The 72,089-nt window shown below is 37.4% G+C and overlaps 1 protein-coding gene across 1 annotated transcript; it reads right to left on the bottom strand.

The window, feature by feature from the left end:
* Positions 1-14,903: 14,903 nt before the first annotated feature.
* Positions 14,904-69,529, bottom strand: LOC149823462 (uncharacterized). The gene is made up of 3 exons (XM_090018850.1): positions 69,106-69,529; positions 64,363-68,913; positions 14,904-15,369 (listed from the first exon to the last, which is right to left on the bottom strand). The coding sequence occupies exon 2, from the start codon at positions 68,862-68,864 to the stop codon at positions 64,524-64,526; it is 4,341 nt and encodes a 1,446-aa protein (XP_089874976.1). The 5' UTR covers positions 68,865-68,913; positions 69,106-69,529; the 3' UTR covers positions 14,904-15,369; positions 64,363-64,523.
* Between the last annotated feature and the right edge of the window lie 2,560 nt (positions 69,530-72,089).

Genomic DNA, 72,089 nt, shown 5'->3' with positions numbered 1-72,089 from the left:
TTTTTTATGAATCTTAGTGTGACTTATTTAGTTATATTTGATGATTCAAATCATTAAAATTGAAGATGACTAGCCAAACAAATGGAGATCCGTCGAACGAGTGGGTAGACCAGTGAGGATTAATCATAGAAGCCCTTAACAACTTGGTTGAAGCCATGCAGAACCAAATGCAAAACCAGAGGGTGCCTGGTGCACCCATTGAATGCGTTGGCTGCCCTACTAGAAGACATGATTGTGATAGCATAGATGTTTCTTTAAAGGTGTTAGTGCAGGAGACGTCTGGGAGCGATGTGCATATTGTGTCATCCAGGGTATCACCCCTAGTGCTACAACAAATTGACTTATTTGTTGTTCTGCACTATGGATGCACATCATCCTCACCTTTGCCTTATATGGGTGTTTTGTCGGCAAAGATAGTGAACAACGAAGAGTTTGCTTTGCTGAGGATGGGATGATCCATGTTATGGAGATATTGAAGATCGATGATCATGGTGTGAGTTATGATATGTTGTAGGCTGGTGAAGTGTCTGCGATTGTAGCCATCTGCCCATGTTTGTTTTATGCTGGAGACAGTGACCAGGCAGTTCTATAAAGCCCAACCCTAATATGCCTCCACCGTTAGAGGAGTACGATAAAAAATCTATTCACATCCCCTAGTCCTTCTATGATGAGAAACGAAAGCAATTTTTGTATTTACTAGTGTGTAAGTGGGACTCTCGTTCGACGAAACGTGGCTTCTACGTCTCTAAGCTGAGCAAACGTTGGAAGCTAAAAATGAAGTTGACCTTTTTATTGTTGTCGAAGAGTGAATTCTTGGTCCGCTTTGATTTAGAGGTGGATCTTTTGTCACTGTTGTGTAGAGGACTCAACTGATGAAAATGTGGGACAGTTCTTGTATCTCAATGTTTCATGAACTTCGGTCTCTTCCCCTTTCGTTTACGGTGTTTGAGCTGCCATTTATTGTTTAGTGCAACGATATGTTCTTTTTTATCATGAAAGCATTATAGGGTAAATTTATTGCTGTAGATAAGAGGACGAACTCCAAAGCTCTCTATCACTTAGTTTGCATGCTTATAGAAGTTTAAGTAAATTTTGATCTTTCGAAGTTGGTGCTGATTACCGTGGGTGATTTCTTTAGTGAAGATTTAGGCTTTGAGTATGAGGCACTATAAAAATCAAGAATTTTCTAGGAATTTTTCATAATTAGTAAAAATAAAAGTGAAGTTCTGCCCAAATATGGTGTGTAATTTTAATTGATATTTATATTGCATTTAAATTTTTATTTGACATTTATTTATTGATTTTAAATTAAATTGGTATTTATTTAATAATTTTAGTTAAATTAATATTTAGTTAGAATTATATTTAAATTAGCAATTAATTTAAAATTTAGAAGGCATTTAAATAATAATTTATATTTAAATTATATTTCTTAATTTAATTAAGGTTTTTAAGAAAACCATTAAAAATTAAATTAGGTCTAAATAATGAACTTGGACCTTGATGGTGACCCAAGTGTGGGTCGACCCACGTGAGAATTGATTTGAATCCAAGTGGACAACTAAGTGGGAGCAAGTGGAGCTAGTAGTAAGGGTATCCCATATGGAAAGGAGGGAGAATCTTAGAAAAACTTATTCTCCTCTCCTTTCCTTCTAGTTAACCTTCCTAATGGGATAATGGGGGTGGGGACCACCAAATTAGGGGCAACCCATGTTGAAAGTGTGGAGAAGCTTGTGGAAGCTTCTCCCACTCTCCTCTCTCCCTAAGTTAGTACTCCTATTCTCCCTAACCTCCTCTCTCCCTCTCTTGCCCACACCACAAACCCTAACCCTAAGTTCTCACTATTTGTAACCCATTATCTCACTTTCCAATTCCACTCATCTCTCAACCTCATCATCTCAAGGCAACCCTCTATTCACAATTTTTGAGCTCTCATTGCTTCCTCACTCTCCCTATCCCAATTCACGATTTTGGAATGAGGCACTCTTCATCTCTCTCATTCAAGTTGGAGGAAGCATACTTCACCTCTCTCAATTAGCGTTTTGAAAAAAAAGGAGGCCCTCACTCTCATTTTGATTTTGAGAAAGCACTCTCTCCCCCCATTCTCTTTTTTTATTTGGAGCAAGAACTCTCCCTCTCAATTAACGATGTGTAGTTCATACTTTCACCCACAATTTTGGGAATTCTTTCTTGGTCTTTTTGAGAATTCAATTTCTATATAAAAAGTAGGGAATACTCTAACTTTGTATAGTTATAGGAATCTCAAGCATACTAAATCTGAATTTTGAATGCATATCAAAATTAGGTTTTTATGTAGATCTAAGTTTTAAATGCATGTTTGAATCATATGCCATGAAAATTAAAAGTGATGCTTGTATTAAAATTTGGGGATTTACCCAAATCTGGTCTATATGCATGTTAGAATTATGGATTATGTTAATCATAATATTTAATGCGTATTAGAATGATGTATCATAAGAATTAAGATTGATTCATATATTAAAATTATGGATTTTTCCAAATTCGAACTTTATATGCATGTTAGAATTAGAGATTTTGCTAATCCACATATTAGAATATTATTTTGTAAAAAGTAGAATTAATTCACTTATTAAAATAAAGGATTTTTTTTAATTCAATTTTTATATGTATGCTAGAATTGAGGATTTCTCCAAATTTGAATTTTATATGCATGTTAGAATTAAGGATTTTGCTAATCCAGATTTTAAATGCATATTAGAATATTGTTTTATAAAAAATAGAATTTATTCATGTATTAGAATTGGAAATTTTCTCTAATTTGATTTTTATATGCATGTTAAAATTGAGGATTATGTTAATCCAAATTTTTAATGCATATTGAAATGATGTTTCATGAAAATTAAAATTAATTCATGTATTAGAATTGGGGGTTTTCCCAAATATGAATTATATATACATATTAAGGTCATGTTCTATGCAAATTTGAATTTATTCATATGTGAAAAACATGTTTTTATGTAAATATGAATTTAGTCATATGTTAGAATCATGATTATATACAAATATGAATTTATACATGCATTAAAAATATAGTTCTCTCATAACTGCATTTATACATGGGTTAAAACCATGTCATGCAAATTTAAAATTGTTTGAGCATTGGGAGCTTGTTCAATGCAAATCTAAAATTAACTATGTATTTGAATTTTTAAATCATGCAAATTTAAAATTAACATGGTATTTAATTTTAGATTAGATGATGTGCAAATGTGCACATAAATTTCATATTTAAGAGTGGTCATATGCACAAAAATTTCAGATTTAATAAAATGCATATAAACAATTAAAATTCAGTTTAGATAAAATGTTCATATGCACCAAAATTTCATACTTGATAAGATGCATGTGCATTACTAAAATTTGGTTTTGAGTTGGTGCTCATGTGTACATAAATTTCAGTTTAAATATGTGCTCACATGCATAAAATTTTCATATTTGATAGAGTTCATGTGTGATTAAATTCCAAATTTAAGTATGTGCTCACATTCACAAAAATTTCATGTTTGATAGAGTGCATGTGTGATTAAATTTCAGATTAAATATAATGCATATAAACAATTAAAATTTAGTTTTAAATTATGTGCTTATATGCATCAAAATTTCATACTTGATAAGATGCATGTGCATGATTGAAATTCGGTTTTGAATTGGTGCTCATGTGCACACAAACTTCATATTTTAGTCAGTACTTCTATGCATAAAATTTTTCAGATTTGAATTGGTACTCATGTGCACACAAATGTCTGATTTGAGTTGGTGCTTCTATGTACAAAATTTTCAAACTAAATTGGTGCTTATATGCACCCAAATTTCAAATTTGAGTTGGTGCTCTTATGCATAAAATTTTTATATTTGAAAATGTGCTTATATGCACATAAATTTTAGACTTGAATTGGTGTTTGTATGCATCAAATTTTTTTTTATATAGTGCTAATGTGCACATAAATTTTCAGATTTGTTCTAGTATTTATATACATAGAAATTTCAGATTTGATGAGTATGTTGGTTCAATGTTTATATGCATAGAAAATCAGATTTTATATGTGAAAATTATTCCATGTCTATGCGCATCAAAAATCAAATCTTTATGTATGTTGTTATGTAATGCTTATGTGCACAAAAAATATGATTTGTGGGGTGTGCTTATGCAACGAGTATACGTACAATAAATCTGAATTGATGTTTGTGAATTATGGCATGATTATATGCACAAAAAATCAGATTTGAGGTATGTGTGTTGTGTTATGACTATGTGTACAAAAAATCTGATTTGATGTATGTGAATCATGCCATATGTGCACTAAAAATCAGATTTAATGTCATGTGATTTATGTCATGTTAAAAGCATAAGAAAATAGATTTATATGCTTATGTTGATGTTATGTACATGATGAATGTATTTAAATATCATGTTTATAACAAATACATGTGAAGCATGTTGTTATAGGTTGTCATGATATTAGAATAATTTATGATGTTAAGCATGATGTTTATATGTTATATTATATGTTGAGATGCAACATGATGTTATGTAATTGCTATAAGGCATGAAATGCATGCATGCACTTGTTATGCTCATGAATGAGCTTAGGTTTAAAAGAACCAATGTGGTGCAGTTTTGCACATATGCATATGTAGTATATAATTATATTGTACTATAAGACATAAAAAGACATGCATGTACAATGCTCTTAAATGAGCTTGGGTTCAACGGAACTAATGTGGTGTAGTTTTGCACATATGTATATGACATATAATTATTGTACTGTAAGCTATGAAAAAACATGCATGTATAATGCTCGTGAATGAGCTTTAGTACAAAGAAACTAATGTGATATATATATATATATATATATATATATATATATATATATATATATATATATATATATATATATATATATATATATATGTGTGTGTGTGTGTGTGTGTGTGTGTGTGTGTGTGTCATTTTATCATACTATAAAGTATGAGAAAGTATGCATATACGTTGTTTCACTCTAGAACGAGCAAGAGATTGATAAGAACTTATGGGGTGTGATAAATACACTAAGTATGAAAAAAAATACATGCACACATAATTTGTTGATTGCCCTCATGCGATATTCTTATATGGATTGAAGGCGTTAGAGCATGCTTGAATGGGTTATGGTCAAGTCAAACCTAAGAACCTAAATAAGAAGTTATCCTGAAAGAGTACCTGGGCTATTTTAGCCTTGAACTGCCCAAAGAGATAAGACATGTATAATGTAAATTGAATCATAATAATGAACAAAACCATTCATTTCAAGGCTTACTTTAGAGAGGGTAGGTGGTGCAACCTCTTGTGTGACCTCTTTTTGATATTTTTTTAGAGTGAGGCGTCTTACCTAGTCTTCAGTGCTTGGGGGTATAGGAGACCAAACTACCAATATGACCTAAGTGATAGATATATACCTTATGCAGAAGTTTAGGGTGTATCCTAATTGTTGCACGTCTTGCAGGGTTTCTTCTAGTCACTGACTGCCCACTTGACTCACCAAGCAGTTAGATAAACGAAAAATTAAATAACATGGCATAATAAATACCCATTGTGGTTTATTTTGTCTCGAGGTGTCCCATGAGTACCCAATGAGAGTGTTAAGCAAGAGAAACAAAGACCTTGTAATCATAATTACCTTGTATTGAAAGCATGCCCTAATTGTGTAATACATAATTATGAATATTGGTATGATGCTTCATGATATAGTATGACAAGGTAAGATAGCCATTGGTGAGATTATGGAATAGTTTTGGTGAAAACTATTGTATTATGCTTACGTTGATTTTGGATATTAAAAGTGTACAATTGATATTCATATATCATGATTATGCTATTGATTTATTATATTGACTTGTATCCTGAATGAATGAGAGTTATGTATGCTTAAGTTTTGTACAACTTGCATTATTATTATACCTACCAAACTTGATGAGTCAAACCTTATATAAATTATTCAAGTGATGAGTAGTGGCTTTATAAGCGATGGCGAGATGAGATGCGAGGAGGAACCAAGAACCACACTTTTTTTAGATTTTTTTTTTGGAAAAAATCTAAGTAAACACTTGACTTAGATTTTTTCAGTCATAAACAATTTATTTTTAGTTGATGTATTAAGACTATTATATTTTCAATCTGAATTAGATAGTTTGTTTACTTATATGATGGTTTGGAATTCCAATTATGGATCATATGTTATGTTTCAAATTCTTTTTAGTAGAACTGAATTACGAAAGTGGACATGGACTCAAGTCCAAGATATTAGGATCTTGGTTCCACAAGGTTAAAAATAACTGTGAATTTGATGTTTTGTCATTGGGCAGTCTCCTTCCAGAGATGGATTTTATGGAGCTATTAAATGTTAGCTCTTGCACACAAACAGACTCCCTAGAACTTAGTTTTATATACCAATACCTTATGAATTTGTTTTTCATCATCTTTTTTCGAACGTATTTTAAGGGGCTATTAAACGCTAGCGCTTATGCACAAGTTGACCTCTTAAAGCTTAATTCAGTTAAGATAATATCGTAGACGAGACCTTGCATTAAATTATGCTTAAAAAAAACCCAAAAATTTAGGTTAAAATTTTGAGACATTATAGGCACTCACTAAGGTTTGTCGTGTTTGTCAGTCTTGTACCTAAACCATAGACAACTGTCCTCGTAATAAGCTAAAAGAAAATCAAGTTCTCAAATCAAGTGGCTAAAACAATTGGCAGAAAGCAAAACCAAAAAAAGCTCTAAGGTGTGGGTTTTAGAAGTTGGGAACAGACTTGGATGAGGTAGTAGAGGTAGACGACAGTGTTTGTACATCGTTGGTTCAACCATTGAGTGATACAAATGGCCCAGAGTGTACATGTGATCATGAGGTTTGTGGTACCAACTTTGTCATGGAGGATAAGGTTATTGTTGTTACGATTCCTTCAGCACATGATCCCTGGGAAGAAGAGCATCTGGTGGAAGGTGAGGATGCGTGTGATGTATCCTTGCCCACGCAACACCGGTAGGTTGAGACCCTCATGGTGATACTTCAGCTATTTCATTATCAAAACCTCAAGACATTTTGGTTTGTCCAAAATCAAACCAAACAAAAAACACTTGACCGTGCTTTTCCACAAAACAAACACATATGGAGAAAAACTTTAATTGGAAAAGAAGAAAAAAGTGTTACAGTTGTTCATTTTATTGGGAAATCTTACACCTGAAATGTTAAATAAAACTAAGTTTTGCATGGGAACAGTGTGTGCAAACATAGAGAATTTTAGTGCCAAAATCTTGGCGGATAAGGTTTAATGGAAATTCAGAAATCATCCTCAACATCTTGAAATCATTATGTGGCCTGAAATCTATTATTGGAAAAACAATCATTTGGATATGTCATCTTGCTCTTTGCTCCCCAATCTGGCTCTTTCTATTTAAGAATGATACATAAGAAGACATTACATAAGCTTAAAATGCAGTAACCACAAGGGTGAATGGCGTAGTGGGATGGGGCCTAGGCTGGCAGATGCACAGTGGAGGTTCGATTCCTGCAAGTGTCACACCCTTGTGTAAGCTGATATTCAGCATAGGCCCTGGGGGTGGGGGTCCTAGCCTCAGAGTTTTACGCCTTTGAGTTGATGACAGTAGGTATGGCAGGCTGAGCCAGCACAACCCAGATCTTCGAGCCTAGATGCAGTAAAAAAAACTTAAAATGCAGTAACCCCACCCCCAGAATTAGAAACTGAGTCGGAAAAAAAATCAGACACGTGTCGAGCACGTGTTGAGGGTGCTCCCTTAAGTCAGACCTAGATCGGATCTGAGCCAGACTCGGACTCGAGCCCGACCCAGGCTCTCGATCATTCGAGAGTCTGCGTCTTTAAAAGATGCATGCTGAAATGGGCGAGGGGTAAAACCCTCACCACTTTCCCTCTCTCCTCTGCTCCGCCCCTCCATTCCCCATCTATCACCAGCGACCACATTTGTCGTCGCTCCTCCCTCGTGCTCTGCAGCCACTAGCGACTGCACCACCGGCCTCCCTTCAGTGAACCCGTTGTGCCCCCTTTCGAGCTTCTCCCTCTCTGCTGCAAGCTCCTGCGATGCGAGACACTGATGTCAGACCTTCTCCTCCTTCGTCATCTTCCTTTCGCCGACGACCATCGTCAGCCACCGACCGTCGCAGGTAACCTTCCCACCCTTTCTCTCTTGCTTTTCTAGTCGATCGGCAGGGACTAAAGCCCCTACCTGTCGCTCCATTTTCCGACGGAGCGCAGCCTGCCAGCGAGTGTGGTCGGCAAGGGCTTTGGGGGCCCTTGCCTCTTGATGTTGTTCGGTAGGGGGCTTCGCTCCCCCTGCCTTGTGTTGTTTCCCGACAGGGGGCTCCACCCCCTGTCTGCTTGTTTCTCGACGGGGGGCGAGGACCCCCCTTCCCTCTTATGTTTTCTAGCAGGGGGCTCTACCCCTTGCCTCCTTAATGTTTTTCCAGCAGGGGAGCAAAGGCTCCCCTGCCCTCTTCCTAGTTTCCGGCAGGGGGTGACCCCCTCTGCCTCTGCTGGTGTTTCCGGCAGGGGGCTTCACCCCCCTTGCCTCTGTGAGCCCTTCCCAACAGGGGGCTTTGCCCCCCTGTCCCTCAATTGTCGACAGGGGGCTCTGCTTACTCTGCCTCCTCTGATTGACGGCAGGGGGCTTCGCCCCCCTGCCTTGTTCTTGTTGAGAGCAGGGGTGGAACCCCTACCTTTCCCCTTTTCAACAGAGGGGCTGCGCCCCCCTATTCTGTTGTGGCAGGCTCGGCACAGAGTCCCTTCTCCCTCCTCTTCCTTCCTTGTCCTAGCAAGCAGGGAGCTTGCTCCCTGCCTCTGCTGCTCTTTGTCCGGCAAGGGTGAGGCCCCTGCCACCCCTGCAGGCAGAGGGCAGTGTCTTTGCCCCTACCTCTGCAGCTTGCAGGCAGGGAGCCTTTGCTGCCTGCAAGCGGGAAATCGAGCCCCTTCCTATGATCATACGATGATGGGTTAAGGCTCGGCTTATGCTTGTGCATTTATTCTTTTAGCGACATATTACTAACGTTTTAAGCATAGCGGCATATTACTAGCCTCATAGAATATTATTATTTTTATTTTGCTCTATCCCTTTTTTCAATGAGATTTGGCTAATAGAACATTGTCTATTTTTTTTTCATTGCATAGGAATGAATAAGTTTATAATGAAAAGGTCAATCTTTGATAAATCTTCTGTAACTCGATAAGGAGAACCAAGTCAGAAAATAAGCAAAACAGAAATTGATGAATCAAAGTTACCTGCAGACCATACACTTCATCCTTTTATTTTTAGTTATCATCCTAATATCCAAGATAATGTTCATAGAGCATATATGATCTGAGGTCCTTGTCAACCTCAAGATTGTATGTTTCAACTAAACCACAAAAAATGAAGGTTCATTCCTGTAAAACCCGTGAAATTTAAGGAATTTTAAATAAATAAAAGTGAAGCATTTATGTAAAATAATAGGATTTTGTACTATGTAATACAATTTTGATGACTTGAAGGTTACTAGAACGAACCCAGTAACAAACGCTAGTAAGGGGTATTTGGATCTGGACCTTAGCGAGATTGGATGATCTGACCCGGTTCATGGGGCCAAATGGGAAAATCCAATGGTTTCGGGATGATAGCGTGAGATCCGAAGCACATTTAAGGTGAGAGAGTGCAAGGTTAGAACCAATGGGAGAAAATCCATGTAGAAACGGGCGAGATCCACCAACGGGGGAAAACGCCTTAATAAGACATAAAGAGAATTTCTTTGCAAAAGTAAATAACAAGCAAAGGTGTGGTGTAGTGGTAGGACACACGGTTGTGTGGAGCCATAACCTAAGTTCAAAACCCATGGTGCTTTTCGCGTGGAAAGGTAAAATGTTGTCTTTTTGCATAAAACCCGAAACTAAACAAAAGTGGTTAAATACAGTTTTATTCACATACTTTGCAATGAAATGAGTGATAGCATAAGTTGTGGGGTTTGTTGCCCCTTTGATGGAAGACCCCGGTTCAAAACCCCCTGTGCATGGATTTTTTCTTTTTGCACAGAAAAGTGACAATTTTTACTCTAGTGGAAAAAAGGGTAAAATCCTGGGCTAGTTAAACCCTTATCTCTTAAACCATCTCCCACAATAAACGTGTAGGAGTTGGCCTGTTAGTTTCTCCTTTTTCAAAGAACATGGGGAATCCCACCAAATGGATGAGGGGTACCCATAAAGCAACTTGTTGGGGGAGGTTTGAGAAATCCTAGTCATGAGAGGAGGACCATTTTGAAAAATCAATGCACCCACCAAAAACATGGGATGGGGGTGGAGATTTGAAGTTGTGAAATTTAATAACTCCCCTAATTAAGAAGAGTTAAATAAGGGGCAAGAGAAAGCTTGCAGCCACTCTATATGCCATATACTCTCTCTCTCTCTCTCTCTCTCTCTCTCTCTCTCTCTCTCTCTCTCTTGTGCACAACTACCATTGTTGGATGGTGAAGGTTTTCTTCTTCGTGACCAAGTGTGCTGCAACGTGAGAAGAAGAAACACAAGAGACACCATTAACACCGGTAAAAGCTTCAAAAAAAGGTAAGGAGCATTTTTATTTTTATGTACGTGTTAGATGCTCTATGGTACCAATCTGATGTAGTGTCGTCGTTTGAATTTGGACGGCACCGTTGACACGGGGAGTGGTCGGCGTCATGTGGCATGATGGGCATGGGTTGTCCGATTCCATTAGAGAGGGACACCATCAATCACCACGTCGGTGTGGTTCCAATATTTGTAACTTCATATACAAGCTGGAAAGAAGATGAACTTTTTTTTTATTGTTGTTTAATGCAGAAGTGTCAAGGTGTGCATCCTAATTGTTGTTCTAGCCTCTGAGGAGTTCTCTCTCGGTCACAGACTGTCCCCTTTGGATATCTGTATGGCTAGTCATACAGGTTACTAAATAATAGACCCCCATATGGTCTCAGTCCACTACGAGGTCTATATCTGTGCGTACCCACAGGGTAAGAGTAAGATAAACATCAAAATAATTAAATTGGTTGAAAACTTATTCCTGAGGTGTTGAGAAATTAATGATATAAAATTTGTAGTACTTGTAGAACTAAAAATCATACTAATATGAACAGATTCACCTATAGTCCAGTTACCTCTATATTGTGTCATGAAGTAGAAAGCATGTTCAGTTTTCTTAGAATAGTGCAAATTACATGCTAGTTATAACATTAAAATATTGCACATATTGGTACACAGGACACCGAGCACAACATATAAATATAATGCTTCTTACGCAGACCGGGGAGTTTGACCCTTCTGCTTTAAATATTTTATAGGTAACGAGTAAATTAGAGCATCAGAGCGTCATTCTGGAATGGGTCAAGAGATCTCCTTTATTCAGTGTTTTGGTTATGTTAGACTCTGATCAGTGTAGTTACTGTTATTTTGATGTAATGGATATTTTAAATGGATGAATGGATTTAATTTAGCATTTCTCTATGTCTTATCTGTAATGCACCCAACTCTTTGTCTTTCTCATTTTCGTTGTTTAAAAAAAAATCCAAAATTTTTACCATAAGAAAGTTGGGGCGTTATAATTCCAGCTTGGTATGATGAGTATAAGGATTAGTTGGAGTATAGTACAAGTAAGCATAAAGCATATTGTTTGCAGTGTTATCTTTTCAGGCCAAAAATCACAAAGAAGATTAGTGCAGAGGCATTCATATATGAAAGATTTGATAACTATAAAGGCAAGAAGAGGTTTGATAAACATGTTGGAAGCTCTAGGAGTTTTCACAATTCAGCACGAATGAGGTGTCAAAATTTAATGCAATAAAAACAACATATTGATGCTATACTTTATAAATAAAGTGTTTGACAAAAAGATGAATATAGACTTCGCCTTTGGGCAACTGTTAATGTAATCAGATACTTATTAAGTCAATGATTGACATTTCGAGGGCATGATGAAGCTGAAGAATCTCTTAATAGAGGAAATTTTATTGAGTTGTTGAAGATATTTGTAAAGATCAATGATGACATAAATAAAGTTGTATTGAAAAGTGCTCCAGAAAATAACAAATTAATATCTCCTGATATACAAAAGGATATTGTCAATGTTGCTGCTATACAAACCACAAATTCTATTATCATAGAACTTGGAGATACTTTTTTTTCTATTTTACTTGATGATTCTCGTGATGTATAAACTAAAGAACAAATGACTATTGTTTTACGGTTTGTTAATGAAAAAGGTCGAGTGGTTGAGTGATTTCTTACTCTTGTGCATGTTCTTAAAACAAGTTCTATGTCACTCAAACAAGCAGTTAAAGAAGAATTTTGTAAGAATAAATTAAGCATATCAAGTTTGCGTGGACAGGGTTATGATGGAGCAAGTAATATGAGGGGAGTTTAATGGATTGAAAAATCTTATATTATATGAAAATGCATTTGCATATTATATTCATTGTTTTGCATATCAACTTTAATTGGCATTAGTTGGTATTGCTAAAAAATAATCATTGCTTGATGTGTTTTTCAATATATTAGGTAGGTTGTCAACTTTTTTCTCCACTTCATGCAAGAGATCGAAGTTTATTTGAGAAGCAGAATTTATGCGAATTGCTGAAGCACTTGCATCAGGTGAACTTGAAACATGATGAGGATTAAATCAAGAAATAAGTTTCAAACAACCTAGTGATACTCGATGGGGTTCTCATTACGATGCTTTAGTTAATTTACTCTGTATTCTTTTGTTATTCAAGTGTTAGATTTCATTGCAAAAGATACATATTCAGGAAAAGGTTCAGATGCAATTATTTTATATCAGTTGCAAGATTTTGAATTTGTTTTTTGCTTACATTTGAAATGTAAAGTTTTAAAAATAACTGATGACCTTTCACAAGCACTTCAGTGAAAAGATCAAGACATTGTGAATGCTATGAGTTTAGTCACTACATCAAAATAGTGCCTTCAAGGTCTGAGAGACAATGGATGGGACTCTCTCATAAACAAAGTATCCATATTTTGTAAGAGATTTGATATTCTGATTCCTGATCTAGGGGACTCATATAAACCTCAAGGACGACCAAGGCGTAAGGTTGAAAAGATCACCACATTGCATCATTATCGTATTGATGTGTTTTATGCTATTATTGATTTGCAACTTCCAGAGTTGAATGATCGTTTCACTGAAGCTCCTCCTTTCAATGGCATGCTTGAGTCCAAAGAATTTTTTTTCTGCTTTTGATAAAAATAAGTTGATTCGTCTTGCTAATCTTTACCCTAAGGACTTTTTTAGAGTAAACATAATTATACTTGAAAATCAATTGGATATATATATTGCAAAAATGCGAAACAATGATCAGTTTTAAAGTTTAAAAACTTTAGCAGAGCTAGCAGAGATGATGGTAGCAACTCAAAAGCACATTGTATTTTCTCATGTGTATCTATTGATTAAGTTGACATTAACTTTGCCAGTTGCAACAAGTGTTGAAAGAACATTTTCAGCTATGAACAATATCAAAAGTCCACGTAATAAAATAGGAGATGAATGGATCAATGATGCTTTAGTTAATTACATAGAGAAGGAAACATTTGATAGCATCAATGATGATGCAATTATGAATTGTTTTTAAAATATGAAAAAATAGAAGATGTCAATTGTAAAATTTTCATAAATTTAATTGTTTGTATTTCTTAAGTGAACAATTTTTATTTTAGTTTAAAAGTGCAATTTAAAGTTTTATCGTATTATGTTCATCAATTTAGTTGTTTGTGTTTGTAACAATTGTTATTTTAATTCAAAGGCTTATTTAAGTTTTATCTCTCCACGAACGATTGTTCCTCCAACGATTTTTTTTTTGGCTCCGCCACTGGTCCAAATAAATGGATCGTCCTTCAAGACCATAGCATTGTCCCCAAGACCAGAAGTCTGCCCACCCAACAAAAAACTTCTGGCTCCACCACTGTTTAAGCACTTTCTTTTTGTTGGAAATAATTTCATTTGTCACGAAGTTTTATTCTTATGGCAAGAAAAGAGGCAACAACCGCAGGTTGACTTGACTTACTCTTTAACTGGGTCGTTATACACAATTCATGTTCCTTGAAAGAGACGGTTATAGCAGTTAATAACCACAACGAATCATACCATACCACAAGGGCTTCGTTCAAATGGTAGGGGCAATTAGTTGAACAGATGCCACAAATTTAAAATTCCACAGGCAGCATTCCTTGCTGCAAGGTCAGAGTTTGGGATGTATACAGTTCCTTTTAGGATGTGGACAACATCATATTTGGCTAATCAGATGCTGGCTAAAGGGGTTTCAAATTCGGATTTGGAATCAGATGGTGAAAAGCTCATACCGGATTCAGTTTTTCACATGTGAACAGATTTGGATATCCACTAAATTCAAATATTTGTCAGACTCAGTAAAAAAAGATCAAAACATGTATGTATCCAATGATAGTCAGAGATGGTTTTGGCTGAGCCAATGCAACTAAACATAATCAAATTCAGTCGGATATCAAATAAAATCTGATTCATTAATATTCCTAGGAGTGCACTGGGAAAAAGGAACCGCAAGTGTTTTACCCACTGGAAACCTGTCAACGTGTGCTCCATGACTCGAGAGGTCTTTCCCTTGGCCTAGCCCCCCCCCCCCCCCCAAAAAAAAAAAAACAAGAATAATAAAAGGAAAGGTGTCTAACAAGATAGTTGCCCCGGTCACGAGTTCACAATCTTAAACCAGGGAAATCAGACTAGGGAGCATCACCCAGCTTGACTAGAAAACAGAAAAGGAATAATTCATGTAGGCCTGAAACCATCAGCCATGGCCCATATGGTGCATATAAACTAGGTTTATATTATTATTCACAAGCCTAAAAAGGGACCGTTAAATTCTCGATTATGACAAGAAACACTCGTAGAATCATGAAGCAAAACATCCAACGAGATACACAAGGACCACAACCAACGAGGTATGCCATGCGGGCCAAATTTCCAACCTGGGAAACGAATTTCCAAACTTCACAGGATACATCCTCTCCTAGCAAAAATTGAGAGAGAGACTTCTTTTTTTCTTTAGGATAATCTTCCTCTTCACAAATTTCGTGCCCATTTCCTCTTCCATCATCCATTGATCGTTAGAATCTCGAATGCAAAGTAGAGAGATAAAAGATGGCCTCTACAAGTGCCCACTTGCTATTTTACAATTTCTCTGTAAAAGAATATATAAATAAAATGACACTTGACTTTGATATACATATCACGCTTCAACGTGAACCATATCGTTTTGAGGTAAACTCAGACTCCCTGCAGTAAAGTACAACATTATAAACGGTTAGTAAATACAAGACATCTTGATGCTCAGCCTCAGAGTTGAACCCAACGTTGAATGACGTATCAAGAGGAGTAAATCATCCCTCATCCCATTTTTTACAAACACATATAACTAATATATTGAAAACATCATTCTGGTAAAGATTAATCATTCAACATAGATGGAAGAATAGCAAAGCAGAGCAATAATAGTGAACAGATATGGCCAACAGCCAGACTAAGATACAGATGGGCACCAATTCTCAAGTTAGCTGAACGGCTCAATTTCAACCAATGTTGTGAAAAGCGTTGACGTGTAGCTTAGTGCTCCACCAAAGACTGAAGCGAGGCGTAAAGAGTCAGCCTCAAATTAAAAAAAAAAAACTTTAAAAAATCCTTCAAAAATATGTAAAAATATAAATAAAATTAATAAATAAGAGAAATGCAACATACCAACATTTCACAATTGAAAAAATCATGTTTTTACATCATTACAGCTTGATTCAAATTGTGATTTCCTAAAAATACCATGTTGAACACATCTATGGGGTCAAATTGATCAGATAAAACTCACAGGGTGAGAGAGAGAGAGAGAGAGGGAGACAGCAAGAGGGGGAGACGGAGAGAGAGGGAGAGCGAGAAAGGGTGAGACAAAGAGAGAAAGGGAGACCGATAGAGAGGGAGATAGCGAGAGAGAGAGAGAGAGAGAGGGAGACAATGTGGGAGGGAGACGAGAGAGGGAGATACAAAGAGAGAGGGAGACAACGAGAGAGAGAGAGAGAGAGAGAGAGAGAGAGAGAGAGGGAGAGCGAGAGGGAGGGAAGGAGAAAGACAGAGAGAGTGAAGGAGAAACATAGAGAGGGAGAGAGAGACTTACCGAGAGAGGGAGGGTGATGCCACCTTTTCGGCAGAGAGAGAGAGAGAGAGAGAGAGACTTACCGAGAGAGGGTGATGCCACCTTTTCGGCAGAGAGAGAGAGAGAGAGAGAGAGAGAGAGAGAGAGAGAGAGAGAGAGAGATGAGAGTGAAAGACAAGAGGAGGAGGCCCTAATCAATCGGTGCCTTCCCCTTTTTTGTCAAATGGCGATTTTGACCCTTATTTGACTTGTAAAAAATGAGCCACATGCCTCAGGTTGAGGCGCACCTCGCCACGCCTCAACCTAAGGCGTGCACCTCACTAACTTTACACTTTATATGTGCGTAAAGTTAGTGAGGTGGACACCGGTGCCACTCATAGTTTTATTAAAGAAGAGGTGGCTATTCAATCCGGATGTAAAATCAAGGAGCATCCGGTATTAAGTTATCATTGGGGATCGAGAGTGTTTGCAATGCCTCCAAGTATGCCAAGATGCACCATTAGTACTCAAACAAGCCAATTTCATAGATGATCTATATCTTCTTCCAATTAAGAGAGTACATGTAGTACTCGAAATGAGTTGGTTAAAAAGACTTAGAAAAATGTCATGAGATTTTGACACTATAGAGATGGCCTTTAAGGAAGGGGACGCATGGGTCACCTTAAAGGCATACAACTCCAAATAAGTGGACGACAAAGAAGCGCTCAAGCTTTTCACGACCACTCAATGTGAAGCCTTATGTTTGGTTCAAAAGATAGATAACTTAAAAGAAAAAATCCAAGAAGAACTTCTACATCCGAAAATGGCTATGGTGTTAGAAGAATTCCAAGAGGTTTTCCAAGAGCCTAAAGAATTGCCCCCCAAAAGATCTCAAGATTATCACATAGTTCTAACAAACAATGTCAAACCCATACGTGTGAGACCATATCGGCATGCCATATCCCAAAAAGAAGCCATAGAAGACATGGTCAAGGAAATCCTAGAAAGTTCTAATCATTTTTCTTCATCGGTTTTATTGGTTAAAAAGAAAGACAACTCTTGAAGATTTTGTATGGACTATAGAGCTCTAAATACAATAACGGTAAAGGACAAACATCCCTATACCATTTATTGAAGAATTATTAGATGAGCTAGATGGAGAAAAATACTTCACTAAGTTGGACTTGAGTGTGGGCTATCATCACATTCGTATGGCTGATGAGGATGTGTTCAAAACAGTTTTTCGAACTCATGATGGGCAATATGAGTTATTCGTCATAACCTTTGGTCTTACAAATGCGTCGGCAACTTTTCAAAGAACAACGAATGATATTTTCCGGCCATTATTGAGAAAGCATGTCTTAGTCTTCTTTGATGATATTCTTGTATATAGTAAAAATTGGGCAAGTCATCTCAAACATGTGAGAGGTATTAAACATTCTAAGAGAAAATACACTATATACCAAAAGGTCTAAGTGTGATTTTGGGCTCCAACAAGTTATGTACTTAAAACATATAGTGTCTCACAAGGGGGTAATGTCGGATTCAGATAAGATAGAAAACATGAAGGAATGGCCCACGCCTAAAACACCTAAAATGTTAAGAGGGTTCCTTGGGCTAACAGGCTACTATCGACACTTTATTCGCAGCTATGGCACTATTGCAACTCCTCACACTTCTTTATTAAGGAAGAATGCCTTCATATGGTTTACTAAGGCTCAAGATGCTTTTGAAGCACTCAAGAAAGCAATGACAAGCACTCCCCTGTTGGCCATACTGAACTTTGCCAAATTATTTGTCATGAAGACCGACGCGAGTGACTATGGGGTGGGAGTGGTCCTCCTACAAGAACATCTGATAGCTTTTATGAGTAAGGCAATTCCAAAAAAAGTGCACACGATGAGTACCTATGATAGGGAAATGCTGGCCATTGTTCTAGCAATCGAAAAATGGAAGCGATATATCTTAGGAAGAAGATTTGTGGTAAGAATAGATCACAAGAGTTTGAGGTTTCTTCTTAAGCAAAGGGTCACACCAACAAGTTAACAACGATGGATTGTGAAGCTTCAAAGTTACAATTTTGACTTAGAATACAAAAAGGGAACCAACAACCACGTCGCAGATGTCTTATCACGAATGAAAGAGGAAGAGAAATATGATGAAAAATAGACATTACCTTGAGGACAAAGAGTAAGGAAAGCAGTGGTGGGCTGATGTGAACCTAAGTGGAGCACGGCAATAAGGGGTGCAGCAACCGACAGGGCGCTGTCACAACGAGTTAAGCCACAGGGCAGCTGACATGGTGCACACGGGCAGAACTGTTAAGTAACAAGCCACCTCAGCAAAACTTACTCTAAGGAAAGCAGTTAGCATGGCGCACATGGGGAGGCCACTTCAGCACGTCAACATCAGGCTGGTAGGGACAATTGGGGAAACCGGGCTGGTTTGTGAACTAACTTGGATGGAAACTAGTTTGGCGGTTTTTGTGTTCTTGCAACCTATATATACTAAAGGCTTTGATTTGTATTCATCTTTTTGGAATAATAAATTGTTGAGTTTCTCTGCCAATTGCCATTTCTTCTCATTGTGAGAATTTGGAGTGTTTGGTAAACCAAATCTCTTGGATCAAGGAGACCAACCATGTGTTGGCCAACTTGGAAAAGGATGGCGGCTAGGCAGCGTCCTCAGCCAACCCATCGCATAACCGGCGAACGTAGGAGAAACGTGGACGAGCACAATTGTGAGGAAGAGTCTCTTGAAGTGTGTCTTCCATTGCGGTTCTACCATCATCTCCATAGCTGCAAAAGAGTGTCAAGAGCATAGTGCTCATCCGACGACCCGGTGAGTGCTTGACCTCTTTTACCGTTCATCCATTGCACTAGATTACAATTCGCTCACGCATGTGTCTTCATCTTCTTGGTGTGTTGGGATAATCAACTCGTGGTGAGAGGATTGGTGCATGCATTGAAACCACAATAGTCGGCGTGCGACTGCGGGGTCTCCCTGTGCTTGCCAACTTTGAAGGGAGGTTTTTGTCTCACGAATGTGCAAGGCGCATTGACGCTGCAGACAGTGCTACAACCATTTCAAGATTTACCACAGGACCAAGATCGAGTTCTTGCTATAACAACTGAAGAAGCCTCTCTTAGCAGGGATTGTGACAAACTGAATCGGTGTGTTAGGCATTCATCTGCATTGGACTTAATTGCGCGTGCACGGCTTCTTGTAGTGCGCCTGACAAGTGTGCCAACCAGCGCCTGCCACGTGTGTGGCTTCTTGTAGTGCGTCTGACAAGTGCGCCAACCCGCGCAGGCCACACACTGCCGCACGATTGTGTACGCAACCACGTTGCGTTTGACGTGCAACGCTCAACTAGCGCCTATGTGCCTGCTGCGGCTACAACCGAGTAGACTCACTGTGCAGCAACAATGCTCAAAATTGAGGCCTAACCAAAGCTTGTACTACGAGTTTGCAAACTCGTGAAGATACTTGTACTCCTAGCTTAAGGCTAGACGAAACCCCCCAACAGACTTGTATTTTTTATTTTTTTCAGCTTAGGCCTGGTTTGCACACTATCGCACATAAGTGGCACCCCTTACCCACTCTAGGGCGCAAGAGGAGCTTAGATGCTTGGGGTTTATTTTTTATCATTCATACGCGTGTCAAGAGGTTGAGGATCTTTCTAAAGATCCTAAGCCTTCAAAAATGAATCCTAAAATTATGGTTTCACCAAGTGGTATCAAAGCCGATGAAGGCGTAAGAGTCAATAAAGGGTCTACTTCTCACCAAGGGAGTGAGCGAATCTCACACACCTTTTTTATGGAGTCACATGCGGAGGTTATGAGAAAGATGTCTCAAAATGAATATGAGACCAACACATGCATGGATAGGCTGAAAACGTTGACGATGCAACTCACACAAAACGTCAACAATTTTGTGGGGCAAGCACATGAGTGGAGTATGCCAAGAAGACCCCAAGAGACCATAATGGGGCAAATCAAAAGTGAAGATGTATGGAGTCAAGATGTTTCTACTTGGATGACCAATAAGAATCATGTGCAAAGAATGCACAAGGTAAAACATTCATCCTTCAAAGGAAAAAGCCCAAGGGAGTGGCTATTCAAGGCACTCCATTATTTCACATGCCATCAAACTCCTTGTGAGCTAAAAGTAAATGATGCAATAGCTTGTTTAGAAGGGAGTGCATTGAGGTGGTATCATTGGTATGAAATGATGCATGGAAAGCCCAATTGGGAGATTTTTCAAAATGCTCTACTTGAGAGGTTTGGGCTAACCATGTTGGTCAATCACAATGTGGCTCTAAAACAATTGAAACAAAAAAAAATTCTTAGCTGAATATCAAACCGACTTTGAGGAGGTTTGCTCTATGCTACCACATGTGGACCAAAGCACTTTGTTTAGCTCTTATGTTGGAGGTTTAAAAGACGACTTGAGAATTGAAATCTTAGCTTCCAATCTACAAACCACAAGTGAAGCCTACAAGGTTGCTAAACTTTTTGAAGAAAAGCAAAATCTTAGATGGGCATTTTAAAAGGCTAAACCAAAAGAGGTGTTCAAGTTCACTAAGTTGGTTTTTAAGGATGACAAGATGGTGGGTTTTCAAAAAACCAAGATTGACTATGTCTCCCAAACATAACTTTAAGAAAAGAGAAAGAAAGGAGAGTGCTTTCGGTGTAGAAAAACATGACATCCGAGTCATAAGTGTCAAAGCCTCAAAATCCTTTAAATCGTTGATGATGAGGAGGATAATGAGGAACAAGCCAAAGAAGAGTCATTAGAGAGTGACAATAAAGCATGTATTGAATACCATGCTCTTTCAAGGATAATCGGTCCTCACTCCATGAAGCTTGAAGGCAAGCTCAATGATCATAAAATCCAAGTGCTCATTGACACCGGGGCCACTCATAGTTTTATTCAAGAAGATATGTGGTTATTCAATCCAGATGTAAAAACAAGGAGCATTCGGTATTTCAAGTCATCATTGGAGATGGAGGATGTTTTCAATACATCCAAGTATGCCAAGATGCACCATTAGTACTCAAACAACCTAATTTCATAGTTGATCTATATCTTCTTCCAATCAAGGAAGTAGACGTACCGCTCGAAATGAATTGGTTAAAGGGATTTGGAAAAATGTTATGGATTTTGACACTATGGAGATGGCCTTCAAGGAAGGGGACACATGGGTCACCTTAAGGGCACACAACTCCAAAGAAGTGGACGACAAAAAAGCTCTCAAGCTTTTCAAGACCACTCAATGTGCAACTCTATGTTTGGTTCGAAAGGTAGATAAAATAGAAGAAAAAATTCAAGAAAAACTTCTACATCCGAAAATGACAGTGTTAGAAGAATTCCAAGAGTTTTTTCAAGAGCCTAAGAAATTGCCTCCAAAAAGATCTCAAGATCATCACATAGTTCTAACAAACAATGTCAAACTCATAAGTGTGAGACCTTATCGACATGCCATATTCCAAAAAGAAGCCATAGAAGGCATGGTCAAGGAAATGCTTGAAAGCAGAATCATAAGGCCAAGTTTTAGTCCTTTTTCCTCACTGGTTTTATTGGTTAAAAAAAAAGACAACTCTTGGAGATTTTGTATTGACTATAGAGATCTAAATACAATAACGGTAAATGACAAACATCCTATACCAGTTATTGAAGAATTATTAGATGAGCTAGATGGAGAAAAATACTTCACTAAGTTGGACTTGAGGGTGGGCTATCATCAAATTCGTGTGGCTGATGAGGATGTGTTCAAAACAGCTTTTCAAACTCATGATGGGCAATATGAGTTATTCGTCATAACCTTTGGTCTTACAAATGCGTCGGCAACTTTTCAAAGAACAACGAATGATATTTTCCGGCCATTATTGAGAAAGCATGTCTTAATCTTGTTTGATGACATTCTTGTATATAGCAAGAATTGGGAGAGTCATCTCAAACATGTGAAAGAGGTATTAAACATTCTAAGAGAAAATACACTATATGCCAAAAGGTCTAAGTGTGATTTTGAGCTCCAACAAGTCATGTACTTAGGACATATAGAGTCTCAGAAGGGGGTAATGTCGGATCCAAACAAGATAGAAAACATGAAGGAATGGCCCACACCTAAAACACCTAAAATGTTGAGAGGGTTCCTTGGGCTAACATGCTACTATCGGCGCTTTATTTGCAGCTATGGCACTATTGCAGCTCCTCTCACTTCTTTATTAAGGAAGAATGCATTCATATGGTCTACTAAGACTCAAGATGCTTTTGAAGCACTCAAGAAAGCAATGACAAGCGCTCCCGTGTTGGCCATACCGAACTTCACCAAATTATTTGTCATGGAGACCGACGCGAGTGACTATGGGGTGGGAGCAGTCCTCTTAGAAGAAGAACATCCGATAGCTTTTATGAGTAAGATAATTTCAAAAAGAGTGCATACTATGAGTGCCTATGATAGGGAAATGATGGTCATTATTCTAGCAATCGAAAAATTGAGGATATATATCTTAGGAAGAAGATTTGTGGTAAGAACGGATCACAAGAGTTTGAGGTTTCTTCTTAAGCAAAGGGTCACTACAACAAGTCAACAACGATGGATTGTTAAGATTCAAAGTTACGATTTTGACTTAAGAGTACAAAAAGGGAACCAACAACCAAGTGGCAGATGTCTTATCACGAATGGGAGAGAAAGAGAAATATGATGAAAATAGACATTCCTTTGAGGACAAAGGGCAAGGAAAGCAATGGTGGGCCTTTAGTATATATAGGTTGCAAGAACACAAAACCCACCAAACCAGTTTCCACTTAAGTTAGTTCACAAACCAGCCCGGTTTCCCCAACTGTCCCTACTAGCCTGATGTTGACGTGCCGAAGTAGCCTCTCCCATGTGCGCCATGCTGACTGCTTCCCTTAGAGTCAGTTTTGTTGAGGTAGCTTGTTGCCTAACGGTGTTGCCCATGGGCGCCATGTGAGCTGCCTGGTGGCTTAACTTGTTGTGGCAAAGCCCTGTCGTGCTCCACTTAAGTTCGCATCAAACACTCTAAATTCTCACAATGAGAGGAAATGCGAATTGGCAGAGAAGGACAACAATTTATTATTCCAAAAAGATGATTACAAATCAAAGTCTTGAGTATATATAGGCTGCAAGAACACAAAACCCGCTAAACCAGTTTCCACCCAAGTTAGTTCACAAACCAGCCCGGTATCCCCAACTGTCCCTACTAGCCTGATGTTGACGTGCTGAAGTGGCCTCCCCCATGTGTGCCATGTTGACTGCTTCCCTTAGAGTCGGTTTTGCTAAGTGGAGCACCGCACTAAGAGGCGTAGCAAACGATAAGGTGCTGCCGCAACGAGTTAAGCCACTGAGCAATAACTGGTATAGGATGTTTGTTCTTCACCGTTGTTGTATTTACAGCTTTATAGTCAATACAAAATCTCCAAGAGTTGTCTTTCTTTTTAACCAATAAAACCGGTGAGGAAAAAACACTAGAACTTGGCCTTATGATTTCGCTTTCAAGCATTTCCTTGATCATGCCCTCTATGGCTTCTTTTTGGAATATGTCATGCCGATAAGGTCTCACACGTATGAGTTTGACATTGTTTGTTATAACTATATGATGATCTTAAGATCTTTTTTGAGGCAATTTCTTAGGCTCTTGAAAAAACACTTGGAATTCTTCTAACACTATAGTCATTTTCGGATGTAGAAGTTTTTCTTGGATTTTTTCTTCTATTTTATCTACCTTTCGAACCAAACATAGAGTTGCACATTGAGTGGTCAAAAGCTAGAGCTTTTTTGTCATCCACTTCTATAGAGTTATGTGCCCTTAAGGTGACCCATGTGTCCCCTTCCTTGAAGGCCATCTCCATAGTGTCAAAATCCATAACATTTTTCCAAATCCCTTTAACCAATTCATTCCGAGCAGTACGTCTACTTCCATGATTGGAAGAAGATATAGATCAACTATGAAATTTGGTTGTTTGAGTACTAATGGTGCATCTTGGCATACTTGGAGGTATTGAAAACATCCTCCATCTCCAATGATGACTTGAAATACCGAATGCTCCTTGATTTTACATCTGGATTGAATAACCACATATCTTCTTGAATAAAACTATGAGTGGCCCCGATGTCAATGAGCACTTGGATTTTATAATCATTGAGCTTAACTTTAGGCTTCATGGAGTGAGGACCGATTATCCCCGAAAGAGCATGGTAATCAATACATGCTTCATTGTCACTCTCTAATGACTCTTCTTTGGCTTGTTCCTCATTATCCTCCTCATCATCAACGATTTAAAGGATTTTGAGGCTTTGACACTTGTGACTCGGATGCCATGTTTTCCCACACTAAAAATGAGTGTAGCTGAGATGCGGATGCTTAGATGGATGTGTGGAAATACAATAAAAGATAAGATTCGGAACGAGGAGATACGTAAGAAGGTAGGTGTTGCACCCATTGAAAATAAGATGCGAGAGAATCGTTTACGGTGGTTTGGACATATTCGGCGAAGGCCTAATGATGCTCCAGTTAGAAGGTTGGAGAAATGAGAAAATATATTAGTTAAAAGAGGTCGGGGTAGGCCTAGGAAGACTTGGATGGAGATGATAGGAAAGGATATGAATGCTTTGAACCTCACCGAGGACATGGCATTGGATAGAAATGATTGGAGGAAAAGGATTCATGTGGAAGACCCAAAATGAATTTCTTTTTTTGGTTCATATCGCTGACCCCAATTGTTTTGGGATAAAGGCGTAGTTGTTGTTGTTGTTGTTGTTTGACACTTGTGACTCGGATGCCATATTTTCCCACACTGAAAGCACTCTTATTTCTTTCTCTTTTCTTCAAGTTATGTTTGGGAGAATCAATCTTGGTTTTTCGAAGACCCACCCTCTTGTCATCCTTAGAAACCAACCAAGTGAACTTGGACACCTTTTTTTGTTTAGCCTTTTAAAATGCCTACCTAAGCTTTTGCTTTTTTTTTAAAGTTTAGCAACCTTGTAGGCTTCACTTGTAGTTTATACATTGGAAGCTAAAATTTCAATTCTCAAGCCATCTTTTAAACCTCCAACATAAGAGCTAAACAAAGTGCTTTAGTCCACATGTGGTAGCATAGAGCAAACCTCCTCAAACTCGATTTGATATTCATCTAAGGACCCTTTTTGTTTCAATTGTTTTAGAGCCACATTGTGATTGACCAACATGGTTGGCCCAAACCTCTCAAGTAGGGCATCTTGTAAAGTCTCCCAATTGGGCTTTCCATGCATCACTTTATACCAATGATACCACCTCAATGCACTCCCTTCTAAACGCGTTATTGCATCATTCACTTTTAGCTCACAAAGAGTTTGATGGCATGTGAAATAATGGAGTGCTTTGAATAGCCACTCCCTTGGGCTTTCTCCTTTGAAGGATAGAAGTTCAATCTTTACCTTGTGCCTTGTTTGCACATGATTCTTATTGGTCATCCAAATAGGAACATCTTGACTCCATACATCTTCACTTTCCATTTGCCCCATCAAGGTCTCTTGGGGTCTTCTTGGCGTACTCCACTCATATAATTGCCCCACAAAATTGTTGACGTTTTGTGTGAGTTTCATCGTCAACATTTCCAGCCTATCCATGCATGTGTTGGTCTCATATTCATTTTGAGACATCTTTCTCGTAACCTCCGCATGTAACTAAATAAAAAAAAAAGCGTGAGATGCCCTCACTCCCATGATGAGAAGTAGACCCTTTATTGAGTCTTACACCTTCATTGGCTTAGATACCGCTTGGTGGGATCATATTTTTAGGATCTATTTTTGAAGGCTTAGGATCTTTAGGAAGATCCTCAACCTCTTGACGCACAAACTGATGATAAAAAATAAACCCCAAGCGCCTAAGCTCCTCTTGCGCCCTAAAGCGAATGAGGGGTGTCACTTGTGTGTAATAGTGTGCAAACCAGCCCTAAGCTAGAAAGAATAAAAAATACAAGGTTGTTGGTGGGTTTCCTCTAGCCTTAAGCTAGGAGTACAATTATCTTCACAAGTTTGCAAACCCATAGTACAAGACTTAGTTAGGCATCAATTCTGAGCATTGTTGTTGCACAGTGAGTCTACTCGAATGTAGTCGCAGCAGGCGCACGGGCGCTAGCTGAGTGTTGTGCGTCAAACGCACCGCGGTTGTGCACACGATCGTGTGGCGATGTGTGGTCTGCTCGGGTTGGCACACTTGTCAAACGCACTACAAGAAGCCGCGCACGTGGCGGTGCGTGACCTGCGTTGGTTGGTGCACTTGTCAGGCGCACTACAAGAAGTCGTGCACACGCAATTAAGTCTGGTGCAAATGAATATCTGACGCACCGACTCGGTTTGTCACAAACCCTGCTAAGAGAGGTTTCTTGAGTTGTGATAGCAAGAACTCGATCTTGGTCCTGTGGTAAATCTTGAAATGGTTACAGCATTGTCCGCAGGATCAATGTGCCTTGCACGTTCGTGAGACGAAAACCTCCATTCAAAGTTGGCAAGCACAGGGAGACCCCGCAGTCGCACGCCGACTGTTGTGGTTTTGATGCATTCACCAATCCTCTCACCACGAGTTGAATATCCCAGCACACCAAGAAGATGAAGACACGAGCATGAGCGAATTGTAGTCTAGTGCAATGGATGAATGGCAAAAGAGGTCAAGCACTCACCGGGTCATCAAATGAGCACTATGCTCTTGACACTCTTTTGAAGCTATGGAGATGATGGTAGAACCGCAATGAAAGGCACACTTCAAGAGACTCTTCCTCACGGTTGAGCTCGTCCACGTTGCTCCCACGTTCGTCGATTATGCAATGGGTTGGTTGAAGACGCTGCCTAACCGTCATCCTTTTCTAAGTTGGCCAACACACGGATGGTCTCCTTGGCCCAAGAGGTTTTGTTTACCAAACACTCTGAATTCTCACAATGAGAAGAAATGTCAATTGACTGAGAAGCTCAACAGTTTATTATTCTAAAAAGATGATTACAAATCAAAGCCTTTAGTATATATAGGCTGCAAGAACACAAAACCCACCTAACCAGTTTCCACCCAAGAGAGTTAACAAACTAGCCCAGTTTCCCCAACTGTCCCTACCAGCCTAATGTTGATGTGCTGAAGTGGCCTCCCCCATGTGTGCCATGTTGGATGCTTCCCTTAGAGTCGGTTTTGCTGAGGTGACTTGTTGCCTAACAGTTCTGCCCATGTGCGCCATGTCAGCTTCCTGGTGGCTTAACTCGTTGTGGCAGCGCCCTGTCGGCTGCTGCGCCCCTTAGTGTCGTGCTCCACTTTATGCTTTTTAACAACACTTATCTCAACAGATTGAAGTAGGAACTACAACGTATATTCTCAATACCACAGAAATTTAGTAAAAATCAACTTCCATGTCTCAATCGGGCATTTGAATGGCTAAGTTGGCTCCGGCCATCTTCTAGATCAAGTTCTAGAATAATAATGAACTCATTGAAATCATTGACAAGTTCCAAATTAAAACCTCCCCAAAAAAAGCAGATGATGGGAATACATTTTCCTCCACCATTATTACTCAAAGAAGATAAAGCAATCATGATGGGTGTGTCGGTATAAATGTTTGTAGCAGCAATCACAATTACTGAAAGTTAGACTGCTACGATGACAACTGAAACAACCTTGATTTTGGGTTTTGCTTTTCTTTTCTTTTTTAAATTTTTACTGCCAGCTGAACTAAGTAAATTGAGCCTTCACATCTAAAAATGTCTCTTTATTCCTTAATCAAGAGAAGGCCTTTCAATGTCAAGACACTTCGGACTTCTGAGCGTGTGATGAAATCCAGTGGTCATATATTATTCTGGCATATCATGGTCAGACTCAATGAATACAACATAATGTCTGTGGTGCTCAGCCAAACATCTCTCCATGTGATTGCAAATTTTAATATCTACATGATCCATTTCTTTTTGAATGAATCTATATGATCGACTTCAGTTGTTTGTGCAAATATCCCACAGTACATAGATGAGACTACTAGCTATAATCGATGTAGTCAAAGGCGCTAAGCAATGTCTAGTCAGTAGACCCCTAAAAAGACTAGTGGAGAACTAACTAGGCGGTACCTCAATTAAAAAATAAAAAAAGTACACAAAACATACATAATAAACAAGTTTAATTCTTTTTGCAATAAGATATTTTCATCTCACAAGTACAAAATTGCACATGCTTTAACAAAATATACATAACCAGAATATACATATACCTAACTGTACACATACACAAAATATATTTGTTCTGTAGCTTGGGTGATAAAAGTTTTCCCACAAGTCTATCCTCAAATACAAAGTACCTGATCATTAGCAAATTTGAGACTTTAGTTGCATATTTTATTTCCAAATAAGAAAGCATGAAGTGTTCATCACAAACAATAATTTTACAACATTCCAAGCAGCAAGGAGTCAAGGAAAAGAAGGTTTCCACGTAGTTGTCAAAATAATTACCGTGATACTAGTCAATGTATTCTTCAGACTCCATATGTGTAGACTTTCAATGTTGGTAATGCTGGATACGGAAGTGACATGTTTCGTAACCTACTAAATAAAAACTATGGACATATACCATGCCAACTGTAATGAAATGGTGATCTTCTACAAACACACAAAAGCTCATAATGGGTGTCTATTGGAGACACTACAAGCACAACCCACAAAAGGGTATAAATGGAAGAACACAATCAAAATAATAAACTTTTATTTCTCATGAGAAATGCTTAAGAAGCATTGAGTTACAATGGAGGGGATCACCCCTATTTATACAAGAAAAGGAAGAAGGAAGAAGAGCTCTTCTTTAGAGTTGTTGATCCAACGACTATATATCTAGTCAAGTCCAAATGGGATCTTGACTAGATTCCTATTTCTAGTTCGAAATGAACTAGATAAAAATAAAGATAAAAAAGAAATAAAAAATATTATATTATTATTATATATATTACATTTTACATTTTTACACTTCTCCTCAAACTTACGGTACAATGAGCGAAAGTTTGTTTAAGAGGAAGTGAAATCTAGGAGCAGCGAGAGGTTTGGTGAATAAGTTCGTTAATTGATATTCTGATGTAACATATGGCAGATCAATGGTGTCATGTAGATATTCCTCTTTGACATAATGACAGTCCATCTCAATATGTTTGGTGTGTTCATGAAATGTTTTGTTACTGACAATATAAATCGCACTCTTGTTGTCACGGCACATTCATGAAGCTTATGTTGCTTCAACTCCCATGTTAGCTAGCAGACGTATGAGCCAAACTACTTCCATTGTCATGGTCGCCATGGCTCGGTATTCAGCTTCAGTGGACAAGAGAGAGACCTTCTGCTGCTTTTTGTACCGCCACGAAATTAAGGATTCACCTAAGAAAACACAAAAACCAGTGGTTGAGTGTCTATTATTGGGATCACTTCTCCAGTCAGCATCAGTATAGGCAATTAAATTTAATGAGAATGAAGTAGACAAGAAGAAGCCTCATGAAATAAAGGACTTTATGTATCTAATAATACGCAAAACTGCTCCTATGTGAACAAAAGTGGGAGCATGCTTGTAAACACCCCAAATTTTCCAAAAAATCCAAAATTTTCCCTTTTCGCACCTGGCTCCATCTTCTGAATAACTGGGTCAATTTCTAATCAAAATTTTCATTCATTTCTCGGATTCGCTGGAATCTAGACTCAATTTTCATTTCTAACCCAATTTCTGATCCAAATCGGATATATGGATCCAATTATGATCCTGAATATCTTATTTCTCAAAAAATAAAAAAAAAATCAAATTCTCCATATTTTCTCAGAGGTTTTTCTCACTTCAGGGTCCGATCTCAATTTGAGATCCGAATTCTAATGTTTTATCAAAATTCTCGGACCCACATCCACTTCTGAAACTCGATTCCCAATTTAACCCAATATTTTCCAAAAAAACCTCATTTTAGAAAAATCTTGAAGTCTTAAAACAAAAATTTTGTAAAAATGTTTCAAAAACCTCAATTGGGTCCCGCTTGTTAAAATCCTCACATTTTCCTTACATTTTTGGATTTTTCTTTCAAAAACTCGAGAAAAATTAGCTTTTAAGATCCCTTTTAACCAAAAAACTTTTTCTTTTCGAAAACGCCCTTTTTGCTAAAGACCTCTTTTTCTTTTGAGAAAACTTTTAAGAGCCTTTTATTGAAAATTTTGAAAAACTTAGAGGTTTTCTTTTGAAAAATCCCAACGGACTTACGTTGCGAGAGAAGCCGCAGAGGCTTCCCTCTCTCTGCTTCATCTCTCACGATCGTCCATCAACAATCGGTCGATCCTCGATCATCCTCTCCCGCTCATCTCCAACAGCTTTGATCCCTTCCCGAACCTTCTTCCCTCTCTTTAAAAGAGGCACGAAAGGAAAACCTCATCATCCGTTTTTCACCCCAGCATAGCGCTTCCTTCTCTTTACACAATCGCTTTCCACCCCTCCATGTTCACGATCACTTTCTTCTTTCCTTCTTACTTTTTCAATATCCCCTCTTCTTCTTCTTCTTCTTCTTCAATAGTAAGGGATTTCCACGATAGAAAAAGAAGGAAATCCCTCCTTCAGAATCCTTGTAAACCCCGATGGCTCTGTAAAACCAGCTTCGTCTAAGGTCGAACACACCTTTGATGGAAGGTTGAAGGCGTCTACAACTGCAAGTAAATAACAATCTTCCTCTCCTTTCTGGTCTAATCTTCCGTAAGTATTTTTTTTTGTTTTCTTTTTTTTATATATTGCATTTCTTTTTTTTTTTTTGCTTTCGTTCTTCTTCATTGCTTCTATTTTATTTGCATCATAAAGCACAAATGGTGGGAATCGACCTACATGTAGTAGGATCGATCCACCATGTGCGATATCAACGGAATTTTACATTCCAATATTATTTCCCCTTTTCTTCTTCACCCCCCCCTTTTTTTTAGATTCGATTCACCATCTTTGCATTTCTTTAGTCGCTTTTGCCATTTATTTTGAAATTTCACTTCTACAAGTGTCAATTTCTGTTCATTCTTGTGGGCATTAGGAATATTTAGCAATAGCGTATCAATTTCCATTTTAATTTTGTAATTCTCTGCATCATAGCATTCTGTCCCAATTTGTATTTTGCCAGCATCTTTATTTATCATCTTATTCACATTTTTTTTATCCTCACTAGTGTTTCATAATTTACCCCATATCGGTACTTTGATATTCCCATCATATATGTGAATCCATTCCATCAGCTGATTTCGTTTGTTTGTTTTGTCTGTTCTAATTCTCTCATTGTGTTGCTTCAGTTGTGTAACTATTTTATTCCATTTCAGCTTCTTTCTTGTTTATTTTTCTTTTATTTATTTATTTTATTGTTTGTTACAAGAAACACTCGAGACCGATTCAATCGGCGTTCTCTGTGTTCGGCCTCTGTGATTCTGTTTGCAATTTTGCTATATATTGGTCACGATGGTATAATCACATGCCCATAAAGAAGAACGCCTTTTCTTTTGTATCCTATATACCGCTTGATCTGTGTTGGTGTAACAACCATCATTAACAGCTTTCCTGATTTCTTCTGGAACAAGTATATGCCAGGTGAGGATTTTGTAATGGTCATGATAGCCGAAATCCTCAGATCTATGGTTCTTATGCTTCATTCTGCATATCTCTCATGGTCGGAAACTCTCTTTGCTGAATGGGTATTCTGCACCATTAGCAATTTACAGACATTTAAAACACCACGCTATGCTGACACGGGCATAGGTTTTGTGCTCTGTGTTGAGAGCGAATGGCATCGATTCCCTTCTTTCTTCTTTGGTCCTTCTTATATGAATGAAGTTAGCTTTAGAGCTATCACATGGGTGCGGGTGCGGGTGCGACACGGGTGCGGTGCAATTTTAAAATTTTTGGACAAGGGGACTCGGCTATATATATATATATATATATATATATATATATATATATATATATATATATATATATATATATATATATATATATATATATATATATATATATATATATATATATATATATATTATTTTATTTTATTTTATTTTATTTTATTAAAAAAATATATTATTTTATTTTATTTAAAAAATGCACAGTCACAGCACTATGCACTGTGCACAGGCACTGTGCACTGTCTCTTTTTATATAAAAAAAATCATTTTTTTAGTTTTTTCAATAGACATTTTTGGACTCGGTCAAAGTTGACCGAGTCCAAAATGTGGACGGACTCGACCTCGACTCGTTGACCAAGTCCGACTCGGCGTTGACCGAGTCCAGGCCGAGTCCGTAGCCGCACCCGTGTCGGGGCGTGTCGACTCGGGTGCGGCACCTCCCTAGCCGAGTCCGTGTGACATAGCTTTAGAGGGTTCCTTTTACTTCTCTTCAATTCAACCTTGGGAGGGACTCTTGTAGCGCCACCTTATTTCAATGACAAGAATAAGGCATCCGATGAGCAGTATCTAAGAAATCTTGAAACCTATAGAATGACTATACCCTACTCGTGGGAGTGACTTGTCAATATGGGAATCGCTATCCCTTAATAGTGGAGGGCTCTGTATTTCCCGTTTCACCCCTGAAGAAGTTTAAATACATTGGATTTGGTCCCTTCTAACTCCAAATTCGTAATCTCTGGGCCAAATAAACACCAAGGGGCAAAGTCATTCAGCAGTTTGGGGATACCAAAGCCTTCAAACTATAGTCTAATAGAAGATGGAAACAAAATTCTTATAAGGCCAAAGAAGGTTCCATGTTTAAACATTCATTTCACCATTCACTGTTTTGCTCAACATAGATCTATTTGCAGAGTTTGATTCATTGTAGGTCAACCTGCTGCTAAGAGTGGCTCATCAAACTGTTGTGTTGTGGTAGGTCGATCTTGTTAAAATATGTGTACTCGTACACATATATGTATGTTGAAATATAATCCTTAAATGTACATATATATATATTTATATATATATAAAGATACGTATACATATATATATGTATACATATCTCTATTTATATATATATATATATAAATATATATATTTTCTCTTCCTAAAATACCCTCAAGGGTATTTTTGTAATTTATCATTTTACGCATATTCCAATTGGAATATGCATTGTAATATTTCTTTTATTTTTTGTTTTTTTATTTTTGTTTTTTGTATTCATACCATATTGGGGGTCTCCCAATAGAGACGTTGGGAGCCCCCAACGGTCACAAATGTGACCGTTGGGGGCTCTCCAACGTCTCCTTTGGGAGCCCCCCAAGGTGGTCCCTTTTTGTGCTTATAAATAGGGGTTTTCCCCTTTGTATTCTTCACTCCAATAAGGAGCTTTTGCTCCATGTAATGGGTGTTACACCCTTATTTTCTTCAATGATATTAACTTACGCCTTATAGGCATTTTTGCCCTTTGTGGGTTTATGTGTTAGCACATTATGTGCTTGTGTTTTCCCTTTAGTGGGTATATTCGCACTTCATATGCATGTGTATTGGTTCATTATTGAACCCAATATATTCAAAGCCGCTTCTTTACATGGTATCAGAGCAAGGTTACGATGGGGTTGTCTCTTGGTGCAACGGAAAGCGTGGTGCTCAAGAAATGGTGAAGTATTCATTGTTCCTCTCCTTTTTAGAAGTTTTCGGTATGTATCTCTTTTCTTAACATATTATGCATTATAAAACTATTTTTCTTGCACATTTAGTGTTTTTGATAGTTGAATCATTTCCTTTCACATTTCGCGTGTTGGTATATTTTAAAATATCTCCTTTTAAATTTGGTAAATTTATTTATTATAATTCTTGGTTATATATTTATCGATTCCTCATCACATATAATAGTAATTTATGTTTTGCAAAATTGTTTTTCAATTATGTGAGATTTATGATTTTTTCATAAGAATTTCGTGATTAACCTATAAGTTAACTTTTTATATAATTTCTTGCTAAATTAATGATCTTTGCTTAAAAACTCTTGTGTATGGTTTTTAGTGCATTTTTTTGTGATAACTTATATAATTCTTGTATAAGTTAATGATCTTTGTTAAATTTTTGATATAATTCTTGTATGAGAATTTCTCACATCTAAATCTTTGTAGTTTACTTTTTTATGAACCCTAAGTAGTTCTTGTTAATGATAAATATTTATGAACTCCTAAAAGTCTCTCAATGGTTTTGGTTTATTTAAAGAATTTTGAAAAATTATTTGTGATAAATATGTTGTATGAACCATTGTGTTCATTAGGAAAGATATTTTAAAAATCTTCTCACACTATATAGAATGCATAATGTATCTATTGCATCCTTTGGTATAAAAGATTTCATTAATTTTTTATTTTTCTTCTAATGATGCAACTTTATAAACATGTTTGTTTGTATTTTTCACATAAGGTTTCAAAACCTCTTGATTGTAACTCTAAGGATGCCTACATTGGCCATAATATGGTCTTCTTTGTCTTAAATTGCATTTATCAAGCATATAATTGCATAATTAAAGCTTGAAAGACTCAACATTTGTTCCTTTTTATGAAATACATGCATTATTGCATGTTTGCCTTTATTACGCTTTTTGCGTATTTTGTTAAGTGATTGTGAGAGTGTCTTCGTACACTTCTTTTATAAAATATTTATGCTTATATGCGTATTGTTTATTCATAGACATTTTCACATGGTACTCTCTTTTCAATAAAGAGATGTTTTTATTGCCTTCTTTAGGGCTTGTGTTTGTTTTTATCCCTTAATGGACTTGTAAGATTGTTTCTTTTATCATTACAAATGCTTCCGCAATATCTTGGTACATGTTATCCTAAATTTGCACATTTAAGATTATTGTTATTTTACATCTTGGTATACATATAATTGCAAATTATAAATGCTTGATTTGTTTCTTGGATTATTCCAATTCCTTTCTCACACATGACATAGCTTAAATATTTCAAGTTGTGCTTATTAAGTTTTTTTATAATTATCATGATTGAACATAATTTCGTATATATGCAACATTATTGTTATATGGCATATTGTTGTGATTAATTATGTTGGACCTTTGAGTCGGCCCTCTTTGTAAAATCACATATTTGGAAAATGTTTTCCCTAAGAGTTCATTGCCCTTTTATGGCATTTATCTTCTATCCATCACAAGGTATATGATGCATCAATCCTTTTTTATGGCCCTATTGTTATATTAGAGATAATTGTTAAGGTGAGTTATGGGCACCTTGTGTTATGTCATTTTAGATTGTCCACTTGCCATATTATAGATGGTGGTTGAGGTGAGTTATGGGCACCTTGGGACTCTAGAATGATTTGGTATATGATTTCTAATTATGAGTGTCACTCGTTTGATTTTGGCCATTGATCTTATGGATGCTCTTATTTATATATGTGATGGAAATATGGTGTTTTGAAACCTTAAATGTTTTAAGGTATATTAAAATCAAGGTTTTAGGGATTATTGCCCAACCTTTTATTGTTTATGAAACTTATGAGTGCATTTGCACATTTGTGATTTCGTGCTTTTGTGCACAAGTGTTCTTGGTGTGCGTATGTTCACACATTTATTCTCAAGAATATTGTTCTATCGGTTGTAGTATCTTGTTGAAGATACTTTTACATAGTTTATTCCAAAATATGGGTATTCTTTTTTGAAAAATATTGTTCTATTAATTCAAGGTTTTATTTATATGTTTGTCATTACAAGTTTTATTGCCTCAAAAGTCTTCTCCTTTTATAACTCATATCTAAGTATCATCACATATAGACAAGAATTTTATTACACCTTTGTGTGTTGGTAGCCCTTTGTTGGCTTTTGTTCTCTTGGTCTAGTAGTTGAACACACTTGTCTTGAGTGTTATTATATGTACACAAGGCACGTTGATTCACACCATGGTGTGTGATTTTAGTCCATGTTGGCATTTGTGTCCTTGTTCTAGTCGCCGAGATGTATGGCTTCTTTCACTCAATTCAAGTGTCATATTATGTAGACAAGAGATGTATTGTGTTTTTAGCCCATGGTTGGCTTGATACTCTTGTTCTAGTAGCTGAACATACTTGGTCTTGAGTGTATTTTTACGTAGACAAGAGATGCTTTTGGTTCATGTTGGCGTGTATTCTCTTGTTCTTATCATTGATGCACTCATTTCAAGTATTATTACATGTAGACAAGAGGTTATTTTGCACACCTTTGTGTGTGTCATTTGGCCTTTAATAGCATTATATTTATATTCTTGATCTAGTAGCTTATACACTTGATTTATGGGGTTTGGAGGACTAATGAGGTAGTTGTTTGTAGTGGATGAACTATTGTTGAAAGTTATGAAATTACATTCATTTTTTGCTTTCTTTTTACAAGTGAATCATATCTTTGATATGCATATTTTAAAATCAAATCAATATTTTGGCATTTAATCTATATATTAAGTGCTTATGTTTTTTTGGCCACTTTTTGATATGCAAAATGAGTTTTTTTGTCATTTGAGTGAGATTTTCCTAAAAGTGTGAGGTTCTCTACTCAAATAACACTCATTATTTTGCCTCTTAAATGGATTTAAAATCTTTTTGAAATCTTGTGCTTCATACACTCTTTTTATGCTCTTGAAGCATTTCTCTCTTGAAATCGCTTTCAAAGGAATTGCTAAAATCAATAACCCTTGTTTTTCTATATGTTTGGAGCATGTTCATTAATGTTTCTTTTAAGTGTTGATTCATTTCATGATAGTATATGCATATGCTCATTTTGGCCTTTTAGGCCCTCATTCAATGAAGTTTATATAACTTATGCCTCTTCGTAGGCTTCTTGTGGTGTCCCTTAGTGGACCATTGTGTTATTCCCCGTTATGGGGTTGTGTTTGTCCAATGTTGGACCTTATGAATGCGTTATGCATTTTTGCAATTTGTATCCGCCCACTATTTAACATGATATATGATTTTGAAACTTTGGTTTTCTAAATTTTCTTTTCATGCTTAAGTAATTATCCTATCCTGTGCTTCAAATTTCTATGCATAAGTTATAATTTTGCAGCATAAGTTATAATTTTGCACCTTGTTAAGAATGTTCCATTTGAGTAAAGTGCAAAGATATTTTTTACTTCTTCTTTGTTGTTATTCCACAGGATCTTGAAGATAGGATAAAAAGTACCCTGGATGGATCGGGAAATGTGTTCACCATTACAAGGCAATTAGAGGAAGGCATTTTCAAGTTTCAATAGCATCCTTACCAAAGCCTCTTGGAGTCTTGCCCTTTTTTCAATCTTTTCGTTTCCCCGCAAAGATTGAGGGGGGGTGTTAAAATATGTGTACTCGTACACATATATGTATGTTGAAATATAATTCTTAAATGTACATATATATATTTATATATATATATAAAGATACGTATACATATATATAAATATATATATTTTCTCTTCCTAAAATACCCTCAAGGGTATTCTTGTAATTTGTCATTTTACGCATATTCCAATTGGAATATGCATTGTAATATTTTTTTATTTTCTGTTTTTTTATTTTTGTTTTTCGTATTCGTACCATATTGGGGGGCCTCCCAATAGAGACGTTGGGGGCTCTCCAACGTCTCCTTTGGGAGCCCCCAAGGTGGTCCCTTTTTGTGCTTATAAATAGGGGCTTTCCCCTTTGTATTCTTCACTCCAATAAGGAGCTTTTGCTCCATGTAATGGATGTTACACCCTTATTTTCTTCAATGATATTAACTTATGCCTTATAGGCATTTTTGCCCCTTTGTGGGTTTATGTGTTAGCACATTATGTGCTTGTGTTTTCCCTTTAGTGGGTATATTCGCACTTCATGTGCATGTGTATTGGTTCATTATTGAACCCAATATATTCAAAGCCGCTTCTTTACAGATCTGAGAGATCGAATTACTGTGCTGAGTTTGGATGTTTAAGATCGACTTGCTATTATATTATAATTGTTGTCAATGTTTACATCGAAACCTGTGTCGTGTGCATTTTTTTATGTGAAAACACAGAGGTCCTCTTGTTGTGGAAATTCCATTACAGCTAGGTCTCTTGGACCATGGTATAACAGGGGATTATCTCTCTTAAAATCAGGGTGTCTTTCCTGTTTTATGCTATTCAGAACCATGGAGTCAAGACACTATTTTCATTCTCTGCAATTTGGCAGCACACCACTCACTATATATAGCATATCCCAGCACACACTACATCATTTACCTTTTCCACCCAACAACACCCGTGCATGTGCACTACATCACCCATTTTCTTGTTGTCATCCACATGTATACCCGTGTGCACCTATCATACATTTATATTGTCCTATTCAATGCACTATTAACCATAGTTTCCATAACACAACCTATAACACACCACCGTACACCTTTTCTACAGTAACTTCCACCTGCACAGCCATTACCATACCTGTGTTCACCCCCTGCACTTAACATTCACAACATCTATTTGTATTTATACATCACCTCTATATAGTACCTACTGTTCACTAGCATATCCCCATTCAATCGCCTACACCCTTTGCCATCATATATTTGCACCCCCCTACCGCCATTTTATCATCATTTACAACTCCACCTCTGTGTCACCTGTTGCCTAGCATATATCAACACTTGCCACTTCAGCGCAGCAGTCCAATGGGCTGCGGTGGTCCCTTCACTCTCCACTTTCAGCATTCACTAACCCTGCCTCATCAGCATATCGTACTCATCACCCCATTTCGCCACATCCCAGTTTCTTATAACGGTTTACTGCATATAACATCTACAGTAATATCATTGTCATACCAATGACATTCCTGTCTTCCACCATTCCTTCACCATGGTTCATGTGTGGTCACAAGCATCCAGACAATAGCAAAACACCTCCCTGCAACCAGCTGCTTACCATAATGCCTGCAACACTCTTACCACCTTCATAAAGCACTCACCCACTATCCAGTTAATCTGCCACATGCTTACACTTCTTACAAAACGCACTATTCATCACCTTTATATCAGCATTCCTTTTCACAGCATTCCTTTATATCATAACCTCTTGTCTCATTTCCTGTTTCCTTCATCATATACATAACTTCATATATGTTTTCTCATTAACCTAGAATGCCATCCGTGCATTTTGATGTCCCTTCTCATCATTAACTTAGGGTATTATGTACACATGTTAGCATTTATTTCTAGGTAGTTTGATATATTTCACATGCACTCAAATGTATGTTTTGCAGGAATATATGGAGAACTTAGATTTCATTTCCTAAATTAGAGAATTTTCATATTTTCAAATTCCATGCAAGGTTGTAATAGCTAGATATTAATGAAAATTTTATGTTTCTAGCACTAGATTAGAATGTATGAGCATGCATATCTTCTAAAAACGTTTGTTTCATATCATTTTCTCGTTTATTGCAAAATTTCACGAATTAGAACATGAATGGCACGTGCACCATTCTAATAAAAAGTGATCAAATCCTAAGTTGACGATTTGCATCAATGGCCATAGTCAAGGTGTGAACAAAATTTAAGATTTTCATCTTTTAGGGAATAACATTGGATCCACACTGGATCTCCTTTAAAAAATCATCATATTTTCTAAATATTTTTCCTTTAACAGAGTTTAACTTGAAATTAACTTAAAATATATATCAATGGTCATAGTTAGGATATATTGAAAGTTAATCTCATTTTAAACTTTATAAAGGCACCAAAATGTATTTTATTCTTTATCTGAATTTAAATACAAATTATTTTATAATACATTTTATGATCATAGTCAGAAATGTATTATATCTACAATCTTATTTCAATTCACTTAAAAAATGAAATATGCTTTTCACTATAAAATTTTAAATTCTTTAATTCATTCATCATTTAGGATAGAATCACATCATTCTTTTTCAAAATCCAAGTGATTTTGAGGTAATTCTTCAAACACCTTCTTTACTTCTCAAATCAATCTTTATTTATAAATTCAAATTCATCTTTATATTCTCAATTCTATCTCATTTCAAAATTCAAAACTTCGATTTCAAAGTCCAATTGACTTTGAAAATTCGAATTCACTTCTATATTCAAAATTCAACTTTCAATTCAAATCAAATTTCAAAGTTCAATTCAACTTTGAAAATTTAAATTCATTTTCATTTTCAGGATTCAATTTCAAAATTCAATTTGACATCTCAGATCAAATTTCAAAGTTCAATTCAACTTTGAAACTCCAAATTCATTTTCAGATTCAAGATTCAAGTTCAAATTCAATTTAATTTCAAAGTTAAATTCAATTTTGAAATTTCCAGATTCATCACCTGATTTCGAAATTCAAGTTTCATTATCTATCCTTCCTTTCAAATTTCAAAAGTCGATTTAGATCTCTCAGATCTAATTTCAGGTTTCATCTGGATTTCCGAAATCCAATTCTATCTTCAAATTCCATTTGGACTTCTCTAAAATCTAATTCTAAGTCCCATCTGGAATTTCCAAAAATCCAATCCTATCTTCAAATTCCATGGGGATTTCTCAAATCCAATTCAGATTCAATATGGATTCTCAAATTCAATTCTGGATTCCTCAAAATCTGATTTTCACTTTTTTTTTCAACTTGGATATTTTAAAGATCCAAACTCAAATTCAATTTAGATCTTGAAACCCAAACACATATTCAAAATCCAGACTCCAAATCCAACTTCATTTAGGATTCCAGATTCAACACCATCTTGGATTCCAGACTTCGGATCCAATTTCATTCTTAATTCCAGATTTCAAATCCAATTTCATTCCCAATTCCAGATTTCAAATCCAATTCTATCTTGAATTCCAGGTTTCAAAACCAATTCTATTTTCAGATCCCATCTAGACTTCTTAAATCCGATTCCATTTTTTCAAATTCCGTTTGGATTTCTTAAATCCAAATTCCATTCTGATTTCAAACTTTAAATCCAGAATTCAATTTCATTTCAAATTCCATCTCAATTTCGAAATCTAAATTCAAAATTCAAATTCAAAGCTCATTTTGACTTTGAAACATTCATTTTTTACTTTGAATTCTAGCTCTTCCCCTTTTCTTCATCTCTTCAAAATTCAAGATTTATTTTTCAAACTCAGATTATTCCAAAACTTGGAATTTCAAGTCTCTTCTTCCAGATCTATTTCAAATTCTAAGTTAAAATTCAAAATCTAACTTTTTCAAACCAATTTCAAATCTTTGAATCATTTCTTCACCATATTCTCAAATTTATTTCAAAATCATTTGGAAAATCCCAAAAATTTCTAAATTATTCTTCTCAAAAGCATACATGTCTGCATTTGCATTGCACAAGCATGATTCATTGTGCATCTTAGATTTAGAATAAATTCTTAGATAATATTTAGGCAAAGCAAAAAGGCATAAATTTGATCCTTGGTTTGATTACCCCTGGTAAAGGCGCCAGGAACGGTCGAACCTCATACCGACGAGCGAATCCCGTCTCTCCTTTTTCCCGCAAATATTTCAAAACGGAGGCGAGTAATCTTTTAAATCCTTTCAAAATTTAGGTCAAATGAGACCTTCGCAAAAGAGTTTCTCTCTCTCTTCTTTCTTTTCTCTTCTCTCTTCTTTTTCTATCTTTTATTTCCCCTTTAAAAGAAAAAGAAAAGGAAGAGAGAGAAACCAAGAGAAAAAATTTTGCGATGATCACAATGCTGAAACTTGCTACTTGTGTGTACAATGTATGTTATATCTGGTCTAGTAATGAAAAGATAGAAAAGTGCTCAAATAAGTTGTCTGTAAGGAGTGAGATCATCAAAAGGTTCAGCATCATCAATTCTCATTTTAACATTGACAACTTCTAGAGTGTTCACTTTCTTATCATCTGTAATTTCAGACCTAAAAACAATATCAAAAGCAAATTTAAATTGAGATATCAAATACCCACGAGGAGAATAAGCAACTTCAATTCCTAAGAAATATTTTAATAATCCTAAATCAGTCATTTTAAAATGAGTTTTAAGAAGCTTTTTAATGTTTTCAACTCTTTATTTGTCACCTCCGGTGATGATCATATCATCCACATAGAGAAGAAGAAGAAGAAGAATCCCTGCATCAGAATTCTTAATAAATAAAGCAGTGTCAGTTAAACAAGATTGAAATTCAATATTAAGCATAACATGACTAAACCTGTTATACCAAGCTTTCGGTGCCTATTTTAGACCATAAAGAGTCTTTTTCTAAGCGAAGAGATTTACCCTTAGGGATACTAATACCAGATGGAGGTTCTATGTAAACTTCTTAAACTAAATTTTCATTGAGAAAAATATTTTTTACATCCATTTGAAATATGAGTCATTTTCTAATAAAGGCTAAAGCTATTAAAGTCCTGAGTCCTGACAATGGTCATTCGGGCAACTGGAGCAAAAGTTCCTTCGTAGTCGATATCATATTCTTGGGCATACCCCTTGTCCACTAATCTGGCTTTATACCTTTCAAAAGTTTCATTACTCTTGGTTTTAACTTTGTAAACCCACCGACAGCCTATAGGTTTATTACTTAGAAGAATATCCTGAATAATCCAAGTGTTAGCCTTTTTCCAATGCTTCCAATTTTGCTTTCATGACTTCTATCTATTTTGTATGGTTTTTGGCTTGAGTATAGGATGACAGTTCTATATATGATTGTATTAATGCAATAATTGCTTTATATGTGGTGAAAAAGATTCGTAGGACACAATTTTTTCAGGTCTAGAAATTTTGGATGACCTTCCGGTTTGTACTTCAGAGTATTTTTCTAATGCACATGGAAGATTGGATTCTCTACGTCTTGAATATTGTAGACTAACGTCCCTATGAGTTTACTCTTCGTTATCAACATTATTTTCAAAATCAATAGTACTTTGATCATTGTCTAAATCGTATTTATGATTACATTCATTAAATTTTGAAATAAAATCTATCAAAAAAGAATATTCGGTTACTTCCTTGGACTTTTTGAATTCAAAGAAACTTTCTTTTTACAAGAAGGATATATTTCTTGATACATACAATTTTCCATTTTGATCTGCATAACCTAAGAAGGTACAAGAAATGGCACGCGGAGGGGGGGGGGGAGAATTTATCATTTTTGTTGGTGAAAACAAAGCATTTGCGTCCAAACACCCTTAATCTAGAGTAATCAGGAGATAAGTTAACAAGTTTCTCAATTAAAGTTATATTTTTCAAAGAAGAATATGGCATTCGATTAATGAGATAGGCAGCAGTTAGGGCAGCTTCTGCCCAAAAACCTTTTGGAACTTGATTTGTTATTAATAAAGTCCTAGTGGTTTCCATAATGTGTCGATGTTTACATTCGGCCAAGCCATTTTGTTGTGGTGTGTGGACAAGATCTTTGATGTGTGATGCCATGTAAATTGAGATAAACTTTAAATTCTTTGGACATAAATTCTCCTCCTAAATCAGTGCGAAAAATGAAAATATCATTTTGAAATTTATTTTTAGCCATTTTGTGAAATGTTTGAAGTGTGAAAGAACCTCAGATTTATGCTTAACGATGTAAATCCAAGTATGCCTAGAAAAGTCATCCACAAAAATTACATAATATACATATCTACCTTTTGAAATGACCAGTGCAGGACCCCAAACATCTGAATGTATTAACTTAAGTGGTCTAGAAGAAACAAAAGTTCTATCATGAAATGGTAATCTTTTCATTTTATCAAGAATACAATATTTACAAGTAAAACTTTCAGAATTACAAAATTTTCCTAAACTTAGAAAATGTTGGATTTTAGACATATGGGGATGGCCAAGTCTTTTATGCCATAAATCAAACTCTAGTTTCTAAACATTATAACAGAAAGCATTCTTGGGCAATTCCAAAAAATCCATATAATAGAGACCTTCTCTATGGCCTTCCCCAATCAGCTTTCCTGATTGGCGATCATGTACCCATCAACTATGATAAGAGAAGGAGAAATTACACTCATAATTTGATAAACAGATAAAACGTTTAGATTTAGTTTAGGAATATATCTAACTTCTAAAATAATAAAAAATAGATTTATAAAGTTTTTCAAAATTTCTTATTCTTTTTTTTTAAGAGATGTACCATCAGCTGTGAAAACTTTTGACACACTTGAGTTATTGTTAAGACATTCGGATAAACTATTGATATTTGGGGTCATATGAAAAGAAGCACCATAGTTAAGAGAGAAGGATGACTCAGCTGCTTCAGTTGAGGAGAATGCTCCTTTGAGAAGAGGTTGAAGGATCTCCATTAATTGAGCCATAGATACATGTGCATCTTGATCTTTTGATTCCAATCCAACAGATGCAAGTTTCTTTTCTTGTCTTCTTTTTAACTTAGGACATTGAGGGCTATAGGAATCCGGCTCATGAAAATGGTGGAAAATGACTTTTTTTTATCAAAATCACCATTTTGTCTACCAAAGTAAGGCGGCTTATAAGTATGCAAATAATTTTTCAGTCTAGATACAGCTAGAACGGAATCATCTTCATGCTTTGGAGTATCCTTCCTAAGTCTATTTTCCTCCATAGTCAGTTCCTCTATAGTATCAATGATAGAGGGTACCTTTCCACGATGTAAAAGAGCCGATTTGGTTGATTCAAATTTCAGCCTTAAACCATTTATAAACTGATAAAAATGTTTCATATCGAGTTACTTTTGGCGAAGCACGATATCTTCGAAACAATGTCATTTTGGCTCAAGAAGAACCAATTCTTTCCAAAGTTCGGATAACTCATTGTAATATTCTCTAATAGTTGTCTTTTTAAGTCATCGTCCGAACTTTGTCTTACAAATTGCACACATGTGTAATATCTTTAAGGAAATACATATTTCTAAGATATTTCCAAACTTTATCGGCATGCTCAAATTTGGCTAGACTAGAGTATTTCTTAATGTCAACGTTATTAATTAGCCATGACATAACTTTGGCATGCCCTATCCTCAACTCTTTTCATTTTTTCTCATAGGTCGCCAAGGCCTTATTCTTTTCTCCTTCCATGAAAGGTACTTTGTTATTCTTAATTTTTGTGAGAACTAGTTTTGGTTTCAAATTGAAATCATCCACTATACCCCCCAACCCTTTACCCCAAATGTGGTGCGACTTTGTCATTGTCATCCATCTTTTACAAGAGTGAGAAAAAAAAAAGATAGGCGGGAGAAGAAAAGAAAAGAAAACAGAGATAAGAGGGGAAGAGAAAGAGCGCAACCACAAATTTGCGTAGCCAAACTTTCCTCCAAATGTCTTCCTTCTTTAAAAAAGAGCACTTGAATCATGAACAAGAAGATGAATCTCCCTTTGCTAAGGAGCACGAAAAACGAGGTGGAAATTCTCCAAGATCTAAAAAAGTTTCAAGGCTCTGATACCATGCTATGAAATGGTGATCTTCCACAAATGCACAAAAGCTCACAATAGGTGTCGATTGGAGACACTACAAGCACAACCCACAAAAGGGTATAAATGGAAGAACACAATAAAAATAATGAACTTTTATTTCTCATGAGAAATGCTTAAGAAGCATTGAGTTACACAGGAAGGGATCACCGCTATTTATACAAGAAAAGGAAGAAGGAGCTCTTCTTTAGAGTCATTGGACCTAGTCCAACAGCTAACTAGGTCCAACGACTATATATCTAGTCAAGTCCAAATGGGATCTTGACTAGATTCCTATTTCTAGTTCGAAATGAACTAGATAAAAATAAAGATAAAGAAAGAAAAGAAAAATAAATAAAATAAATATTATATTATTATTATATATATTACATTTTAACAACTACTTGGCATAAGGGTTCATGGTGCTCGATATTGCACTAATAGGTACAAGCATGGCTTAGTTCAACAATATGGAAAAAATCAATATGATGTTTACGACATTACTGTTGAAAATAATTCATCTAATAAGGACCAACAAGTCGCAACCTTTTCTTCCACAAATTTGGTAATAACAAACCCTGTATGATTCTTCTTGGGATAACAATGGGGCAGCTAACCATCTAATCCACTCATCCTATAATATATGTTAATTCTCTTATTTTTCAACCAAAGTATGGTTATTTGGTATGTCATTCTTGCTCCCAATATTTGTAGAATTTCGATCTCAGCTTCTTAAGTAACCAAAGAAGATAACACTGACCCTGTTCTCATGATTGTGTTTTATTAAATAATCAATACATGGGGACCACTCATGATGTGAGAGACATCATCATCTTTATCTTTTGGATGTTTTAACAGCAAAGAGTCAAGAAATACATGCTCTATCATGTAACACGTGGCATCACCATTTTCAACTATTGTAGTTGGAGTTGCTCGATATCTGTTGAGTTCAACTTGACAATCAAAATGATACATTAAATCTTTTTGATAGTCAAGCAGAAGGGTGGCCCCTGTGGGATTTGAGCCTAAGACCCCTTGGTTATGATTACAACCTAATCGTCCAATTATCTCATTTACCCCATGTCATCACTTATGGTTGTCAAAATAGAAAGCATGTTTGCTGAAATAAAAACTTATCGCATTTTGGAGTTTCTCCATTCTGATGTCTGGGTCCTAACGCCAGTTAGTTCTATGTTTGCTTCCTAATTTTTTGTCATACTTGTAGATGATTATACACATCTTACCTAGATATTCTTCTCAAGCCAAAAAGTATGAAGTTTGCAAATATTTAAGAACTTTTTAGAGTTTTGTAAAGAAAAATATTTTGAATGTTCAATTCAGTTTTTCATAGCAATGGGTAGAGAATACACATTATATGAATTCTACAACTATTTACAAGCTTTTCGCCAAAACACTTCCCATATGGCAATATGCATAATAAATAAGGTGTAATTTTAATATGCATAAAGGACATAGATGTTATTCTCCATCTAATCACAAAGCTCATATTTCAAGACTTATAATATCTGTCAAATTAGATATTTTTCAACCTCCAAATATGAAGGACAACCAAAGTATCTCAAAAAATGAAAATGAGATTAGCACTCTTTTTAACATGGGTACATCTACCAGCACCGCATACCTTTGTTGTACTTGGGTACTTTGGTATCGGTCAACTGGGTTTAGGCTTTTAGTTCGTAAATTAACAGTCTACAACTCCATATCTAGAGCTATGTTACCGGGGCACACCACTTTAGGTGGCTTACCCGTGTCGACACGGGTACGGATACCGGACACGCCATTTTGTGTTTCCTATATTATATTATATTATATTATATATATTCAGTATATAATATATATTTTAGATATATAATATATATTCAGTATATAATATATTATATTCAGTTTATTTTTAATCTATTTTGTATTAATGTGATATTTAATATATATACATAGATAGATGAATATATATAGCTGTATCACCGTACCCACATTTTTTGAATTGTCGTGTCGTACACTCTGTACCTTTACCCGCACCAGTACCCATACCCAGGTGACATAGATATAGAACATTTTGTAGAATAAAGTATAATTCTTCATTTTTCTTTGTAGGTGTGTGTAAAGCGATAACCCCTACCATCCTTTCAGAAATCCTTTTATCATACCTTCTATACTCATGTCATACCTCATACCACACTTGTACACATGTGACATAGCTAGTGCCAAACCCTTGTAAAACAACTGCCCAATGTAAGAGAGTCAAAGAATAAAGAAGAAAATTGCTAAGATAGATACAGTTCCACCTAATCATGCAAAGGAATTTCAGCAATATTGTGACAATGATCAATCAACAGAGGGTGACATGGTTGTGAAGAACAAAGTTCAAAATGCAAGAGAAGATGTTCATGATTTAGAAGCTTCATGACTACAAACAGGAAGTGGGATGTACAGTCCAATAGAACTGCCACCAATCATAAATATTTACTCTTGAAGAGCAAGGCAAAAATGATGTAATCAATCCATCAACAGAACAACAACAACTACGCCTTCATCCCAAAACAATTGGGGTCGGCGATATGAACCAAAAAAGAAAATCATTCTGGGTCTTTCACATGAATCCTTCTCCTCCAATCATTTTTATCCAATGCCATGTCCTCGGTGAGGTTCAAAGCATTCATATCCTTTCCTATCATCTCCATCCAAGTCTTCTTAGGCCTACCCCGACCTCTTTTAACTAATATATTTTCCCATTTCTCCATCCTTCTAACTGAAGCATCATTACGCCTTCGCCGAATATGTCCAAACCACCGTAAACGATTCTCTCATCTTATTTTCAATGGATGCAACACCTACCTTCTTACGTATCTCCTCGTTTCGAATCTTATCTTTTATTGTATTTCCACGCATCCATCTAAGCATACGCATCTCAGCTACACTCATTTTTTGAATATGATGTCTCTTGGCAGCCCAACATTCCGTACCATATAGTAAAGCGGGCTTAATCGTCGTCCTATAAAACTTTTCCTTCAACTGCAATGGCATTCTACGATCGCACAACACTCCAGTTGCACTTTTTCATTTCATCCACCCAACCTTTATCCTATGATTTACATCACCATCAATTTCTCCATACTTGTGAACTTTGAATGATAGATCCCAAATATTTGAAACAGTCATCCACCGGTATTTCTTGCTCACCAAGATTCACTACACTCTCATCACTACTTTGTTGCTTACTAAACCGACATTCCATATATTTTGTCTTACTCTTACTCAACTTAAAACCTCTTGCTTCCAATGTCTGTCTCCATAATTCTAACTTAGCATTAACCCCAGCTCTAGACTCATCAATCAAAAAAATAATATCATCAGCAAACAACATACACCACGGCACATTTTCTTGAATTGATCTCGTAAGCTCATCCATCACTATAGCAAATAGGAAAGGGCTTAATGCAGATCCTTGATGTAACCCAACCGTTATAGAAAAATTGGTTGTCACCCCTCCACAAGTGCAGACATTGGATATTACTCCTTCGTACATATCTTTAATTATACTAATGTACTTGAGAGAAACACCTTTCTTCATCATTGTCCACCAGAGAACATCCCTAGGTACTCTATCGTATGCCTTCTCCAAATCAATAAAAACCATATGCAAATCTTTGTTCCTCTCTCTATATCTCTCAATAAATTGTCTAAGAAGATGTATAGCTTCCATAGTTGATCTTACATGTATAAAACCAAATTTATTCTCTGATATCATGACAACCTTCCTCAACCTATACTCAATCACCCTCTCCCAAAGTTTCATAGTATGACTCATGAGTTTTATATCACGATAGTTTGTGCAATCTTGTATATCACCCTTATTCTTATATAGAGGTACCAAAGTACTCTTCCTCCACTCATTAGGCATCTTATTTGTCCGCCAAATCTTGTTAAAAAGATTTGTCAACCATTTTAAACCTTTCTCACCCAAGCATTTTCAAGCCTCGATAGGTATACCATCTGGGCCAACTGCTCTTCTTGATTTCATCAACAGAAACACAAGGAATTTCAAATGAGAAGATCTAAGCACCCATCTTAGAGGTTTCTTTGAAGAATTTACTCATGGATTCCAAATGTTCTTTCATGAAATTGATAAGGCCAAAAACCCCACAATATTTCAAAAAGCTATAAAGGATCCAAGATGGATTGAAGCAATAGGCAAAGAAATAGAGGTGATGCACATTAATAGCACATGAAATGTTGTGGAGAGACCAAATGATAGAAATGTTGTGGGAAGAAAATAGATATACAAGGTGATATATAAGTCCGATGAAACTGTAGAAAGATTTAAGGTACAGTAAATGGGAAAAGTTATAACCAGCAATATAGAATAAGGAAACATTCAGTTCAATGGTGAAAATGTCACTGTATGTAATTCTGGCATTATCTTATGGATGGCCATTATATCAACTGAATGTGAAAAAAAAATCCTCAATAGAACTAAAGAAAGAAATATGTATGGATGGAACATCCAATTAGATTCTATCTAGTAGACTCAGAATGATTTGTTTGTCAACTCAACAGATCTATTTATAGTTGGAAGTAAGTTTAATTGACATGGTTCCAAAGTTTTTATAATTCTCTGCAAAATGAAAGCTTAATAAAGTCCATACTGGATAATTTGACGTTCCTATAAAGAATAAAAAAATAGTGGTTATTATCCTATTATCTGTTGATGATGATAATAATAATAATTGGAAGTTCAAAGTTATTATTAATAATGAAGAAATTAAAGACTTCCTTCACAACATATTCAAGAAGGAGCTTGACAAGCTAAGATATTTCATTGAGTTTGAAGTGGATTATGATCAATCTTCAATGACTTGGCAGAACTATGCATTGGATATGTTGGAAAGATTCAAATTATCTGATTGTAAACCTATTAATACTCCTGCTGCACTGGGAGAGAAGATGTTAAGAGAAGCTGGTAAACCTATTAATAATGCAGAGTCGCATCTAAGTAATGTCAAAAACATTACAATATCTAATCTAACAATAACACATACAGGCATTACTTATGCAGTAAATCAAGTACAAGAATTTATACATTGTCCTACAAATGTTAATAAGGAGCCATTAGAAGAGATAATAGATATGTGAAAGAGACCATATGACATGGTTTAGTCTATCATATAACAAAAATATTAGACATGCAAAAAAGTTCATCTTTTAGATTTTGAGATGCCGGCGGGGCAGGTGATCTGTATTCAAGATCTGTAACTAGATATTGTATTTCTATGCAGTTATTTTCCATCATGAAAGAACGAAAAGCAAGAGTATTGAGACTTTTTCAAAACATAGTCACGAATCTCATTCTCGGGATTTTCTTGGCAAGAGAAAATCTTGGGATAAATTCAAAATACTCATTTTTCTTCAAAAAATACTGGGAAATTTTGGATATTTATAGTGAAATGTGGTTTGATATTTATTCCTGCAAAGTATTAAATGTTTTTTAAATATCCCTGAAAATATGCTCCAAAACAGTGATGAAGATACTTCAAAAGAACTAATGTTGCTCAAAGAGGTATTGAAGTCACTCAATAGAACTTTGTGGGACATAAGTTTAGTCCCATATCGATCATGAGAGGAGAAGAGGGCACATGCCTTGGCTATAAAAGGCCTTCTACTTCCGGCCTCTAGAGTACTTCACCATAATAAGTGCTCCTTTTTTCACGGGAATTGAGAAAGCATATGGGTATTTTGGAAAATGGCCCAGATGCTAAATATAGCGTGTGGTGGTGTTTCTATGGAGATGCCCTTGGTGCTACTTACAGCATAGGCGGTTAGAAAAATGCCCTTAGTATATAAAATGTTCACCGAAGTGCTCATAAAAAATGTGATAAATAGACAAGAAATTCAGGTATGGCGATATTTTTTTAAATTTCGCATTTAAAATGTTAATATTTCATTTAGGCATTTGATCGCATTTTTTCGTGATAATTTCAAAATATCACCGATATTTGTGACTATGTTTCAAAAATAATAGTCTGGATTAGAAGTTTTTTACATTATTAGTGTTCAACAAGAATCAATACTATTATTGTGCTTACTTCACCTTATACATATACAAATGCATACATATATGTGTGTGGCGGTAGGTTGAAAAATCATTTCTGTTTCTTCTTTTCGATTACCAAAGACGGTTTCAACCCTTGCAATATATTGAAAATGATCGACTTCTCAGTTCCTTTCCCTTCACTACCATCAAGTGTTTCCCTAGTTCTTTCTGATCCAAGCGGAGTACAGAAAGCAAACCTTCCTTTTATTAGCTCTTACGGCAAAACCAGTTTCGCATGACAGATCTGAGCAAATTCACATTGACCACCATTTTATTCAAAATAGAACACAAAGAGGTAAATGTTTAATTTGTTAAAAAAAGGAAATTTGTTAATTCATAACGTCAAGTTGTGGATATCTTTACAAAAAGGGCTTTCAAAAGATTTCTTTGATCAGAAAAAAACACAAGTTGTACACCGTGGCCAGGTGTAGAACTTGAGGGGGAGTAGTGAACAAGGGCAGTGACAATATCACAACAAGAGCCTCATTGATATATGTGATGAAACAAGCAGTGGAAATGTTGTAAATATATAATTGTTGTCATTTAGTAGTCACATGATTGTAGTTTACAAACAATAAAGTAAACTTAATAATAACCCTAATTGGGTTACAAGATAAATAAAACCAAATGGAGCTGCTCCACACATCAAGAAAAAAAACTTTGGGGCTAAGGGTCATTGTCCTCTTCTTCTTCTCTCATTCATCTTCTTTTTCCTCCACTAAAGCTGGTATTGAGCATATTGAGACTCATACTACAACCATAATAGCAGACCTGAAATCCTCTAAATCTCCAATGATCAAGATGACCATGATTTTTAGGCTAACCTCGGACGATCTGGCCAAGTTTAAGAAGCTATACACAAAATTGATGCCTCACGTATTAAATTCAGTGGCAACATACCATTCAAGGTGTTCAACACAAACCAATGATTGATAAGGTATTTGATATAACTAGAGCAGAAAATGAACCAGATCAAGGTTGTCCCTATGGTACTGTATTGTATCGTACAATACGGTCTAATACGTATCCTAATTATCGAGGAAAGTGATATGATACGCACTCATATCGCGATACGAGTGTGTATCGTACCTGTATCATATGTATTATACAATACGGCATGTATCGTACAATACAGTCTTGGTGCACTTAAAAAGGGCCGAAATGTAATTTTTTCATTTTGGGTTTTAAAGACCTCTTGAGGACCAACTTCTTCATTTGTGTAGAGGCCATTAGAGAGGTATCCACGCACTCTAAGATTCGTGAGAACAATTTGGGAGCCGATCCGTGTGCAAGAGAGAGAGAGAGAGAGAGAGAGATTTTGAGATTTCATAAAGTAAGAATGCATTTCCACCATTTTTTCACTAAAGGAAGTAGGTTAAAGTAAAAAAGCCTATTCTTTCCTTTTTATTGAGCTTTTTTGGGGAAAGATGGCATGAAATGATCCGGCATGGCAATGGGACACTCGAAAAATGAGTGAAAACATGTTGAAAATCCAGTGCAACTATTGTCATATTGTTATTTCGAGTGGTATCTCTTAGTTGAAGCATCATCTAGTTGGGACACAGCATAATGTTGTTGCATGCACGTCAAGAAAATTGTCGGATGCCATGAAATGACAATGTATTATTTACTGGTTGGAGGGAAAAGGACAAGAAAAATAGATGAGTGAGGCAGGAATGGAGTATGCGGCTCATACAGATATAAATACTTCATATGTGATTTTATGGTTGTATCTTGTGCAATTCATCATTGTTTCATGTGATATGATTTTTTAATTTTTTTGCTAATTTTTTCTGATTTTTCTTGTTTTTTTTGAATTTTTTTTATTAAAAATTTATGATACATTTACAATACGATACAGTGTAACTATGGGCTCGATCGATACGGGTTACGATACGATACATACAACCTTGAACCAGATATAGGTTGGTTCAGGGTTCGTCCTTCCACATCCATCTAAGATGAATATTTATATATAGCATGGTTGCAAGTTAGGCACAGCGAAAAGATTGTATCCAATTTCATAGTTGTTTCGATCAGTTCCGATGCTAACCAGTCCAGTGCATTTGATTACCTCAGATTAGAGATCAAAGGTTTTTGAAGTAGAGATCCTCATATCTCTAATCTGAGGTTCTCTAGTCCGACCCCCCACCCCCCCAATCGGACTTGAAAACCTCGGCTTTGGGAGGCTTTTCACCTAAAACGAGGATCTCCTCCATTTGTAAGGAGGTTGGATCAAGGAATGGGCCCCATTCCTCGATCCACTATCTGAGGTAATCAAACACACCATTCATGTTTTACACCATTTATTTCAAACAACAATTTCTTCATATAAGCACACTAAATAAGATTATAAAGTCACAAGCTACAAAAGGCACTCAAGAAATTAAAGTCAGAAAAGGAAAGCCTATATCCAGATCAAGCTTTGCACAAACTAGTTGGGCTTGAGGCTTGAGATAACCTTCAAGTCTCCAGAGCAACATTGTTGTCACTGACCCCCTTTCAAGCAAATTACCATTCAAATAGGGCAGTAGTGAGCGACAATCTTCCTTAATAATCTTTTGATAGTTATGCCAGAAGTGGCAAGAATGACTATGGTTTCACTGAAAAGATTTCTGATGCCCCAATCGGAGAAGGCTGCTACTTAAGCGAGTGTAAGGGCATAAAAAAAACACCATGCAATGCTCTCTTCTTAATCGATGGAGGGCGATACACAAATGGGGTTGTCAAAGGAGCATAGAGTGAGATAGATATTAAGGTGGCTCCCAATCTTCTGGAAATCAACATTGCAATAGGCGTGGAGAAATGGCTAGAATGAGAGATGTGAAGTCCTCAACTCTATCACTGAAGGCCTTTTTGGAGGCAGCAGCAGCTGACTTACTGAATGAAGGGGAGAACAAGGACTCGAAAGAAGGTACGATGAGGATTTTCATGTGGAACATTAGGAGTCTTTGCATTAGAGACCACTTATTTTTTGGCTAAGTTTTGCTGACCAATTATATGCAATATATACCATGTATCTCAGAGTTGAAGTTGGAGATTGTTGAAGGCCAATTGACTAATTCCATTTAGAGGCTGCAAAAATGCTATGGTCATCAAGAATGGACTTCTCAGGGGTATTACCCATGGCTTTTAAGGGTGTTATGTGAGGTGTTAAAGGTGTACGCCTTTAAGGCCTCACACTGCCCAACGCCTTGAGGCTTAAGCCTCTTTGCTGGGTAGTGAGGCTTATGCCTCCCCAGCACAGAGGCTTAGCATTATGCATGAGATGTGGGCCTCTATGTGAGGCCCAGACCCACATCTCTTTTGGTTTTTCAATGTGGTAAGAACAAAAAGAGGTGCCTATAGCCTACCTTTATGAGATTGCCTACAGCCTATGTAAGGCAAGGCTTTTTCATTTTTTTTTACTGTGGTAGGCAAAAAAAGGTGTCTACTCTTGATATGGACTACGTAAGGTAATGCCTCTTTTGTTTTTTGCTATCCATGGAAGCCAATAATTTACCTATGAGGGGGACTGATATGCATAAACTTGAAGAGTTCTGCAATAAGTGGGAGCCAATTAATATGCCAACCACTAGTAAATAATTCCCATGCAGCAATAACAATAATCCCCCTTGCTTGAATTGACACAACTGGATTAATTCCTCATAAACAAAAGTTTCTTTGAAAAGGCTTGTAACATCAAAAGCTAGACTAGTCCCAGATCTTCATCAAATCATAGCTCCATCAAAATTACACCGACCGGCAATGGAAGGAAGAAGAAACCATTTTGACTAGCAACATGGTGGCTTAAAGTTTTATGCTTTATAGACCTAGTCAGAGTAGCAGTCTCGACCAATGGAAGGCCATGGGTAGCATTCTGGCTCATTTGCAAACTTCAACATACGAAGAAAGCATTAATAATGTGGGCAAGGGAGCAAGCTAAAGAACCATTCAAAGAGGTAGAGAGACTAGAAAAGGAATTACGAAACTTACAGCACACCTGCAAACCTTAGGTCAAGATTCTGAAAGGTGAGATGGAGGAAGAATAACTAACTCAAGAGAGTAGATTGAGACCTGGAATATTAAGGTCAAAATGAAATGGACGCAGAGAGCAAAAAAAAAATGGTACAAACATGGAGACCAGAACAATAGATTCTTCCATTTAATGGTTTATCACAAGAAGGCTATTACTTGATACCTCATATTCACATTTGTGAGACAATTTTGAGGCACGACCAGGCTATATAGGATGCTATTAAGTTCTATCAGAATATGTTTTGAAGGCATCAACGCCAAGAAAACCTAAAATTCCAAAATCCAGATGAAGTGCAGAGAGAATTTCTGAAGGAATCGTGGAAGAGGACAAACACGTAGTTTCGTTGATGAAGAATAAAAATCCTCTAGTCCAAACGGATTCCCAGTGGAATTCTACAAATTTTATTGGAATGACAGCAAGAACCCATGCAGGTGAGATAGGAATTACATGCAAACAGCAAACTCCTCAAATACTTTGGGAAGTCTCATATGATACTCATCCCTAAAGAATATGATCTCCCTACTAAAGACAACATACAAGATTATTTCAAAAATGTTTGGTAAAGAGATTAAAAAAGATACTTGGTCCATTTTTTAAAACCAGCAATCTTTTATCAGGAAGGAGTATCCAAGAATGTGGTATGTGAACAAATGAGACTATTCATTCCATCAAAATAGAAGTTACTGAAATTCTTTTCAAAGATTGATCGACAAAAAGTTTTTGACTCAATAGATTGAGACTTTCTATTCTATTATATGGGCAGGATAGATCTGGTGGAAAGTCTTATTGGCTGGATTAAAGAACTGTTGGGGTCAGCATCTATTGCCATCAGTATGAACAGGGAGACTGATGAATACTTGTGCCCAACTAGAGTGCCGGTCCACATAGTAGGTGAAGGTTTCACAATGCTCTTAAGGAAAGCAAGTTGAAAGACAGTTCAATAGGGGACTCCACTTATCTGGCCTTGCTGGTTTCACACATCTAATCTACCTGGATGATTTACTGATTGCAGGTAAAGCAACGAGAAAGGAGATGTGGAGGATGTGGCTACTCTTGAAGCTTTTCTCCTTGCCTCAGGACTTGGCACCAATGAAGACAGGTATAAGATTTGTGCGGATGAATGCTGATTCTCTAACTACACATTTGGTCACTTTTAATTCCCTTGCAGACAAGGGCATGCCAATGCATATAGCAAAGAGAAACAGCATCAAATTGATAGGTTAAAAAACAGGAATTACAAAGGGAAATTTTCAAATACCCACCAAAACTTTGGCTCTAATTCATGTGCACCCAAATTGGTGGTTTTCAGTTTCCCCCCAAAAGGTTTATCACCGGTTAAGCAAATGTCTTTGTTCATAAACGACCATCAGTTTAATGCTAGATTAGTGTTAATTAATGATTCAATTTTACTATTTTACCCCTATAACAAACATAATTCTTCTGCATGCTTGGACTAAAACTCTTTTACCCTTCAAACATGAAATTCTTGTGATCTTTATCTTTGGAAGCATTCTCATTTGCTTGAATGAGGGGCTGGAAATTGGATTTCTCTCTGATGGGTTCATCTTGGTATCTGTTTTTTTCCTTTTCTTAAAAAATTTAAAAAAATGCCTTAAAGTCACCAGAGAGGTGAGTCGTGGATAGAATGAGATTTTCCGGTGATTAGAAGGTAAAGAGAAGATGGTTCCTTTTGAGGGCCTGTTGAGTTTGGGAGGAGACAAAGGAAAAATATGTTGGTTTCAAATGCTCCTCTTAACATTTTTTTTGTTTTTTTCCTTTCATTAGTTACCACCCGAAATTGCCTTGAATAAAACAGGCAATGCTGCAGTGGCTTCAGTGAGGAACTCATTTGACTTTCCTCTTGAGTCAACCCCTTATTCAAGAAGATAAATGCTCAGTCAATCTATAGATACAGTGAGAGAGACCGTGGAAGAATGTTAAACCTTAAACAGAGTTGCTAAGAAAGACTGCAAGGGTTGGATGAGAGCATGTCTCGTAACACCTACAGTATTGCAATTGGAAAACACTTATCTTGTAATTTGGTCATCTTAATAAATAATAAACAGAAGTTTTAACGGTAATTAACCTGGGTTTCATTTGCTTAACCAAGGAAAAAACTTTGGGTGGGCAATTGGAAACCCCCAAAAGTTTGGTATGCAGATGAATTGAACCCAAAATTTTGGTGGGTGTTTAAAAATTTCCCATTGGTGGGTGTTTAAAAAATTCCCAATTACAAATAGCCTGCACATGTATGTGCAGAGAGAGCTATAGTTTCAACTACAAGACAGTTTCTCGGTCCACCCTTGCTTGGAAATCAAAGCTAAACCTTTCAGATTTATTTCACATAGTCCATTTACTATTCCACTTCATTGCAAATTCCTCTAATGGCATTCACTCTTCGCTGCTGATCGTAAGAATTTTAGGTCAATGGTTTTGGTTCAATGTTTAACTCCGCCTGTGTATAACTGTTTAGTTATACATTGCCGGTCCCAAGCCCGGATAAAGGAGGAGGGTTGCGGTAGGCCTGTGACAGCCAGCATAAAAACTTAGTCATACCCTATGAATATGAACCAATATGAGAATTTCGTTGGGGCGTTCCCTAGTCAGCGACGCGCTGTACTCTATAGGCCCGGAGGCAGTGATAAATGGGCAAGGGTTGTTAGGTCGTCGCCCGGAAGCGACGCGTCACACCGGTGCCCAGGTGTGGTGTCAAATAGGCAAGGGTTCCCTCACTTTGTTGGACGGGTGGGGGTAAAGAAGTTAGTCCAAGACCATAAAATTAGGTTAGTCACTTGGAACATAGGGTCTTTAACTGGTAAGTTGGTAGAGTTAGTAAATGTTATGTATAGGAGAAAGATTGATATTTTATGTCTACAAGAGACCAAATGGGTAGGTGAGAAAACAAAAGTGATAGAACCTTGGGGATATAAGATTTGGTATAAATGAATAAATAGGAATAGAAATGGAGTAGGGATTGTTATGAGTCGTGAGTTTATAGATAATGTAGTTGAGATCCGTAGGAAGGGTGATAGGATTTTACTTATTAAATTAGTATTAAGTACGGATATTATTAATATTATTAGTGTTTATGCACCTCAAGTAGGTTTAGATGATTCTATTAAGCGTCAATTTTGGGAAGATTTAGATGGAGTAGTACAAGGGATATCTTATGGAGAAAGGCTTTTCAACGGCGGTGACCTTAATGGGCATGTAGGCATTAGTAGGGATGGATTTGAGAGTATCCATGGAGGCTATGGTATAGGAGAAAGAAACGAAAGTGGAGAAAGGATTTTAGATTTTGGTTTGTCCTATGATATGATCTTAGCAAACACTTGGTTTAGGAAGAGGGAGTCTCACCTAGTAACATTTAAAAGTGGGGTTAATACGAATCAGATAGATTTTTTCTTACTTAGAAAGAGAGATAGGGGTTGTTGCATCGATTGTAAGGTTATACCGAGAGAAAGTGTAGCTACACAACATAGAGTCTTAATTTTAGATCTTAGAATTAGACAATGCCGCAAAAGGGATAGACATAGGATAGATCCTAGAATTAAGTGGTGGGCACTAAAAGGACATAAACAAGGAACGTTTGTAGAGCGGGTAGTTAAGGAAGTTGATTGGTGTCTCGAGGAGGATTCAGAATCTATGTGGAATAAGATAGTGGGTGGCATGAGAAAGGTGGCTAAGGAAGTATTGGGTGATTCTAAAGGCGGTGCACCGCTAGGTAAGGATACATCGTGGTGGAACGAGGATGTCAAATTAGCTATTAAGGTTAAAAGAGAGTGTTATAGAAATCTAAGTAAAAGTCGTGATAATGAGAATTTGGAGAAGTATATGATAGCAAAAAAGGAAGCTAAAAAAGTAGTTTGGAACGCGAGGGATAAGGTATATAAGGAGGTTTATGACAAGTTGGATACCAAAGAGGGCGAGAAGGATATTTATAGGCTTGCAAATATGAGAGATAGAAAATCGAGGGATCTGGGTATGGTTAGATGTATCAAAGATGAAACACAAAGGGTTTTAGTCAAAGATGAGGAGATTAAGGAGAGATGGAAAGATTATTTTGATAAGCTATTTAATGAAAGTCATGCTCAGGATCTTGGAGACTTTTTCATTCCTTTTCATGAGATGAATCGTGACTTCATGCGTAAGATTCAAAAGAAAAAAATTGCAGAGGCTTTGAAGAAAATGAAATCAAGAAGGGCAATTGGCCCAGATGGTATACCTATCGAGGCTTGGAAATGCTTGGGAGAGAAAGGTTTAAAATGGTTGACAAATCTTTTTAACAAGATTTGACGGACAAATAAGATGCCTAATGAGTGGAGGAAGAGTACTTTGGTACCTCTATATAAGAATAAGGGTGATATACAAAATTACACAAACTATCGTGGTATAAAACTCATGAGTCATACTATGAAACTTTGGGAGAGGGTGATTGAGTCTAGGTTGAGGAAGGTTGTCATGATATCGGAGAATCAATTTGGTTTTATGCCTGGAAGATCAACTATGGAAGCTATACATCTTCTTAGACAACTTATTGAGAAAAATAGAGAGAGGAACAAAGATTTGCATATGGTTTTTATTGATTTGGAGAAGGCTTACGATAAAGTACCTAGGGATGTTCTCTGGTGGACAATGATGAAGAAAGGTGTTTCTCTCAAGTATATTAGTATAATTAAAGATATGTATGGAGTAGTAACCAATGTCCACACTTGTGGAGGGGTGACAACCAATTTTCCTATAACGGTTGGGTTACATCAAGGATCTGCTTTAAGCCCTTTCTTATTTGCTATAGTGATGGATGAGCTTACGAGATCAATTCAAGAAAATGTGTCGTGGTGTATGTTGTTTGCTGATGATATTGTTTTGATTGATGAGTCTAGAGCTGGGGTTAATGCTAAGTTAGAATTATGGAGACAGACATTGGAAGCAAGAGGTTTTAAGTTGAGTAAGAGTAAGACAGAATACATGGAATGTCGATTTAGTAAGCAACGAAGTAGTGATGGGAGTGTAGTGAAGCTTGGTGAGCAAGAAATATCGGTGGATGATTCTTTCAAATATTTGGGATCTATCATTCAAAAGTATGGAGAAATTGATGGAGATGTAAATCATAGGATAAAGGTTGGGTGGATGAAATGGAAGAGTGCAATTGGAGTGTTGTGCGATCGTAGAATGCCATTGCGGTTGAAGGGAAAGTTTTATAGGACGACTATTAGGCCCGCTTTACTATATGGTACGGAATGTTGGGCTGCCAAGAGACATCATATTCAAAAAATGAGTGTAGCTGAGATGCGTATGCTGAGATGGATGTGTGGAAATACAATAAAAGATAAGATTCGAAACGAGGAGATACGTAAGAAGGTAGGCGTTGCACCCATTGAAAATAAGATGAGAGAGAATCGTTTACGGTGGTTTGGACATATTCGACGAAGGCCTAATGATGCTCCAGTTAGAAGGATGGAGAAATGGGAAAATATATTAGTTAAAAGAGGTCGGGGTAGGCCTAGGAAGACATGGATGGAGGTGATAGGAAAGGATATGAATGCTTTGAACCTCACCGAGGACATGGCATTGGATATAAATGAATGGAGGAGAAGGATTCATGTGGAAGACCCAGAATGATTTTCTTTGCTGGTTCATATCGTCGACCCCAATTGTTTTGGGATGAAGGCGTAGTTGTTTTTGTTGGTGGTGGTGGTTTTGGTTCAATGTTTCAGTTTATCAAAATAAATACAAGAAAACAAACAAAAGGAGAAGAATTTTACAAAACAAAGTAAAGAAGTTAAAAATGACCAGAAGGTAGGGCTGGTAAACGAGCCGAGCTTGGGTTGTTCAGGCTCGACTCGCTAAGGGTACACCCCAGCTCGAGCTCGTCACAAGCCAAGCTGAGCCCAAGCTTGACGAGCTAATCATGAGCTGGCTAGTTTTCTTTAAAAAATTAGTTTTAAGTAATTTTTAAGCTTGATAATATATAAAATATATATAATATATAAAAAGTACATATAATATATATGTATATAATGTGTAAAACAAGCTGAGCTTTCCACATTCGTGCTCGGCTCATTTACCTGCACGAGTTGGCTCATAGCTCAGATCGTCAAGCTCAATTTCCGAGCCAAGTCCAGCTTCCCACGAGCCAAGCCGAACCGAATGGTGAGCTGCTCGTCTCGTTTCCCAGCCCTACCAGAAGGTCTCGTCCATCCATAGAGATTTGGAGCAACAAAATGAGAGCAATTTAGAATTTTTTTTTCTGAATGCTGATATACAGGGGAATTTGGAATTTTTATAAGATCACATGAAAACCCAAGTGAGCAATGTCATAATGTAACTCTAAGTGGACAAAAAAATTTAACAATGCCACACATGCTATAGTTATGTTGGATGAGAACTATGTACTCAAAAGCACTAGGCAATGTCCTATGAAACATAGACACGGTTAAATGGCCCACGTACCCGTGTCGACACGGGGACAGGTACCGGGTGTGGCACGGGTACGTGCCGAGCCTGGATCGGGTCGGGTCCAACCTGGGCCCAACCCAAAAGCCAAAAATTCTCTCCCTTTTTCGGTTGTTTCGCACAACCCTCAAAAGAAGGAGCGGAGGAGAAAGAGAAAGAAGAGGATAAGAGGAAGAGAGAGAGAGACCATACCTTCTACCCTTCTTCTTCTTCCTCTGCTCCTCCACCTTCTTCATCAAATCAACAGAGAGAGAGAGGGATGGTGACAAAAAACCCTCCCTTTTTTCTCCCCTTTCCTTTTTATTGTACCCCTCAAAAGAAGAAAGAGCGGAGGAGAAAGAGGAAGAAGAAAAAGAGAGAGATTGGGCACCATACCTTCTACCCTCCTTCTTCCTCTACTATTCCATCTTCTTCATCCTCTCAACCGAGATACAGAGAAGGGAAAGGGAGGCAGTGGGCCGAAACCCCCTCCCCTTTCATACCAACCCCCCCACCAGCCCCGCCCCTCCCTTGTTTCCCTCTTTTACCTTTTTTTTACCTACAAACCCCTTCTTTTATTCAAAATGCCATCCACCAACTTTCTTTTTTACTAAAATTTGTCCCTTTTTACTAAAAACTGCAATGGGCATTTGGACCTACAAACCATTATATGGATCTTGCATTGGACCCACACAGTATATATATATATATAGCCGTGTCCCCGTACCCACATTTTTTTGAATTACCGTATCGTACCCTTTATACCCGTACCCATGTGACATAGGTAATGTCTAGTCAGTAGATCCCTAAAAAGACTAGCCGAGGACTAGGCAGGACTAGTCGGCACCTCAATTGAAAAATTAAAAAAAGTATACAAAATATACAAAAAAATGTCTAATTCTTTCTGTAATAAGATATTTTCATCTCGTAAGTACAAAAATTACACATGCTTTCACAAAATATACATAACCAGAATATACATATATATAATTGTACACACACACATATATATTCAATTATTCATAACATATTAAGTATAATCAACAAAATATGCTTTCAGCCTTTCACAGAAGAATTGATTTAAACACACATACAAATATATATTATATTCCCAAAAAGCGAAGTAACACACACACACACACACACACACACACACACACACACACACACACACACACACACACACACACATATATATATATATATATATATATATATATATATATATTTATATATACAAAAAGACAATAGAATAAATGTAATAATAAAAAAAATGACTAAACCATTCTCGTGCCTAGGCAAGGGCAGCTTAGTCGCCGCCTAGGCACCCTAGTCAGCAAAATTGGTACCTTTTAAGTTACCCACCTAGGAATTGCAAAGGCTAGGCATTTTACTTACACCTAGGCCAACTAGGCGTAGTCGACACTTTTGACTACATAAGATGAGAAATACCAGAAACTAAATTATAGAAGGTTTTGTCAATTAAAATAGTTTACATCATGATAGCCCATACATTTCTAATTTTAGCTTGGGATACAACATGTGATACTAAAAAGAATATGATCAAGAAATTCTGGTATTTAGTATATAAAGCATTTTCTTCTTCTCATCCAGAAGTTGCAGACGTGTTGCAAGTTTGAAGAAAAATATTTACTGATCATATGTTAGTCCATTTTAAGATTTTTCCATCGGATAGATTGAGTGCTCACTTATAGTTGCCTCTCTTCGAAACAAAAGCATTATAATACCTTTTTTGTTGAGCAAGCTCTTTCTGGAATAATCATGCTTCCTCTTTGTGTGTCCCCTCGCAAGATCAGATGTATCACAATGCATGTAGGAATATGCAAGTACAGAACAGAAGGCAGAGGAGAGACCACCAGATTACTCCAAGAACAAATCAAGACAGTCTTAAGACTCTTAACAAACAATTACGAATTGTAACCAAAAGATGTTGCAAGTCCAAAACTGCTTCATGAAAACCCCATTAACATGAAACTGACAACAACCATTACAATAACCAAAAGATGTTGAAAGTCCAAAACTACTTCATGAAAACCCCATTAACATGAAACTGACAACAACCATGACAACATAAAGTGAAACAAACACAAAACAAAAATCAATCCCATGAATACAATGAAGTGTTCCACGTGAAAAAATAATATATCATCAAAGAAGATAGAAATTTTGAAGCATTGATTATTTGATTGACAAAAACAAAATACAAGTTATGTTAATACCTGGACTCAGACAGCATCAAGTGCTAGGACCTGAGGAAAGGCATGTGCTTTCTTCAACAAAAAAAACTCGGCAAAGAAAACCAACCAGCCTTCCATATTCAAAGGATTCATCATAAAAAAATCCTCAAGTCAAAAATGCTACTGACAATGAATATTGAATCTCAGTGACAAGGGTCTGGTCCGAGAACCTCCCAACCCATTCGATGACTCTGACGCAAGCTTCCAGGTGCAGAATCAATAGATTGTTGTACCTCTATAAATGGCACAACATTCTCCTCTATATCAGGATTTAAATCATTATAGACAAGTTCTGCTTTGCTACCTGAATAGACTGGTGATGACTCAACATTTAAATCAGGAGACAATTCATATCCAGCAGCTGAGCGACTTGCAATCTGGTCAGCTGATCCATGGTAGCCTGCATCACTTACTGGTCCCATGTCAGAGGGCTCAGCAACTTCCTTTTTCTGCCTTTTCCATTTCTTGGTAGAGGATGTTCCATCATCCTCAAAATCTTCATCATCTCTCTCTCGGTGCAAATAAACCCACAATTTTCTCTCACCATCAAACTGTACACAAGGGTCGCGTTCATAGTGCAAGCGATCCAATGCACCACTCACGACTTGGTTAACCTGAGCATCAGATACATCTACAATATACTGTGAGTCTCTTAGAAGAGTACATACATCAGCTCTGGTGCCAATACTCCCAGGAAGCCTGGCAGCAGCATCTCTAACCAGACATAAAATTGTAACATGAGGCGGCCTATCAGGCTTAAGCATAAAATGATCACGGGCCTTAGATGTAGGCTTGCCACCACACCTTCTAAGCGGAGCAACAACAGATTTGCGTCCATCTGCAGCAGTGTATGCAAAGGCCCTGTCAGGAACTGTATATCTCAAGTATTCCTCCTTACGAAAATATGCTCTTGCTTCATCAGAGCTTGGATTGATTGTAGTCAAACTCTTTTGCGCCCTTAGGTCCCTGAATCTTTCTTTCTCATCCAAATAGGACAACAGATTGGCCGGTGGTGCAGGCAGACTGCCTATCTGCTGCAAAGTCTCTTGACCATTTTTCAACCAATTAGCATATGAATCCACCAGCTTCACGAGCATCTTTTGAGGAATGCCCCAAGCATCAGGAGAAGTTTCCACCTCGCTGGTATTATGACCAGATGATTTAGGTGGATGAGGACCAATCCAAGACCAACTCTTTGATGCTTTTTCATATAAAGCAAGTGGTTTCCATCCTTTTGCCCCTAAGGGTGCTGTCTTTGCTGAAAATATCTTTAGCACACCTCTAACCAGATCTTGAAGTGGCTCCTGAGTTTTCAGTATGGAGGGATCACCAGGTCTCGACCTCACACGGTTTACAATCTCTTGAACAGACAGCAAGGGCAAATTCTTTTCTTCAGCACGTTCAGGAAAACTCATGCCTGGGGGAAATCCATCAGGCCTTTGCTTCTCTTCTTTTCCTTTCTGTCTTCCATCATTACTATCCTTACAAGTGTCTTCAACATGATCACTGATCAATGTCGTACGAACAGCAGAAAGCAGATGTATAATGGAGAATGAGAAACCAGTAAGAACTGAAGGTTTAATCAGAGCAGATAATTTCTTTGGCAACTTTGTCTCCGACTCATCTTTTGCAGGCCCTCTTTCAGGCATGCTATGTTCAGGAGGTACCACACTCAAAGAACCAGTTTCACCATCTGTGGTTCTTTTCCCTCGCTTCTTCGATTGGCTGGCATCTTCAATGTGGTGTAGTGAACTACTCAGGGCATGATCATCATTCATGACATCCAGCTCATCTTTGCTATTCAGATATTTTGTTTCAACCTTACCCTTTTTCTTCTTTACTAGCTTGTAATCAAAATTTGGTATCTGCAACTTCTCATGGTTTAAAGAGTTGCGGGAACCATAATCGAAGTCCTGGATTTCTTCCTTCTGACATCTTTTCAGCATTTTGGTTGACTGTGACTGTTCGTGCAAATCATCTTGCTCCATATCACCACTTTCATAACTATGCTGGTAACCAGTTCTAGCTGGACCACTCAAATACTTCAGATCATCTTTTGTTTTACGCTTTTTCTCTGCACTGTAAACTTTGTGCACATCAGACCACGGTTCAAGCCCATGTTGCATTTGCCTGTTTCGTGTTGATACAAGAGCTTCTTTACTATCATTACCATTATCTTCATCGAAGATCCCACCTGAATCATCATGATAATAAGCTGTGTCACCCAAGCCATTCAAAATTTTTTTATCAGTCTTTCCCTTCTGCTTACGCTTTGAAGAGTAGATGTTTAGTTTAGGCACATGTGACCTTTCCTCAGGATTCCCCTCCAATAGAGCTGAGTGAGTCACTCCACCATGAACCTGAAGGGGTTCCTTTCTAACCTTCCCCAGTAATTTATTAGTTTTTGCAGGATCATCATCTAATCTAGCTGGAACAGGCCGCACATCAGAAAAACGGCCGCCATAGCCCAGCTTTTTGGAACCAATATTGGTCTCGACTTCATCATCAACGTGCTTAGATGAACTCGAGTTTGTGTCATCGTCACTCTCTGTCATGCCATTTAGATCATCAATGTATCGTTCTCCATTCTCTTCATGCTTATTTTTGTTTATGTCCCAGAATGCTTTAGCTTTACGGTCAGAACTAAGGTATGAAAGAGGACTTATGGAAGAAAGTCCTTCAGAATCATTTAGCTGGGGAGGGAATCGACTGGAAGCTTTGCTTTTCAAGTTGAATTTGCTATTCGCTTTGCTTACTTGATCATTTCCCATCTTCCACTTCTTGCTTTTTTTGAGTCTTTGACCATCAAAATTTGTAGAATCGTCCAATTCAAAGGTCTCTCCCTGGATCCTCTTGTGATCATCTGCATGAAGGTTCCGCTGGAAAGGTGGACTTCCCACAGCCCAGTCAACGCGGCTTCCTTTTACTGCATGATCACGATCACCATGCACTGTAACCTGTCTGGTATGTTGAACCCTATCCTTTACATAGATCATCTGATCTTCCAGAAAAGGTCTCTTTTGCTTTTGAGAATGCCTAGCCTTTTTACTTGAATCTCTAGAATACAGATTGCAACCCCTGTCAACCTGGGGCTGGGAAATCAAAGTTTCTACATCTTGCATGACTTGTGCCTTCGAGTGCCTACCATGATGCATGTTTTTGTTTTTCGATGATAGCTGCAGTCGAAAGACACCTTTGGTGTCTCCTCTCAAGCTACCTTCATTTTGCCATTCATTTTCTGCAAGGTTGATTGGCCCCACTTCAGCATCATGCTTCTTGAAGAGTTCCATTTTCTTTGATGGTTTCAAAAACCTAATGCTGGAAGTTGCACTGTCTTTCCCAGCATAGCGATAATTCTGTCGAGACATTTGATAATTCCATTCCTCTGGATCATCTACTCTAATTTGACTCCTGGTCCTCCTACCAGTCGTTGCTTCATAACCAACAGACTGATCAGTTTGAGCAGGAGCCAAAAGTGAAACTCGTGTCCTGTATTTCATCTCGTTAGAATGAGTTTCGTTCATCAAAGAGGACGGGTATCCACCAAATCCAGCGGGCTCCTTATTTCCCAAACTCTTTTGTGCTACTTTGAGAATTCCTTTTGGGTTCTGCTTTCCATATTTACCTGATTCAATAAATTTGCCAGACCCTCCTTGTGACGAGAAATTAATGGATGGCTTTGCATCCAGCACAGCTTGATGGCCTGCTCTTGCTGCAAACAAATTCTCCTGAACATTCGACTGGCGTACATAGAGATGCTTAGCCTTGGACCTTTTACTCCAGGAGCTCGATGCCAGGCATTCGCTTGACTCTGACTCAGTTTCCGACTGTAAGGTCAACATCTCTTCATCCTTTTCCTGCATCAAGACCTTCTGGCTTCTCATAATGTTCAAAAGCCGAAGCCGCTCTTCAATGCCGTACCCAGCACAGCTTCCCCAAGTTTCCTTTATCTGAAAAAGGTTACCAACCATCAAATTCTGATACTTGTGCAGAAAATGGTAATGCTTCCTCTTCTCCAAGAAATTCAAGCCCTGTCTGGAGAGGGCAACTCGGGGTTCACAGAGGCCCCCTTTCATTTGCTCAAAGAGATTAGTGAGGGGGCTGCCAAAATGGAAATTAGTCCTGGAAAACAACTCTTTCAAGGTCCTCGTAAATGTGTCTTGATCCATATCAGGAAGGAATTCTGATAAGCCGAACTGTTCATCCTCCGTGAGGCAATTGTTCCACGTATCGACCGATAGCACATCGCTCAAATCCGGCAGCTCGTAGATCTCAAACGGAACCAGAAACTTCCGATCCCCCACTTGACAAAGCTCTCCCCCATCCTCCCCCAATTCAACGGGATCGAGGCAATCAGACCCCACACCAGAATCGACATCCTCCTCATCCGATCCAGTGAGAGCGTCATCTCCATCACTGGCGATGCAATCAGGAAACTCCCCACCCAACTTGGAACCCTTAGAAACCCTCTTGACGATCGCCATAGAAACCCCTGATTCCCCTTCCTCGCGTCAGGAGGAGAAGCAACAATCCCTAAACAACAACAAAAAAACAAAAACAAAGGAGAAGAATTCCAACTTTCAACGATCCCATTACAGTTCCTACAAAAACAAAAATCCAACCACCAAGAGAAAAAAAAGGCCAAAAAAAAACGCATAAAGAAAAAAAAATTGCACTGAATCGATTGTGGAAGGAAAAGATGAAAGAGATGAAGACAGGGTGTACCGATCGCCGATCTCTCAAAGCGTCCTCCTCGGCGACATCCGTCGGATAATAATCAAGGTCGTGGACGTAGAATGAATCTGCCTTTGCCTTGGCACCATGAACGAGAGGCTTTCTCTATCTCTCTGCAAGCATCAGCGGCGCCAAAGAAGGAAAAGGGAAGAACGAAAACCCTAACCCTAGAGAAGAATAATGAAATAGCAAGAAGAAGAAGATAAATAAAAAGGAAGAGACGAGGACCAATAAATAGCAGGGGAGCCACACGAGGTGGAAGACGAAGGTGGCGACGACGATGGGGACGTGGACGAATAGTAGGCGTCAGATTCCACGATGAGAGTGGGGGCGAAGGAAAGAGAGAAAAGGAGAGGCCAGGGGTTGTGCTCTCTTGCACAGAGAAAACGAAGCGTGCGAATGCGATTCCCCTCTCGCTCACGGTGACGACGCGCTCGAACCCGAGACCGACGCAGGGGCACCGAGAGAGAGTAGCGCCAGACAGAAACCGGGACGAGCTCGCCGGTTCCGGCCGCCGGGACGCGACCGCTAGCGGTTAGTCGTGTCGACGAGGATCGGTCCCATGGGCGTCGCGCTCATGTGACCATCGGATGAGCAACTCTTCCGTTGACAAGGTCCCCTGGGCCCTGGCTTCTATGAGTCAATCCGTGATACTCCGGATCCCGTATGATTAAAAGCTGGATCTGGGTCCGAACCTATTGAGATGTTTGAATCAAGAGAAGCTACGTGGGGACTAGGGATGGCAGTGGACCAGGGGGATACAGGGCCCCACCCCACCCCACCCCGCCTGGCCTGGTTTGTAAGGGAGATGGAGGACATGAAATGGGGATGGAAGTTGAAATCAAAACCCGTGGGATGGAGATGGAATCATGCTGAAAATGAGTGTTTTTGCTCATGCGGACATCGTGGCCGTCTGTTTGCATTTTGGATGAATGCCACGTGGTTTTGTTGACTTTTGAGCTTTTTAAAATGCAAATCGGATGGCCACGATGTGAGCATGAGCAAAAACGCTTATTTTCAGCATGACCTGATCTGCTTCCGATGGAGGTAGGGATGGACTTATGTGTTCTTTCATCCCGTCCCTGATCTCCAATAATAAAATAATTAAAATACCTCGAGGGTTCATCCTTCTTCTTTTAGAAATGGTAGTGGACCAGGAGAAAACAGGGCCCCGCCTCGCCCCATTTGGACCGAGGATGGAGAACATAAAACAGGTTAAAATCAAAGATCATGCTAAGATGAAGGTGGGGATGGAGGGCAGAATTTTGAGACAGAGAGGGGATAGAGACCTTGTCCCCTACATCGGGCCTGGTCCACTGCCATCCCTAGTAGAGACTTTCGTCCCAATCTATACCAACGCCATGTTAAAATCAAAATACCTGACAAATTCCTGAGAGTGGACTGTTGTGTCCCTTGCTCCCCCTCTTGCATCCCCATTTCTTCAGACTAGAGAGCCGCATCCCCATTTCTTTGGACTAGAGAGTATCCCACTCTAGATGGGTTCCCTTCCCATGTGTTCCTCGATTCAATTCAGATGTCAATGAATCAGATTTTATCCCAATTTGATTTCATTTAGTTGTATTTGGTAAGCTAGGTTTTTTGCTACTAAATCCGACAAAGATCCAAATTTGATGAATATCTGAATCAATTTACATGTATAAAAATGAATATTGTATACGCTTTTCACCATCCAAATCCTAATATGAATTCGGATTTGTTTAGCCGGATCTAAATTAGAACCGTTTACATAGCTAAGCCTTAAGGTGCATTTGACTGCTGCAAGTAGAAGGTTTGAGGATATGTGATTCACAATTCAGTTTAAAATCTATGAGGCCATGCTTGGGAGCCTTGAATAGGAGGTTGTGTTGTGGTGTTCACTCTCCAATTGTTTCATAGCAGTGATGTTAATGAAATAATGCATCAGGAATGGCGTTGGCAACCCCAACACCACATTTCAACACCTTTCACCAAAGGATGTTTTTGGCAACTCCATCTCTCAACATCACACATTGGCAAAACAAATTTTTGGCAACACACTAAAACCGTGTTTTCATCCCATTGCAAAGATCCCAACTATATCCTAATTTTTGTTAGGCTGAAAATGATGGGGGTGGAGCAAGTGTGAGTGATTGGACTAGAGATCTATGGATTTGACATTGTTGGTTTTGCAATTTTGGGACGATCACCGCTTAAGGTCATATCTGATACTAGTAAATAAGAAACACACAACACAAGATAAAAGGGTTTACGTTGCTCGATTAAGCCACCTATATTTACAAGAGTACCTAGTTTTTATTAATACAAATATAGAATAAATAAAGTAATAAACAAAAACAATAGCACTTATAGTTTGGTTCACAAAGAAGATCGATGTGTACAACCCAAAACTTCATTTTTATCAGGAAAAAAAAAAAAAACAATGTACTCTTCTCTTTGTCGTTCAACCACTTCTCTCAAACACTAAAAAAAAGTTCAAACCCTAAGAGCATGATGCATACCGACAGCAGACAACCTAAATCTACTAAAATGCAAAAGCTTCTTTTGAAAACTAGAATTGCTCACAAACAGATTTTGTTTCTGCTGAATTTTGTCCTAGAATAACTCAGAATCAGAGAAATGCCTAACACAGGAAAGATGCGTGATAGAACAAACTTTTCAATGGTTTCTAAATCTCCTAAAATGGATCTTTGGTTGTAGAGATATCAATAAAATAGTGCAATAAAAAATTCCTTGAGAAAATGGTTCTAGGGCAAGCAAGCAATAGACTGTTTACATCCAATTTGAGAGATAGTATGGATTGAATCTGCAACTTATCCAAATACAAAAGTTTTAGATAAATGAATTATTTTTTTAATAAAATAAAAATCATAATTTTTTGAGTTCGGATGGTCCAGATATGATTTAATCAATGAAGCAGATTGATGAAGGGCAGAACAGTCATTTAAGTGGTTGTGTTTCAGGCTATTTTGTATAGT

Source organism: Nuphar pumila, chromosome 10 (assembly GCF_984573655.1).
Source record: "Nuphar pumila chromosome 10, dmNupPumi1.hap1.1, whole genome shotgun sequence".
NCBI classification, from domain to species: Eukaryota; Viridiplantae; Streptophyta; class Magnoliopsida; order Nymphaeales; family Nymphaeaceae; genus Nuphar; species Nuphar pumila.
Note: the sequence above shows the minus strand (reverse complement) of the source record. Positions and strands in the feature narration are given on the sequence as shown.

Bases quoted from the DNA above. Each gene is read 5' to 3' on its own strand.
- LOC149823462 (XM_090018850.1), bottom strand. From the start codon at position 68,864: ATGGCGATCGTCAAGAGGGTTTCTAAGGGTTCCAAGTTGGGTGGGGAG.